Here is a 66,558-nt window from a genome sequence, read left to right as displayed (position 1 = left end):
AGATTTTTTCATCCACATCAATCGATGTGAATGAAGAAATCTGTGCCGTTCATTTTTTTCTTTCAGCCCAGAGGCTGAACGGAAAAAAAAAATATCATTACCTGTATGCTCAATATAAGGAGAATAGCAGAAACTCCTAATGCTGGCCATACATGTAATGATTGCGGAGACCCTCAAATGCCAGGGCAGTACAAACACCCCACAACTGACCCCATTTTGGAAAGAAGACACCCCAAGGTATTCGTTGAGGGGCATATTGAGTCCATGAAAGATTTAAATTTTTGTCCCCAGTTAGCGGAAAGTGAGACTTTGTGAGAAAAAAATAAAACTTATGCCCAAAAAAATAAATTTCTATGAACTCGCCAGGCCCCTCATTGAATACCTTGGGGTGTCTTCTTTCCAAAGTAGGGTCACATGTGGGGTATTTATACTGCCCTGGCTTTTTAGGGGCCCTAAAGCGTGAGAAGAAGTCTGGGATCCAAATGTCTAAAAATGCCCTCCTAAAAGGAATTTGGGCACCTTTGCGCATCTAGGCTGCAAAACAGTGTCACATGTGGTATCGCCGTACTCAGGAAAAGTTGGGGAATGTGTTTTGGTGTGTCATTTTACATATACCCACGCTGGGTGAGATAAATATATTGGTCAAATGCCAACTTTGTATAAAAAAAATGGGAAAAGTTGTCTTTTGCCGAGATATTTCTCTCACCCAGCATGGGTATATGTAAAAAGACACCCCAAAACACATTCCCCAACTTCTCCTAAGTACGGCGATACCACATGTGTGACATTTTTTTGCAGCCTAGGTGGGCAAATGGGCCCACATTCCAAAGAGCACCTTTCGGATTTCACAGGGCATTTTTTACAGATTTTGATTTCAAACTACTTCTCACGCATTTGGGCCCCTAAAATGCCAGGGCAGTATAACTACCCCACAAGTGACCCCATTTTGGAAAGAAGACACCCCAAGGTATTCCGTGAGGGGCATGGCGAGTTCCTAGAATTTTTTATTTTTTGTCACAAGTTAGCGGAAAATGTGGATTTTTTTTTTCTTACAAAGTCTCATATTCCACTAACTTGTGACAAAAAAAATAAAAACTTCCATGAACTCACTATGCCCATCACGAAATACCTTGGGGTGTCTTCTTTCCAAAATGGGGTCACTTGTGGGGTAGTTATACTGCCCTGGCATTTTAGGGGCCCAAATGCGTGCAAAGTAGTTTGAAATCAAAATCTGTAAAAAATGGCCGGTGAAATCCGAAAGGTGCTCCTTGGAATGTGGGCCCCTTTGCCCACCTAGGCTGCAAAAAAGTGTCACACATGTGATATCGCCGTACTCAGGAGAAGTTATGGAATATGTTTTGGGGTGTCATTTTACATATACCCATGCTGGGTGAGAGAAATATCTCGGCAAAAGACAACTTTTCCCATTTTTTTATACAAAGTTGGCATTTGACCAAGATATTTATCTCACCCAGCATGGGTATATGTAAAATGACACCCCAAAACACGTTCCCCAACTTCTCCTGAGTACGGCGATACCACATGTGTGACACTTTTTTGCAGCCTAGGTGGGCAAAGGGGCCCACATTCCAAAGAGCACCTTTCGAATTTCACAGGCCATTTTTTACACATTTTGATTTCAAAATTTACTTTGCACGCATTTGGGCCCCTAAATTGCCAGGGCAGTATAACTACCCCACAAGTGACCCCATTTTAGAAAGAAGACACCCCAAGGTATTTCATGATGGGCATAGTGAGTTCATGAAAGTTTTTATTTTTTGTCACAAGTGTGGGGATCCGCTCTGGTAGGCAGTGGTAGCGAGTGCAGTATAGAGGCAACACAGAATGGTCTTGGTGTAAAACACAATGCTTTGTTTATTCACACGGTGCATACAAGTGAAAGACGGTGCAGTTCATAGGGAGGGTGGCCACACACAACAGCAAAATAATAATTCAAACACAGCAAGTCCCTGCTGCCGGCTACTTGAGGCCTGTTTTAGTCACATAAAGCAAAGTCTATTTAAAGCCAGGAGTAATGTCACCTTTTTCTCCTTGGTGAAGTAAGTCCATGGGTCTTGCTTCTAGCCACAGGACACGGATCCCTCCTGGGTTCAGCTGCAGGATCCCGCACAGTCCTCCACAGGCCTCAGCACACAGCCCAGCTCACCTCCACTTCTCACTCTCACTCTCACAGCCAGAGAACACAGAAGCTTCACATTGCACACCACACCCTTGTTGCTGGTCAGGTTTTAACCCTTCCCTGCAAAACCTGGCCTGGACCGTGGGGAGACAGGCACCCGCCCGCATATCTGCCTGCTCCCAATAAGAGCCGGCCCGGATCCGCTGTGTTAACAGCATAACCGCTGCAATATGCACTTTTCTGGCTCTTACTCCACCGGTGCCAGGACCCCCGGTGGCACGTACCTGCCGTCTATTACCACCCCAGGTATTCTCCTACACAAGTTAGTGGAATATGAGACTTTGTAAGGAAAAAAAATAAAAAATTCATCATTTTCCGCTAACTTGTGACAAAAAATAAAAAGTTCTATGAACTCACTATGCCCATCAGCGAATACCTTAGGGTGTCTACTTTCCGAAATGGGGTTATTTGTGAGGTTTTTCTACTGTCTGGGCATTGTAGAACCTCAGGAAACATGACAGGTACTCAGAAAGTCAGAGCTGCTTCAAAAAGCGGAAATTCACATTTTTGTACCATAGTTTGTAAACGCTATAACTTTTACCCAAACCATTTTTTTTTATCAAAGACATGTAGAACAATAAATTTAGAGAAAAATTTATATATAGATGTTGTTTTTTTAGAAAAATTTTACAACTGAAAGTGAAAAATGTCTTTTTTTGCAAAAATTTTGTTAAATTTCGATTAATAACAAAAAAAGTAAAAATGTCAGCAGCAATGAAATACCACCAAATGAAAGCTCAATTAGTGAGAAGAAAAGGCGGTAAAATTCATTTGGGTGGTAAGTTGCATGACCGAGCAATAAACGGTGAAAGTAGTGTAGTGCAGAATTGCAAAAAGGGTGTTTAAGCTAGGGGGGGCTGAAGTGGTTAAAGAGGACCTTTCACTAGTTTTAAAAGTAAAAACTAACTATATCAGTGGGCAGAGCGGCGCCCAGGGGTCCCCCTGCACTTACTAGTATGTCTGGGCGCCGTATAGGCTCCGGTGTCTGCAGCTCCCTCTGTTGTACTGGGCGGAGTTTTTGTATTAGGGTTGTCCCTTGCTGCAGCGCTGGCCAATCGCAGCGCACAGCTCATAGCCTGGGAGTCCCTGGGAGAAAAAGGCAGGATTGAGCTGCTTGGAAAGTTGGAAACGCCCTGCTGAGACACTTTATGGTTCATTTATATATAGAATGAACTTAAATTTTCTTGTGATCTCAAATGCACAGAAGGATACTAAAGTTATGTTTTAAACCATAAGCAACAGCATCTTAGCATTATATAGTTGAAATATTGTTGACAAATTCCCTTTAATGACCTCTTGGGGGACATATTAAAATATATTAAACAAACATATAATAAACATAAAAGGTATAATTAAATACAAATAAATGAAAAACAAATTGCCCACACCAACTGCCATTATTGGGGCATTTTTTTTTTTCATTTATTTGTATTTAATTATATCTTTTATGTTTATTATATGTGTAATATATTTTAATTTAAATTGTAATTCACAAGGGCATTTGGAAAGTATGCAGTCAGACCCATTCACTTTTTTTTACATTTTGTTATGTTCTACCTTGTTCTGAAATAAAAAAAAATTACATTTTCCCCATCATTCTGCACTCAACACCCCACAATGAGAAAGTAAAAACAGAATATTAGAAATCTTTGCTAATTTATTGAAAAGGAAAAACTAAAAGCTACGTCATTTAATTTATTCATTGCACCATCGTGCTTCCTCCTCTCTTGGCCTACGGCGCCGCCCCCTCCCCATTACGTTATTTAATTTATTAATTGCATCGGCCCTCCCTTCCTCCTCTCTTGTCCTCCGAAATCCCGCGCAGGTGCAGTATCGGTGAGTGCCTGCGCCTGCACGATTCTCCTGTTCCAGAGGGCAACAGCCTCAATAGTGTCACTGGGCATGCACCAAGCCCAGTGACGTAATCGGAGGCTGTTGCCCTCTGGAACAGGAGAATCGTAGGTGCCTTCTGATGGTAGATGGTCACACTGGATTTTATTTAGGGGAATCAGTACAGGGGGCTGAATACAAATGCACGCCACATTTTTCAGATTTGTATTTATAAAAAAAATTGAAAACCATATATCATTTTCTTTTCACTTCACACATTGCTACTTTGTGTTGGTCTGTCACATAAAATCCCAATAAAATACATTTATGTTTGTGGGTATAATATGAAAAAATTGTAAAAGTTCAAGGGGTATGAATACTTTTTTTCAATGCACTGTATTTTGGTTTCAGTTTGCATATTTAAAGCATAAGTAGAGATATGCAAATGAACGTGTATCATCAAGCAGACCTGACAATGCATTTCACTGCAGCTTTGATCGCTGACAGCCGGGAAATGGGGGGCAGCAGGAAAATAAAAAGTAGTGATCTGGACTCCATATCTGCAGTACTACTCATGTGTTACTTGTCGGGTATATAAAGCAAATGCTTTATATAAATGTAAAAAAAAATATCGGGTCAAAAGAAAAATTTTGCAACTATATTGACCCGTGAGATGAACATAAACATCTCAAAGAGTTCAATCGAGAACCTGATTATTTTGCGCAATCAGTAAAACAGGGTACAAGCGTCTATGCAAAACTATAAATGGTTTATTATAAAATAGGTTAAAATACAATCAAAAATTAATCAACATAAATTTCAGTAATATACAATGATATGCAGTACCCAGAATTCACCACTATATGATATCAACAAAACACTACTCAACCAACACAAGAATAATATGCAATACAGCTTTAAATCTGTGAGAGATATACAATCAATGGATTATGCGGAAAACTCAATCAAGAAGATGACAGATACGAGCCCTTGCTCTGCCCAAAAATGATGACCAATCTTCAGGTAATGGTAGTATTGCAACAAAACTTATAAATTATTGGCTTGATATCAAACTAGGGAATACAAAGATTCCCAACAAAGAGTTTCTCCAATATTATCCCCTTTTTTCAGTTATATGCATTGTAACTGAAATCAGAGAAAATACTGATGTAGCTACTAACGTTACACGTCCGCAAATGAGCGAGTATCTGGCTATGTATCAAGCCAATTAATTTAGATCAATACTACATAAAACAAAAATATACATTACCCAAGGGTCAAGTGATGTGCAGTCTTGGGGCAGCCAGCTCTCAAGAGTTTTTCCCGATAATCCAAATGATTCTCCCGATATCTATAATCCAAATGTTTTTTTTATTTTTCCTCACTCTTTTTTTTTTTTCTGGTAACTGGTTTCTTAACTCAAAACTTATCAGATGAACACGCCCTCCGAGTTTGGAACTTTCCAATCATTGTTGGATGGGTGTGTGCATTGATAAGGAGCATGACGTCATAATACTACCCAGAATGCACTTTTGCTACTGATGTAGTATTAACTGCTTATATCTAGGTGGCACTGTTGTATAAGCAATAAGCATCATACTATTAAGGGTTAACTCATACATGCCTGATATTTTCAATTCTTCACACCTGACGTCTGACATCTGGAGGCCTTGTCTCAGGGCCGAGGGACAAACTTTGATACATGAATATATACTTTGAGAACATCTAGACAATTCTCACACTGTATAATTCATGTTCAGATAGGAAAAACAATGAAGCCTCAGAATCCGCAGATGCAGTGTATCTTCTAACTTTCTAAATGTATAATACAGGTCCTTCTAAAAAAATTAGCATATTGTGATAAAGTTCATTATTTTCTGTAATGTACTGATAAACATTAGACTTTCATATATTTTAGATTCATTACACACAACTGAAGTAGTTCAAGCCTTTTATTGTTTTAATATTGATGATTTTGGCATACAGCTCATGAAAACCCAAAATTCCTATCTAAAAAAATGTGCATATCATGAAAAGGTTCTCTAAACGAGCTATTAACCTAATCATCTGAATCAACTAATTAACTCTAAACACCTGCAAAAGATTCCTGAGGCTTTTAAAAACTCCCAGCCTGGTTCATTACTCAAAACCGCAATCATGGGTAAGACTGCCGACCTGACTGCTGTCCAGAAGGCCATCATTGACACCCTCAAGCAAGAGGGTAAGACACAGAAAGAAATTTCTGAATGAATAGGCTGTTCCCAGAGTGCTGTATCAAGGCACCTCAGTGGGAAGTCTGTGGGAAGGAAAAAGTGTGGCAGAAAACGCTGCACAACGAGAAGAGATGACCGGACCCTGAGGAAGATTGTGGAGAAGGACCGATTCCAGACCTTGGGGGACCTGCGGAAGCAGTGGACTGCGTGTGCAGGAAATGGGCTACAGGTGCCGCATTCCCCAGGTCAAGCCACTTTTGAACCAGAAACAGCGGCAGAAGCGCCTGACCTGGGCTACAGAGAAGCAGCACTGGACTGTTGCATGTCATTCGGAAATCAAGGTGCCAGAGTCTGGAGGAAGACTGGGGAGAGGGAAATGCCAAAATGCCTGAAGTCCAGTGTCAAGTACCCACAGTCAGTGATGGTCTGGGGTGCCATGTCAGCTGCTGGTGTTGGTCCACTGTGTTTTATCAAGGGCAGGGTCAATGCAGCTAGCTATCAGGAGATTTTGGAGCACTTCATGCTTCCATCTGCTGAAAAACTTTATGGAGATGAAGATTTCATTTTTCAGCACGACCTGGCACCTGCTCACAGTGCCAAAACCACTGGTAAATGGTTTACTGACCATGGTATTACTGTGCTTAATTGGCCTGCCAACTCTCCTGACCTGAACCCCATAGAGAATCTGTGGGATATTGGGAAGAGAAAGTTGAGAGACGCAAGACCCAACACTCTGGATGAGCTTAAGGCCGCTATCGAAGCATCCTGGGCCTCCATAACACCTCAGCAGTGCCACAGGCTGATTGCCTCCATGCCACGCCGCATTGAAGCAGTCATTTCTGCAAAAGGATTCCCAACCAAGGATTGAGTGCAGAACTGAACATAATTATTTGAAGGTTGACTTTTTTTGTATTAAAAACACTTTTCTTTTATTGGTCGGATGAAATATGCAATTTTTTTTTTGATTTCTTGGGTTTTCATGAGCTGTATGCCAAAATCATCAATATTAAAACAATAAAAGGCTTGAACTACTTCAGTTGTGTGTAATGAATCTAAAATATATGAAAGTCTAATGTTTATCAGTACATTACAGAAAATAATGAACTTTATCACAAAAAGCTAATTTTTTGAGAAGGACCTGTATATTGTTACAATAACACTATCTTTTGAACAGTACAGTAATCTTCTCATGGACTTACTTCGGCCTACATGAAAATCCATACAAAACAGTGAATATAAATCAACATTGCTCTTAAAGGCAATGAATACCCATTATAACTAAAATAAGTAGATATAACTGTTTAAACTTATGAAAAAGCACAACATACTGTAGAAAATGGTCCAAAATCAGGTGACAGATTCCATTTAGGGTCCATTCACACATCAGTATTTTTCTTTTCCAGATTTTCGTTCCTTTTTTGCAGATCCGGGTTTCCGCAAAAACCTACATTTTTTTACCAATTGTAATAAAATGCATCCATTCTATTTTTCTGCAAAAAAAAAAAAAAACGGCTACAATGGGACCACGGACTGCATTTTGTCGACAATAGTAGGACTTAGCTCTATTTTTTGCAGATCCACAGAACCGAACGGATGCGGACAGCACACTGAAGATATAAAAAAGCAGACAACCCATTTAAAGACAAGAGCACCAGCAAAAAAATGCGGCTTGGACACTGATTGCAAATACTGTGATGTGCATGAGGCCTTAATGGGGTTGTTCCAAGTATTCAAGTTATTCCCTATCCAATAATAGGGGATAACTGTGGGGGTCTGACCGTTGGGACCCCCCATCCCAAGAATGCTGTCCTGTTTCCCAAGTCTGATGAACTGGCGAGTCGAGCATACTTCCTGCCACACCATTTATTCTCTATGGGACTGATGGAGATATGAGCAAATACATACATAGGCTGCAGGAGAGGAGTCCGAAGGAAGTGGGGAGAGCAGGAGAGGCGCATTCTGGATGCAGTGCAGAGAGCAGGAGACGGGTAGTCTTGAGGCAGTGCGGAAAGCAGGGGAGGAGTGGTCTGGAGGCAGTGCAGAGAACAGGAGAGGAGTAGTCTGGAGGCAATGCGGAGGGCCGGAGAGGAGTGATCTAGAGGCAGTGCAGAGAGCAGGGGAGGAGTGGTCTGGAGGCAGTGCGGAGAGCAAGGGAGGAGTGGTCTGGAGGCAGTGCGGAGAACAGAAGAGGAGTGGTCTGGAGGCAATGCTGAGGGCAGGAGAGGAGTGGTCTGGAGGCACTGGGGAGGGCCGTAGAGGAGTGATCTGGAGGCAGTGCAGAGAGCAGGGGAGAAGTGGTCTGGAGGCAGTGCGGAGAGCAGGGGAGGAGTGGTCTGGAGGCAGTGCGGAAAGCAGGGGAGGAGTGGTCTGGAGGCAGTGCAGAGAACAGGAGAGGAGTGGTCTGGAGTCAATGCGGAGGGCCGGAGAGGAGTGGTCTGGAGGCAGTGCGGAGAGCAGGGGAGGAGTGGTCTGGAGGCAGTGCGGAGAACAGGAGAGGAGTGGTCTGAAGGCAATGCGGAGGAGAGGAGTGGTCTGGAGGCACTGGGGAGGGCCGGAGAGGAGTAATCTGGAGGCAGTGAGGAGAGCAGTGGTCTGGAGGCAGTGCGGAGAGCAGGGGAGGAGTGGTCTGTAGGCAGTGCGGAGAACAGGAGAGGAGTGGTCTGGAGGCAGTGCGGAGGGCAGGAGAGGAGTGGTTTGGTGGCAGTGCAGATGGCAGAAGAGGAGGAATCTGGAGGCAGTGTTGAGGGCAGGAGAGGAGTAGTCTGGAGGCAGTGTGGAGGGCAGGAGTGGTTTGGAGGCAGTGCTGAGGGCAGGAGAGGAGTGGTTTGGAGGCAGTGCTGAGGGCAGGAGAGGAGTGGTTTGGAGGCAGTGCTGAGGACAGGAGAGGAGTGGTTTGGAGGCAGTGCTGAGGACAGGAGAGGAGTGGTTTGGAGGCAGTGCTGAGGACAGGAGAGGAGCGGTTTGGAGGGCAGGAGTACGCCAGCTAATGGCATGCACAGGTCTTTTCTTTATGACCTCTGCATGCTTCCTCCTTTGAGCATGAGGCAGGACCATTGGGCAGCATCAGTCGGCACATATGTTGAGCCGGCTCCTTATTGGCTCAGTATGGCTGCAGACTTCTATTGCTGCTGCCCAGCGGTCCTCGGCCTGTGTGATCTGGCCAGATTGTCACTCTGGGCCTATTAATCAGGGAGAAATCTATGGTGACCATATTTTGGTTTTCAAAAAGGAGGACACTTGGGGCAGAATGGTGGCATAGAGCTGATGGACACATGCACTTGGTGGCACAACGTCAATGTGTATGGGGTAGGAAAGTAAGCAGTGAAGACCATGTTCATATCACACATTTTTTTTTAAATCAGATTCTTTATTTTGAGCATCCTTTGTGCTCATTTTGCATCCATTTGTGTAGGTTCCGTCAGATCTATTGTTTTTAATGGAAGTGAGGAGGATGGAACTGACACAAAATGATTTAAAATGAGCTTTTTTGTTTTGTTTTTCTGCATATCGCCATAGTGCACCCATTATTGGCCTCCAGTATTAATAGTGGCCCCTAATAAAATGAATGCCCCCATTAGTGCCTCCCTAGTATTATTTGTCCTCCATTAGTGGTCCCCAGTATTAATTATCCCCCAATTAGTGACCACCAGTTATATTAATGCCCCCCCCCCCCCAAGTATTACTCTGCCTCCATTAGTGGCCCCTAGTATTAATAATGTAAATATTAGTGGCCCCCAGTAAAATGAATGCCCCCATTAGCACCCCCTATTATTATTAATCCCCTATTATTGCCCCCCAGTATTAATAAAGCTCTCATTAGTGGTCTCCAGTAAAATCAATGTCCCCATTAGTGCCCCCCTAGTATTATTTGTCCTCCAATAGTGGTCCCCAGTGTTAATTATGCCCCAATTAGTGACCACCAGTTATATTAATGCCCCCATTAGTGCCTCCCCCAGTATTATTCTGCCAGTCTGGCCCCTAGTATTCATAATGTACCCATTAGTGGCCCCCAGTAAAACGAATGCCCCCATTAGCACCCCCTATTATTAATAATGCCCTATTAGTGGCCCCCAGTATTATTAATGCCCCATTAGTGGTCTTCAGTAAAATTAATGTCCCCACTAGTGCCCCCTAGCATTATTTGTCCTCCATTAGTGGACCCAGTGTTAATAATGCCCCCGATAGCGTCCCCAAGTATTAATAATGCCCCATTGGTGGCCCCAGTATTAATAATGCCCCATTGGTGGCCCCTTGTATTAATAAAGCTCCCATTAGTGGTCTCCAGTAAAATTAATGTCCCCATTAGTGCCCCCCTAGTATTTTTTGTTCTCCAATAGTGGCCCCGGATTAATAATGCCCCCCTCATCCATTTGATCGCGCCGCGGGGAAGACTCGTTCCTCAGTGGATGCATAGGACCTGCGCTCCAGTCAATGGGGACACTCACTCCTGGCGTTGCAGCAAGGACCCGAAATATCATCACGGTGGCGTGCAGGTCCTGCCCTGTGCATCCAGTGAGCAGCAAGTGCTCCTCGGTGCAATCAAATGGAGGACGTGAGTTTTTTTAATCTTTTTTAACACAAGCAGAAGGAGAGGGTGCAAAGGTTCCACAATGGAAGCGCTCATTAGTAATAGTGGAAACCTCAGAAAGTACCAGCAATTATTATTGCTGGTAAAAAGAAAATACCAGCCAGGTGGCAAACCTAGATAGAAGTGAGAACTACAAGTCCCAGCACGCCCTGGCTGGAGGTAGAAGAGGTGAGGACTAGGACTCCTAGTGATCCAGGTAGTTATTCTGTGATGTGACAGAACAGGTAGAAAGTAAGAGAGGAGAGAACTACAAGTCCCAGCATGTCCTGACTTATTATAGGACATAACATAGACTGGAGGTAGAAGAGGTGAGGACTAGGACTCCTAGTAATGCAGGTAGTTATTCTGTGATGTGACAGAACAGGTAGAAAGTAAGAGAGGAGAGAACTACAAGTCCCAGCATGTCCTGACTTATTATAGGACATAACATAGACTGGAGGTAGAAGAGGTCAGGACTAGGACTCCTAGTGATCCAGGTAGTTATTCTGTGAAATAACAGTACAGGGAGGAGGCAGGAGGAGAGAACTACAAGTCTCAGCATGTACAGGCTGTTCATATGGGATATGAGAAGAAATTGCAGGTCGGAAGGGATATAAAAAGAAGAACTCCCAGCAGGTCTCAGCACTCCAGCTCTCCCGCAATAGGCGACCACCTACAGAAGAAGAAACCACTGCATCAATCAGGTCTCCACATTCACCTCCTCACAAACTTTCCGCACTAGAGACCTTACATCCCAGCCTCTCACAGCTCACTAGCCCCGCCCCTTCCGGTGACATCACCACAGGTCCTCCACTCACACTTTAGTGTCCCCTCCACACTAAACCCCTCCCCTCTTGTAATTGATCACATGACTGTGACATCCTCGCAGGTCCTTCAGCAACTAGGATCGAGCAGCTATATATCAGGTTCTGGTCCGGTACGTATGTTCTCACTTTTGTAGGGCTGTCCGCCATCCCCCTGCAGCCTCGGAAGGGTGTTCTGCTGTTTTGCAGCAATTGGAACACAAAATTGCATAATACACACTGCTGCTGAACCTCTTTTTTTTAAAGGATGTGTAGCAGGAATAGTGTGGTACTGTATTAGCCAAAATATCCATGTGATGTTACGTGGTTTTGTGGAAAGGACAAAAGTATTATTATACAGTTTCCAGCTGCCATGCCTGCACCGCCAAGTTCTGCTGAACTGTATCCAACACTAGAGCAGACCTCGCAGAGTGGCCAACCCATGGGGATGACCCTACTCACTGGTCCCCACTGCTGGTTCAGTCTCCATTGCTCCATGGCTAGCTCTTCAGCTCCCTGCTGCACTGATATCAACATCCTGTTGACGGGGGACATGTGACTGCTGCAGTCAATGGGAAGGGGGGGGGGGGGCATATGACAGCTGCAGCCAACTATTGGCTGCAGCAATCAAATGTCCCCCTTTGTCAACAGGATGTTGATATCAGTGTAGCAGAGAGATGTGGAGCAATAGAGGCCGAACCCAGCGGTGAGAATCAGGTAAGTAGGATTGGCCACTCTGGGAGGTCTGCTGTAGTGTTGGATACCCCCTTTAAATGACTTGCTGTCCAGGCATTGTGGGTGTAACATGTTAGCTGAGATAGGGCCCTGTGAAACTGGGCTTAGAGTAAAAGAATAACAGTGTGACCTGGCCAATAGTGAGTCTCAACAGACTGCACTCGGACAGCACATGGACCCATTAAAGTTAGAGGGGTTTTCCAAGATTTTCTTATTGACACCTGGGACCCCCACTGACCAGCTGTTTGAGAAGGCATCGGCGCTGTGGCTCCTGTGAGCACTGCAGCCTTTTGTCAGCTCTTCCTAGTCCAGTGACGATTCATTAATCAATCATGTGGCCTAGGAGCAGCTCAGTCCTACTGAAGTGAATGGTACTGAGTGCAATACCAAGCACAGCCACTATAGAATGTACGGCGCTGTGCTTGGTAAGCCGTGAGAAGGCAGTGGTGCTCACAGGAGCGCTTCCTTCGCCAATCAGCTGGGGTCCCGGGTGTCGGACCCCCACCAATCGGTAAAGAAATCCTGGAAAACCCTTTTAATGAGGGTTTTTCTTTCCCCCTTACGCTGCCACAGGATGCGTCTAATTGAAGAGGCGCATCCTCCAGCAGTCCCTGGCTGGAGTAGTTTTTCGCCAACATTGATGCCTGTTTCCAGATGTAAATGTTAGCGAATTTGCCAGGGCTGTTGGCCCCAATTAGAGATGAACGAATTTCATGCTATGACATTTGTTCACGCTTCATTTGCTGGTAAAAGCAGAATTGCGTTATGGATTCCGTTACAACGGACCATAACACAATTCTATAACGGAATTCCTTTAGAGGCATTCCGTTATTCATTCCGTCATCATAGAAGTCTAAGGGCTGCAAAACGGATCAGTCCCGTTTCCCTTTATGCAGGGGAAGACCCAATGTTTCAATTCAGAAACTCACAGTATGCCTTATCCTTGTCAGGTTTCCATCAAGGCTCAATCATTCAAGTGTATTGCAGCAGGAAGAAAAAAAGTGGACTCTATATGAGCATTCACACGTTATGTTTCTTGAGGAACGTAAATCGCAACGGGCATTTGATTCAGGCCTTATAGTTATAGAGGGGTACTCCCAGAAAGAATAGGGATAATTATTTACTTTTCTTCCATTAGCGGCCCCAGTATTAATAATGCCCCCATTTGTGGTCCCAGTATTATTATTGCCCCCTTAACACTCTGCTTGTGCAAAAAAAAAAACGAAAAACTCGCCTAATCCATTTGATCACGCCGCGTCTCTATGGCAGCAAGCCTATTCAGTCCAGTGTCCTAAGAGTTCTGTCATCTGTGCCTGGTAATGGGATGGGAGAGATGGAATGGTACCTACGAAGGGCATGGAACCAATGGCTCCATGGTACTTGCCAAGAGGATGGTATTTGCCGCACTACTGGTTCCCCGAATGGAGTTGTGCTTTTAACAGGGTCCTGGTTGCCATGGTTACCGATCGGAGCCCCAGCGATTAAACTGAAACTCCGATCGGTACTCTCCGCTACCACCAATGATAGGGGGGGGGATTTTAATTAGGAGGGGGGAGGGCCCACTGGCCACCAACGAGTTAACTACAGGGGAGGGACGGGGGGGGCGGCCGCACTGGACAACAAAGAGTTAACTACAGGGGAGGGGGGGCGGCCGCACTGGCCACCAATGTGTTAACTACAGGGGGGGGGGGGGCAGGCAGCAGGGGGCAGTCATGTACACAGTTCTTTTAGTATATTCTAACTAGAAGCGTCCCCATCACTATGGGAACGCCTCTGTGTTAGAATATACTGTCGGATCTGAGTTTTCACGAAGTGAAAACTCGGCTCTGAAATAGCTTTTATGAAGACGGATCTTCGGATCCGTCTGTATGAAAGTAACCTACGGATCACGGACACGGATGACAATCTTGTGTGCATCCGTGTTCTTTCACGGACCCATTGACTTGAATCATATTTTTTTGACGGACAGGATACACGGATCACGGTCTCGGCTGCAAAACGGTGCATTTTACGATTTTTCCACTGACCCATTGAAAGTCAATGAGTCCGCGAAAAAAAAATGGAAAACGGCACAACGGCCACGGATGCACACAACGGTCGTGTGCATGAGGCCTAAAGCAGAGGTGATTGCTGCATATACAGGTGCATCTCAATAATTTTATTAATTTATTGCCTAAAGCTAATGAAACCTCAAAAGTCAGTATCTCAGAAAATTACGGTAGAACATTGTGAAAAAGTTCCATATTGTAGGCTCATGGTGTTGTACTCTAATCAGGTAATCAACACAAAACACCTGCAAAGGTTTCCTAAGGCTACGTTCACATATGAGCTGTGAACTCTGGCACTCTTTTTTTTTTTTTTTTTTTTTTTTTTTTTTTTTTTGTGGAGGAACAGACTGACAGATTTCACTGTATCTGGCATAGCCAGATACCAACGTGCTGTCACGGTAGGTAAGATAAGGGAAGGAAACAGAACACCGCAAAGCAAACAAAACTGACTAGGCCCCAAAAGCTAGGGAACAAAGGGTTCACCTCCTAGCAATCCCTAAGAGACTTTCCCTACGCTGCTATGTGCATATCCTGATAGTAGATATGCACATGCCCACGTACGTAAAGCTGTAACGCACTGGACCAAACCTTCAGCTGTAGGGAAAGAGGGAAAGAGACAACCAGCTCCTTTCACAACTGAAGGAGCTAGCATCACTCTAGGGGCCTAGTAAAAACAGACACAGAAGGAATAAGGACTTACCATATTTTTTGCCCCATAAGATGCACTTTTCCCCCCAAAAGTGGGGGGGGGAATGCCCCTGCGTCTTATGGGGCGAATGCTTCCATTTTACATCGCAGCCTGCGATGTATGAGCGGGGAGAGAGGAGGGACTGGAGTCCGGAACTTACACCAGACACCGCCGCTCACCGAAGTATTTCTAGACAGTAATCCTTAACCTGTTATAAAGTTTAACTAACTCTGTGCTCTCCCCTGTTCCCCTGTATCCGTATAGCACTTACTAACAAGCTTCCATAGCGGACGGCAGCAGTAACGTCACTCACTGATGTTGCGCGCCTGCTCCTCCCACTTTATGTCTAAAGCAGGCAGAGCAGGCGCTCAACGCCAGTGAGTGACGTAAAGCTACCAGCCGCTCTGCCTGCTTTGGAAGCTTGTTAGTAAGTGCTGTACTGATACAGGGAAACAGGGGAGAGAGCAGCTTTAGTTAAACTTATTAACAGGTTAAGGATTACGGTCTAGAAATACTTAGGTGAGCAGAGGGCCGGTGTATTGGGGGACACTGCTATGAGGGGGATCTGTGGATGACAGATATATCGTAGTGTCTTCCACAGATCCCCCCATAACAGTACCATCAACAAATCCCCCACCCCATAGCAGTGCCATCCACAGATGCCCCACCCCATAGCAGTGCCATCCACAGATGCCCCACCCCATAGCAGTGCCATCCACAGATGCCCCACCCCATAGCAGTGCCATCCACAGATGCCCCACCCCATAGCAGTGCCATCCACAGATGCCCCACCCCATAGCAGTGCCATCCACAGATTCCCCACCCCATAGCAGTGCCATCCACAGATTCCCCACCCCATAGCAGTGCCATCCACAGATGCCCCAGCCCCCTTAGCAGTGCCATCCACAGATGCCCCACCCCATACCAGTGCCATCCACAGAAGCCCCACCCCATAGCAGTGCCACCCACAGATCCCCCATAACAGTGCCATCCACAGATCCCCCATAACAGTGCCATCCACAGATCCCCAACATGACAGTGCGTCATCCACAGATCCCCCATAATAGTGTCATGCACAGACCAACATTAGTTAAAAACCCACCAAAAGCACACCTTTTGGTTAAAAATTATTTTTTCTTATTTTCCTCCTCAAAAACCTAGGTGCATCTTATAGGCCAGTGCGTCTTATAGGGCGAAAAATACGGTATCTATAGATGAGTTGGAGCAGACGATCCACCAAAACTTCCAGAGCTCAAACAAGGAAGAACCATAACCCGCAAAGACTATAGGGAGAGGGAGGAATAAATAGCCTCACCAATAGCCAAACGAACCACACCTGATGGGAAGTGGGATTCTGTTCAAACCTACAACAAAACAAACTGTCAGATCGAGTCACGTGCAGAAATTCTGACAGATCTCCTAAGAACACCCCCCTCTACGGGTGACCTCCGGACACCCAGGCCAAACTTTATTTGGGTGTGCCCTGTGAAAGGCATTTACAAGGCGGCTAGCGTTAACATCGGTAGCCGGAACCCACATTCTTTTCTCGGGACCTATACCCTCCAATGCACCAGGTACTGAAGGGAACCCCGAAGAACATGTGAGTTGAGAATTCTAGAGATCTGAAACTCCAGATTACCATCAACGAAAACAGGAGGAGGAGGCAAAGGAGATGGTTCCGCAGGTTCCAAATATTTCTTTAACAAGGACCTGGGAAACACATTATAGATTTTCCAGGCCTGCGGAAGTTCCAGACGAAACGCCACCAGATTGACAATGGCCGAGATTTTGTAAGGGCCAATAAATCTTGGACCCAATTTCCAAGAGGGTACCTTCAGCTTAATGTTTTTAGTGGACAACCACACCCAATCACCCACTCACGGGTCCGGACCAATCATACGTCTCTTGTCAGCCATCCGTTTATATCTTTCACCCATTTTTTTCAAATTAACTTGAAACTTCCGCCATATAGATGACAAAGAGGAAGAGACCCTCTCCTCTTCCGGTAACCCAGAAGATTCGGTCTCAGAAAAAGTACCAAACTGAGGGTGAAAACCATATGTGCCAAAAAATGGTGACTTATCAGTTGAGTCCTGCCTACTGTTGTTCAAGGCAAACTCAGCTAAAGACAAGAACGAGGACCACTCATCCTGATTCTCAGCGACAAAACACCTCAAATAGGTCTCCAGGTTTTGGTTAGTGCGCTCAGTTTGACCATTGGACTGAGGATGAAAAGCCGAAGAGAAAGACAACTGAATACCCAGACGAGAACAGAACGCCCTCCAAAACCTGGAAACAAATTGCGTCCCCCTATCAGACACCACATCAGAGGGAATGCCATGCCATTTCGCAATGTTGTCAATAAAAACCTGAGCGAGAGTTTTCGCATTGGGCAAACCTGATAATGGTACAAAGTGAGCCATCTTGCTGAAGCGGTCCACAACCACCAAAATCACAGTTTTCCCAGAGGAACTCTGCAAATCAGTAATGAAGTCCATGGACAAATGCATCCAAGGACGAGATGGGATGGACAAAGGAAGAAGAGATCCTGATGACCGAGTGTGAGCCACCTTCGCGCGTGCACAGGTCTCACAAGCTGCTACATAACTCTCAACACTTTTACGCAACCCTGGCCACCAGAATCTCCAGGAAATAAGATCTACAGTGGATCTAATTCCAGGATGTCCCGCAAGGACAGTATGATGATGTTCCTTGAACACCTTCGCAGTTCAGAAGGAACAAACAACTTGCCTGGAGGACAAGAATCAGGTGCCTCCTCTTGAGCCCCCAACACTTCCGTCTCCAGCACGGGGTAAAGAGCGAAAAACCACCACCCATGAGCCAAAATCGTAGCTGGATCCTCCGAATCCCCCCCCCCCCCCCACCCCCCGGAAAGCTACATGACAATGCATTCGCTTTGATGTTTTTAATCCCAGGGCAATAGGTGACCACAAAATTGAACCTGGTAAAAAGCAATGACCATCTAGCCTGCCTTGGATTTAAACGCTTTGCAGATTGCATGTAGGCCAGATTCTTATGGTCAGTAAATACCGTAATCGAATGTGTAGCCCCTTCTAGCCAATGGCGCCACTCTTCAAAAGCCAATTTGATGGCCAACAACTCTATTCCCAACGTCATAATTTCTCTCGGCGGCCGAGAGTTTCTTGGAGAAAAAAAGCAGACGGGCGCCATTATATAAAAATATATTTTAAAAAAATAAATAAATAGGTGCACAAGGAACAGGGATAACCACAGCCTTGAAAGTATTGTTAAGACAAGGCAATTTAAGAATTTGGGGGAGATTCAAAGTGGACTGTGGCTGGAGTCAGTGCTTTAAGATTCACCACACAGAGATGTCTCCGGGACATGGGCTACAACTGTCACATTCCTTGTGTCAAGCCACTCATGACCCAGAGACAACGTCAGAAGCATCTTATGTCGGCTGAGAAAAAGGACTAGACTGTTGCTGTGTGATCCAAAGTCCTGTTTTCAGATGAAAGTAAATTTTGCATTTCTTTTACTTGGAAATCAAGGTCCCAGAGTCTGGAGGAAGAGTGTAGAGGCACATAATCCAAGTTGCTTGAGGTCCAGTGAGAAGTTTCCATAGTCAGTGCTGGTTTGGGGAGCCAAGTCATCTGCTGTTGTTGGTCCACTGTGTTATATCAAGTCCAAAGTCAGCGAAGCCGTCTACCAGGAAATTTTAGAGCACTTCATGCTTCTCTCTGCTGACAAGGTTCATGAAGATGCTGATTGTCATGAGGAAGATGAGAAACACCAGACCCAACAATGCAGACGAGTTGAAGGTCGCTATCAAGGCAACCTGGGCTTCCATAACGCCTCAGCAGTGCCACAGGCTAATGGCCTCCACGTGATGCCGCATTGATGCAGTAATTCATGCAAAAGGAGCCCCGACCAAGTATTGAGGGAATATACTGTACATACTTTTCAGTAGGCCAACATTTCTGAATTAAAAATCATTTTTTTTTATTTATCTTATATAATAATTTAATTTCTGAGATACAGATTTTGGGGTTTTAATTAGCTGTAAGCCATAATCATCAACATGAAAAGAAATAAACTCTTGAAATAGACCACTCTGTATATAATGAATCTATTCACTTTTTGAATTGAATTACTGAAATAAATTAACCTTTTCATGATGCACCTGTAAATGATTGTTGGTCCATGTAAAAGGACCATTTTTCTCCAGAATGAAGTAAAGGATCACTAAGTGAAAGTTATTAATACATACAGCTGAGCTAGCCCTACAAGGCATTGAAGGCAAACCAGTGTAAAGGAAAACTTGCTTAGTTGCCCAAAGCAACCGATCAGATTACACTTTTAATTTTCCAGTGGAGCTCTGAAAAATTATCTTCCTGACGAAGGAAGGGTTTGAGCCTCCGAAACGCTTTGTTTTAAACATACAATAAAGGATAATACCGAATCCATTATCCTAACGGTCCCCTGTGTTCTGTGACAGTGCCGCTCCTTTAGAGTCTACTTTTTCTTCCAGTGCAAGTATCGTTATGGACACCTGGGAGGCCCGATCAACCTGAACCCAGGAAGGACTAAGGCAGCAGCACAGACAAGTGACCAGCACACGGAGGTCCAAGCTGTTGTGACTGTTTCAAAACTAAAGAAGGTAAGCGCTTTAGCCATCGTTTTCCTATAACCTAGAAACCTCTGCGGTATTAGGCCAGAGGCGCTGCTTTTATATTTTCTCTCTTCCTGAAAAAAAAAAAGGTGAAATCTGATTGGTTGCTTTGGGCAACTAAGCCGGTTTTCCTTTACACCAGTTTTGGTAAATCTCCCCCATTGTGTCTGGTTTACCAGTAAATTCCCTGGTGACCGACTCTCTTTAAGGTCCCAGGATATCTGATGGGATATATTAAGGAATATACTAATTTTTTTCAGGCTCTTTTTTTTTTTTTTTTTTTTTTTTTTCTATGCTTGTTGGATTTTCTTTGTAGTGCTCAGAGCTGTCTCTTTGGAGAGATAAGACTGAAGCTCTTTCCTCCATTAATAATCGATTGCACAACAGGTATGGTATTCATTTTTTACAGCTATCTGTCTATTGAATATAGTATGTCCCTCCCCAGAAGAATGTGCTCAGGCATGGGACTTAAAGGCACTGTCAAACCACAGGCTAGGGTCCAGAGACCCCCTTTAATCTCTAGAATGACCTTCCAGAGACCTCCTCCACCCCCTGACCCCGATCTCTTCAATGTATGTCCACAGTGAGGCAGAGTCTGAGCATGCGCCATGCTGCTCTGTTTAATGTCTGTGGGGCTCGCAGAAACAGCTGTGCGCTCTATAGTATGGATAGGTGGTTGATGTTTATTGTTTGACAACCCTTATATTTATGGTATTGCTGGAAGATAGTTAACCCTGCAACAGCGGGGATAGGTGCATGTATGATCCCAGTTGTTTAACCCCTTGTATGCCACAGGGTCCCTCCATTGCCTCTATCGAATATTGCTGCTTCTTTTCATTCTGCTTAATAAAAAGTGATCAAAACGTCATATATTAATACCAAAAAACTGTTGTGGGGGTTAGCTGACCACTGAAATGCATCCCCTTCCCCCCCATATGCCCAGGCCCCTCACACACAATGTACTTGCCTCGCTCCCGGGCACCCATGTTGCTTCTGAAACCCGAACGGCCACCACTGGATCTCCCTGTCGCGTGGATGAAAGCATCGGGGGAGGGGGGGTTAGCCAATAGCAGGCGGTGACAGGGATGAGGCTCCCTAGCATAGCGGGTGACACTAGGGAGGCTCACCCCCATCACGGCCTGCTATTCGCTAGCCCCCCCCCCCCCCCCCCCCCCCCGCCCAGGCGGGGGATGTTTTCATCCACGCGACAGGGAGATGCAGCGGTGGCATCAGAAGCGACGCGGGTGTCGGGGAGCAAGGTAAGTACATTAAGTGTGAGGGGCCCAGGCATTTGAAGGACATTTTAGAGGTTGGACAAACCCTTTAACAATTATTAGCACAGCACACAATCTACTACCAGATGTCTGAACTCCTGCCATCCAGAAAAACTCAGTTCAGTTTATATCTGTAGCTGTCCTGAAACTTTTACATTTGTATTATGTAGTAAAAGTGAAATATTTTTCTCCCCAATCCATAGCAATGCCTCAAACCTCTCAGTTATATATCCAACCTCTGTCTCTTCTCACTAGGTAGCGGTTAAACAAACACACTTTTAGCTGCTTTGGCAGGCTATGGGCGCCAACCAATGGTCAAATTGAGCTCTGGGAACTCTCTCTGTCCACCCGTAATACGCACCCAGCACTGAGAATAATCACTGCGTCCTTAAGAGGTTAAAGGGGTTGTAGCTGTAATATAAATGTATCCCACCCAATAGATATAGCTGTTATAGGGGCATGGTTAGTGTCACACGATCTACTGATGTCAGGACACATCTCGCTGCCATGAAGGGACAACAGGCACATGAAAAACCAGGAATTAGGATTTAAGCATGGGGGATAAGAGAAAACTGCAAATGAGATAATTTTTTTTAAAAAAAGGAGGAATGGGAGCTAGAGTAATTGATAAAAATACAAAAAGAAAAAAAAATAATATAATTTAAGTCTAATAAGAGTCCCTACACACATCAATTTGGCACCGATTTAATTAATTTTTTTATTCACTTGCATTTTTTGGGGCCATGGTTTTGCAGCATTTTTTGTGATGGTTTATCTGGTGTTTTTTGCAAACGATAGCCCAGTTTTACTAATCCTAAACATGGTGCACCAGATTTCCCCCAGTGGCTCAGGCTGGATGATAAATCTTGTGCAGGGATAGACACTTTTCTCTACCTCTATACCAACTATTGGTTGGCTTCTTTTGAGACCGAGTTTTATTCCAGAATTGTGTTGAAATTTGGGCGCAAAATGGTGAGTTAGGTCCTGCCCCTTTCCAATGATGCTTTGCCTACTTTCAGCTAAGCCCCGCCCCTTCTCGAGCAGGTTGAGAAAAACCAATAGAATCCCTAGATGTGCCAGATTTTTGGAGCAGATACTTTTGTAAATCTGGTCCAGTAGAGGTCGCAATAACTTCTGTGCAAACGTCTATGACGCTTGTTCAGGCCATTTTACTGCCTGGAAAAAGTCTAAGGCGTAACAATACGCATTAGACTTTTCCCTCCCATTCATCAGCGCAGTGAGTGCTGTGAATGGCACAGGCAGCACAGCGATGCTGCCTGTGCCTGAAATAACCAATGACAAAGCTCGCTACAGCAAGGAGCTTTGTTATTGGTTGGGTATTGGAGCGCCAGAGCGATACAGGTCGGGTCAGGAAAGGGAAGCTGGAAGGAGGAGGGGCCGGATCCCGGGGGTGGCTGTAGTAATCAGAGCAAGGCGCGCTGCCCAAGAACCCTGGCAAACATGACAGGGCCGCTGGAGAGCTAAGGAGCCGCGGACTCATGTGACTGGTCTCCGGTCTAAGAGAAGAGCTGTCACTGGGCCTGTGTCGCCCCCCATCCCCCGGGTGGAGCGGGGTGGGAGAGTTGAGGCACTGAAAAGCTCGGCCTTTCAGTCTTCAAGTGAGTGATTCCCCCCTCCCCCAATGATGGTTCCGTCCAGTCTCCCAGTTCTCTGCTCCCCCTCCTCCTGTTACCCCACTAGTAACCCTCCTCCCCCCACTAGTGACCCTGCTCCCCCCTCCTCCTGTCACCCCACTAGTAACTCTGCTCCTCCCTACTAGTGACCCTGCTCCCCCCTCCTCCTGTCACCCCGCTAGTGACCCTGTTTCCTCCCCTCTCCTGTCACCCCACTAGTAACCCTGCTCTCCCCAACTAGTGACCCTGCTCCCCCCTACTCCTGTCACCCCACTAGTGACCCTGTCCCCCCCACTAGTGACCCTTCTCCCCCCTTCTCCTGTCACCCCACCAGTGACCCTGTCCTCCCTCCTCCTATCACCCTACTAGTCATCCTGCTTCCCCCTCCTCCTGTCACCCCACTAGTAACCCTGCTCCCCCCCCACTAGTGACCCTGTCACCCCACTAGCATCAAACACAAATTGCAGAGCAGCACTCACGGACCTCACCGACCACACCAGAATGCATCAGCCAAACCGCGACCGCGGATTCTCAGCAGTCCTCGGATCAGCAATCAACAAGAGGCAACGGCAGCATCTCCAGTTCTTTCTTTATTAATCATACTTCAAAGAATGTGTACACAAAATGCCAGACAGCAACGTTTTGGCTACATGGTAGCTTTTATCAAGCTAAATAACAAGTGATATTCACAACTAAAATATTATATATATAGCCCCTCCATTTTAGATGGGGAGCCAATCAAACGGGTGTCACAACCCCCACTTTGTAAAAATCACCAATCCATAATTAACCATCATCAAGTACCATATCAATCACAGTTGTGTAGTTAAAACACATGTGTTTACCTTATCAGAGGCGGTAGCATTCAGTGGTGCTCATGTCCACACCCGCGTCTCTACATCTCAACTGCGCATGTCAGCAATCACATCACTCAGCGCCCAAGTCCCAGGCGGCGCGCAGTACCACGTCATCAAACTCCATCACACGACGATCATGTGATAATCACAAGATCGCTATTCCACTTCCGCCTATCCACGCTGATATAATCAGCTAAAGAGCGTCCTACTCACCATGGAGACGCATTCATATAAACAGAATGAATCATCTATGCCGTATGTAAAAACCCACATGATGTAAATCCATCCAATATGGGAATATTACACACACTCACAGGGGTGATGGGGATAAATTACTGCAGATGTACTTAAAAGTAGAATCAAGGTGTCTTGATTGGATAACTATGCTCTGCACATCACCTATAGAAAATTAACATAAAAATATGCCAAGTTAAAATCAATTATAAAATTAAAATGAAACAAACATAATACTGAATCGGACACATACAGTATATAAAAACATTAAAAAACAAATTCAACCATGGGTGTCCCTGCCAAGACAGTGAACACTAAAGTGTTGCGGCTACATATAGGGACTACTAAATATACATGTGACTTGGATGAGCTCACCAAATAAGAAGCATTCATCAGTTGCATTATATGATAATGGGTTTTAAAGGTGAGCCCACAAAAATAAATGACATGAAAAAAACAGCAAATGACAATACAGCCAGAGACTGCAAAAGTCCTCATGAAAGACACCCTATGGTGTAAAACACCTGGTGGCTAGAGTATATGCCATCCAAATCACAATAAAGCCTGGGGTCCTACAAACAGACTACTACTCTACACAGTACGTAAATGCAAGAGACTCACCTAAGGATAATAGAGTCTGAATGCCGGGATGGCGTTACCCCGATCCGCGTTTCGTTGGGGTAACGCCATCCCAGCATTCAGACCCTTTTATCCTTAGGTGAGTCTCTTGCATTTACGTACTGTGTAGAGTATTATTCTGCATGGATATTGAATCATGTACACAACTTATCTTGATCAACATGTATAGAAATCCTTAATGCTTTAAATCTTGCAACTATAGGGATGGACAAAGGTATCTTATATTTCCACAATTACAGCAACCCAAACAGGGAAAGTTGCCCATTTTTCTCGGTGCCAAATAAATCTGTCCATCCCTACGTGTACCCCCCATGTCAGTTTTGACTAATTTGTCGTGTAAATTAGTATTCCTCTTGTATGCCATAGGTGGTGGGTTATTAAATTCACGTACCGTTGGAAGGCCCCTATGTAAAATATGCCATTCCTTCCTCAATATGTGAGCTATATCACCACTATGGCTGCCAAACGTAGACACAAAGGGAATTCGATAATTCGCCTTATCAACCGGTAAGTTGTGCAGTGTGGTCTCCCTGTCAACCATCGAGATCCTTTCACAGGTATTTTGTAACAGTTTCCGTGTGTATCCTCTATCAGCAAACTTATGACACATCTCTTCCACTCTGTCATTGCAGACCGCAAAACTGGATCCGTTTTTCTGGAACACTTGGGGCCAGATATGGCATTAATGCATTTCAATGTGTTCTGGAATTTTGGATGGAGAAAATACCGCAGCATGCTGCTGTATTTTCTCCGTCAAAAAACCGTACAGTGACTGAACTGAAGACATCCTGATGCATACTAAACAGAGTACTCTCCATTTAGAATGCATTAGGATAAAACTGATCAGTTTTTTTCCGGTATTGGGCACCTAGTACGGAACTCAATACCAGAAAAGAATAACGCTAGTGTGAAAGTACCTTTATGTGTTTTAATTCCCACAACTTTCGTACTCCTCCTTAGGTAAAAATACTCCTCAAAATGGTCAGAGGAGCATTTTTACTCTTCTGGAAAAAACGTAGTGCGAAATCTGTGGCCCAGTGTGTCTTGCCGCTGGCATTTTCTTAATTGCATTTTTACGTGAAACATCTGAAAAAATCTTATTCATGTTCCTGTATAACAGGGCCCTCCCTGCTTAGCTCTTCTTCTTATGATGAATGTCCCCTCCCCAACAGACCCACCGAGGATGGACAAGGAGAAAATCAAGAAGACCAAGCGGATATTAAATCTTACACTGGAGATCATCTACCTGCTGACAGGAGAGGTGAGAAAATCTCTATAGGGCTGATGGAGTCTAGAAAATGTACTGTGGTTACCAACCCTTCTCTCCATACATAGGATTACACAGTAGTGAAGAAGACCTCTGGTGACTGTGTGACCCCTAGTAGCTCTCCCCAGTCAGTAGATTTGAACCTCATCACAGAGAGTCCACCTCACTCACAGATACCCCAGACGAACAATGAGCAGAAAATCCTAGAACTCACCAACAAGATCATTGAGCTACTGACTGAAGAGGTGAGCGCTGCTGGGTCAGGACTGTGTGATTGTTTGTTCTACAGTAGTTTATTACTACGTTCCCATATATATCACTTTTTTCTTCATTTTATGATTGTAGATTGTTTTATTCTACTTTTTATGCATGATTATAATGGCGGCTATCTTGAGCTGCTACTTTGTTCTGTTAACAGAAGTTTAAGAGGAATGCTTTACAAGTAGTCACACATACATAGGAATCAGAATTCTGGAGAAGATTTGTTGATTTCTTTGGGAAATTGTTGTGGGCATGCTCTGTGACATTTCAAGAGATCACTGTGCAGGAAGGTGGAGGGATTTAACTGCCCATCATCTGTTTTCCTAGTTTTTATTTATTTGTTTATATAATAGGAAATCATACAATTTTCTAATATGCATGAATTTAAAATTCTGCATACATAGTTACATAGTTAATTCGGTTAAAAAAAAGACATAAGTCCATCAAGTTTAACCAAGGGATAGGTGGGGACGTGAATCCCAGAAGGAATTGAAACTCAGATTTCTCTTCTCCATTCGGAGGCAGTGCCCTCTTGTCTTTTAAGGGCATTTTACATGTAACAGTTTTTAACAGTATTTTTTGTATGGCCCATTTATATATTAGTATAGGTTAATCATGTTCCCCCTTAGACGTCTTTTCTCAAGACTAAATAAATGTAATTATTTTAATCTTTCCTCATAACTAAGACCTTCCATGCCCCTTATCAGTTTAGTCGCTCTCCTTTGTAGTTTTCCAGCTACAAGGCACCCTTTCTATGGACTGTTGCCCAGAACTGAACTGCATATTCCAGGTGAGGCCGCACCAGCGCTTTGTAAAGTGGTAATATTACATCCCTGCCCTGCGACTCCATGCCTCGTTTAATGCATGACAATATCCTAGTGGCCTTAGAAGCAGCTGATTGACATTGTATGCTATTTATTCTATGATCTACAAGGACACCCAAATCCTTCTCTATAAGTGACTGTCCCAGTGTTACATCCCCTAGGACATATGAAGCACAGAGATTATTACTACCAGGATGCATAACTTTACATTTGTCCACATTGAACCTCATTTGCCAAGTTGATGCCCAATAACTGAGTGTTCAAGTCAGCTTGTATTTTATGGACATCTTCCATAGACTCTACAGTACTACATAGCTTAGTGTCATCGGCAAAAATAGAAATGGTGCTATTAATCCCATCCTCCATTTCATTAATAAATAATATAAATAATACTCAATATCATTAACAAATAAATTAAATAATAGAGGACCCAGCACTGAACCTTGGGGTACACCATTTATAACCCGGGACCATTCAGAATAGGAATCATTGACCACAACTCTCTGGACACGGTCCTTCAGCCAGTTTTCAATCCAATTACAAACTAAACTTTCCAAGCCTATAGACCTTACTTTACCTATTAAGCGTCTATAAGGGACAGTATCAAAAGCCTTTGCAAAATCCAGAAACATTACATCCACAGCTGCCCCTCTGTCCAGGCTTCTACTCACCTCCTCATAAAAACAAATCAGGTTAGTCAAACAACTTCTGTTGCTGGTTATCACATGATATTATTTGCAGTCACATAATCCTGTATATAGTCCCCGAAGAGTCCTTCAAACATATTTCCCACAGCAGAAGTTAAACTAACTGGTCTACAATCACCTGTGGAGGACCTAGATCCTTTTTTGAATATGAACACCACATTTGCCTTGCACCAGTCACTTGGTGCCGTACCAGTACATAACTTTATTAGATCAGATGGCTGACTACGATATGCAGTAGAATGGTATACTACTGTATATCAGTTACGTGTAATGTATCCATGGCCTAACTGAAACATGGCAGCAGTCAAGTGACATTCTTCACATCATATAATCTCTGACATTCACTAAGCAGCAGTGTTAAATGACATACATGTGCTGGGTCAACAAACAGGACACATTGATGTGATAATAAAATATGAATAGTGGTCATGATTTTATTGTGGTTTATACAGTACCTACGTTACTGTCTGTATTTACATGGCTGCCTGTCTGTAGGTGATGTAAAATGGCTGCCCGTCTCTAGGTGATGTCATGTTGTTTATAAAGCTTAGTGTGAAAATAAAAAAACACAACACAGGGCTACACAGACACTGACAGACATGATACTGCTACAGGTAGTAATATTGTATATACTGTACAAGTTCTGCTCCTCAGTACAAAACTATTCACCTGTTAGATACATGGGCAGTTAACCCCTTAAGGACACAGGGCGTACAGGTACGCCCTGTGCATTTTCAATCACCGCCGCGCGGCCGGCGGCGATCGGAACCCCGTGCCTGCTCAAATCATTGAGCAGGCACTTGGGGCAAATGCGTCGGGGGGTCCGGTGACCCCCCCATGTATGCGATCGCAGAAAACCGCAGGTCAATTCAGACCTGCGGTTTTCTGCGTTTCCGGGTTATTCGGGTCTCTGAAGACCCGATAACCCGGAACAGGATGGTGCTGGTGGTGTGATTTCACTCCACCAATCACCATCCAGCGATCCTGAGTGGTGATGGTGACATCACCACTCAGGATCGCTTTCTGATTGGTCAGGGGGCGGTCCGGCGGCAGATTCAAAAGAGGCAGGCGCCCCTCTCCTCCTCCTTTTGTGTTCCAGCGCCGGAGGAGAGAGGAGCTGCCTGCACGTGTCTGCCACCGCTGCCTGCACCCCGATCTGTGCCCCCCAGGACCCGATCTCTGCCCCCAGCACCCCATCAGGTACATAGGGACAGCTAGGGAAAGTTTGGGATAGGCAGGGAAAAAAAAGGGAAAGGTAGTTTTTTTGACTTTTTATTGCATCACCCCAGTTAGGGTGTCTGGGGTCCACAGCACAGCTGTGTGACCCTAGACCCCCCCGGGGTGCTGCCACTTGCCCCCCTCCCCCTGCCACTTGCCCCCCCCCCCCCCCCCCCCCCACCTTTTTTTTTTTTTTTTTTTTTTTTTTTTTGAGTTCGCTGACTGTGACCGGCACTTAGCGTCCGGCCACTGTTAGCGCATCGCACACCCCACCGCTGATCAACTTCGGACGGTTGATCAGCAGTTTTGAATTTTTTTTCCTCACTTTTTTGCCCTTTTTTTAGTTAGTTTTATTTATTTTTTTCTGTTAGTTTTAGGGTGAGTTCGTGAACACCCGTGCCCCCTCACACACGCACACCAAATAAAGAGTTACACACACGCACATATACACGCAGACACACACTCCCCTATGGCCCGCCGGACGTTCTCGGCCGAGGAGGCATACGCCCAGCTTGCCTCCGAGTCCGAGAGTCCCAGTGAGGATGAGGATGACCCCACATTCCTGTTGTCATCCGCATCCTCCTCATCATCTAGCGATGATGATGAGCCCCCAAGGCGGCGGAGACGCCGCCAGGCGGAGCAAGGGGACCGCCATGTTAGGGACCCTGTGGCCCACACTAGTACGAGCAGCTCTGGGGCTCGTACTGGTTTCCCGGCCCACCAGTTAAATCCACCGGAGCACCCTGCCGGTGAACTTGTCTGGTGTAGCCCAGAGCGATACGAGCCCGTGATTCCTGATTTCGTAGGCCAATCAGGAATCCAGATTTCCACAGTGGGCTACACTGAATATGACTTTTTTTGTCATTTTTTCAGTGACCCACTGGTAAATCTGATGGTGGAGCAGACGAATCTGTACGCCCAACAGTTCGTCGCTCAACACCCGGGCTCCTTTTTGGCCAGGCCCGGTGGCTGGACGCCGGTCAGTGCAGCCGAAATGAGGACATTTTGGGGCCTCGTGCTGCATATGGGCCTGGTCAAGAAACCCAGTGCCAGGCTGTACTGGAGTGGGGACGTCCTATATCAGACCCCACTTTACAGTACGGTTATGACACGCTCCCGGTTTGAGGCCATCAGGAAATGTCTGCATTATTCCGATAATGCAGCATGTCCACCCCGAGGTGATCCTGCCCATGACCGTCTGTACAAGATACGGCCGGTCATCGATCACTTTGGGGCCAAATTCATGGAGGCCTATGTACCTGGAAGGGAGGTCGTGGTTGATGAGTCTCTCATTGCGTTCAAGGGGAGACTCATTTTCCGCCAGTATGTGCCTTCCAAGCGGGCGAGGTATGGCGTGAAGCTATACAAAATTTGTGAGAGTACCTCAGGGTACACTTACAAATTTCGTGTATACGAGGGGCGAGATTCCCGGATTCAACCCCCAGAATGTCCCCCCACTCTGGGTGTTACCGGGAAACTTGTGTGGGACCTTATGCACCCACTGCTGGATAAGGGTTACCACTTGTACGTGGATAACTTTTATACCAGTATCCCCTTGTTCCAGTCCCTTGCCGCCAGATCCACGTCCGCTTGTGGGACCGTGCGGAAAAATCAACGCGGCCTCCCTGCCCACCCCCTCCAGGTACCTATCCCCAGGGGTGAGACCCGTGCCCTTACCACTGGAAACCTGTTGCTGGTCAGGTATAAGGACAAGAGGGATGTCCTTATGCTGTCCACAATTCATGGTAACGGCATCACCCCTGTCCCTGTGCGAGGTACCGCGGCAACGGTCCTCAAGCCCGATTGTATCGTCGCCTACAATCGGTATATGGGAGGAGTTGATCTCTCGGATCAAGTCCTCAAGCCATATAACGCCATGCGCAAAACCCGGGCATGGTACAAAAAAGTTGCGGTCTACTTGGTACAGGTTGCCATGTACAACTCTTTTGTACTATCCCGAAGCGCTGGCAGCACAGGGACATTCCTCCAGTTCTATGAGGCAGTCCTCAAGGCCCTGATCTTTTCGGACCGGGAAAGAGCAGGCCGGAGTACCTCGGGAACTGTAGGCGCCCGGATCGTCCCTGGCCAACACTTTCCAGGTGTGGTCCCCCATACTGGAAAGAAGGGACGAACCCAAAAAAAGTGCAGAGTGTGTCGCAGGAGGGGGATACGGAAGGACACGACTACTCAGTGCGACACTCTGCATTGACGGTTGCTTCAAGGAGTATCACACTTCCATGGAGTACTAAATTTATATCCCAATTTAGCACTGACATCGGATAAAAAAAAATGGTTCTCAGACTTGAGACACCCAAAAAAACTAAAATAATTTATTAAAAGTAGACATAGGTATTGCCGCGTCTGTAATAATCTCCTCTATAAAAATGCCCCAAGACCTAACCCCCCAGATTAACACGGTCCAGAAAAAAAAAAAAAGGTGCAAAAAAAGGTTTTTTTTGTCACCTTACATAATAAAAAGTTTAATAGCAAGCGATCAAAAAGTCATATAGCCCCCAAATTAGTGCCAATAAAACCGTCATCTCATCCCGCAAAAAATGAGCCCCCACATAAGATAATCAGATAAAAAAAAAAATAGAAAATGACTCTTAGACTTTAGAGATACAAAAAAATTTTTAGGGTATCAAAAAGGATAATATAGTCTAAAACCTAAATAATTGTAAAAAAAAAGTTGACTTATTAGGTATCGCCACGTCCGTAAGAATCTCCTCTATAAAAATACCCCATGACCCAACCCCCCAGATTAACACAGTAAAAAAAAAAAAAAAAATAGGTGCAAAAAATTTTTTTTTTTGTCACCTTACATAACAAAAAGTTTAATAGCAAGCGATCAAAAAGTCATATAGCCCCCAAAATAGTGCCAATAAAACCGTCCGCTCATCCCGCAAAAAATGAGCCCCCACATAAGATAATTGGCTAAAAGAAAATAAAAAAAATGACACTTAGACTTTAGAGATACCCAAAAAAAAAGTTGTATCAAAAAAGATAATATAGTCAAAAACCTAAATAATTGTAAAAAAAAGTAGACTTATTAGATATTGCCGCGTCCGTAAGAATCTCCTCTATAACAATATCCCATGACCTAACTACCCAGATTAACACGGTTAAAAAAAAAACGGTGCCAAAACCGCTATTTTTGGCACTTTTCCATTTCAGTCCGTTTTTTCCGGTAACAAAACAAGGGTTAACAACCAAACAAAAGTTAAAATTTATTACCCTGATACTGCAGTTTACAGAAACGCCACATTTGTGGTCGTAAACTGCTGTATCCGTAAAAGGGAGGCTGCAAAAGGAAAGGACCGACATGGTTTCTGGAAGGCCGATTTTGATGGCCTTTTTTATTGACACCATATCCCTTTTGAAGCCCCCCTGATGCCCCCCTAGAGTAAAAACTCCCTAAAATTGACCCCATCTAAGAAACTACACCCCTCAAGGTATTCAAAAATGATTATACAAACTTTATTAACCCTTTAGGTGTTCCTCAACAGTTAATGGCAAATGGAGATGAAATATCAGAATTTCAATTTTTGGTAACCTTACCTCACAAAAATGTAATATAGAGCAACCAAAAATTATATTTACCCTAAAAATACTCCCCCAAAAAATGCCACCTTATCCCGTAGTTTCCAAAATGGGGTCACTTTTAGGGAGTTTCGACTCCAGGGGTGCATCGGGGGGGTTGAAACAGGACACGGTGTAAATAAACCGGTCCATAAAAATCAGCCCTCCAAAAACCAAACGGCGCACCTTTCACTCTACGCCCCGCTGTGTGGCCGTACAGTAGTGTACGGCCACATATTGGGTGTTTCTGTAAACGGCAGAGTCAGGGTAATAAAGATACAGTCTTGTTTGGCTGTTAACCCTTGCTTTGTTAGTAGAAAACATGGGTTAAAATGGAAAATAAGGCAAAAAAATGAAATTTTCCAATTTCATCCCCATTTGCCAATAACTCTTGTGCAACACCTAAAGGGTTAACGACGTATGTAAAATCAGTTTTGAATACCTTGAGGGGTGTAGTTTCTTAGATGGGGTCACTTTTAGGGAGTTTCGACTCCAGGGGTGCATCAGGGGGGTTGAAACAGGACACGGTGTAAATAAACCGGTCCATAAAAATCAGCCCTCCAAAAACCAAACGGCGCACCTTTCAATCTACGCCCCGCTGTGTGGCCGTACAGTAGTGTACGGCCACATATTGGGTGTTTCTGTAAACGGCAGAGTCAGGGTAATAAAGATACAGTCTTGTTTGGCTGTTAACCCTTGCTTTGTTAGTAGAAAACATGGGTTAAAATGGAAAATAAGGCAAAAAAATGAAATTTTCCAATTTCATCCCCATTTGCCAATAACTCTTGTGCAACACCTAAAGGGTTAACGACGTATGTAAAATCAGTTTTGAATACCTTGAGGGGTGTAGTTTCTTAGATGGGGTCACTTTTAGGGAGTTTCGACTCCAGGGGTGCATCAGGGGGGTTGAAACAGGACACGGTGTAAATAAACCGGTCCATAAAAATCAGCCCTCCAAAAACCAAACGGCGCACCTTTCACTCTATGCCCCGCTGTGTGGCCGTACAGTAGTGTACGGCCACATATTGGGTATTTCTGTAAACGGCAGAGTCAGGGTAATAAAGATACAGTCTTGTTTGGCTGTTAACCCTTGCTTTGTTAGTGGAAAACATGGGTTAAAATGGAAAATAAGGCAAAAAAATGAAATGTTCAAATTTCATCCCTATTTGCCAATTACTCTTGTGCAACACCTAAAGGGTTAACGACGTATGTAAAACCAGTTTTGAATACCTTGAGGGGTGTAGTTTCTTAGATGGGGTCACTTTTAGGGAGTTTCTACTCCAGGGGTGCATCAGGGGGCTTCAAATGGGACATGGTGTAAATAAACCAGTCCATAAAAATCAGCCCTCCAAAAACTAAACGGCGCACCTTTCACTCTATGCCCCGCTGTGTGGCCGTACAGTAGTTTACGGCCACATATTGGGTGTTTCTGTAAATGGCAGAGTCAGGGTAATAAAGATACAGTCTTGTTTGGCTGTTAACCCTTGCTTTGTTAGTGGAAAAAATGGGTTAAAATAAAAAATTTGACAAAAAAAAGAAATTCTCAAATTTCATCCCCATTTGCCAATAACTCTTGTGCAACACCTAAAGGGTTAACAACGTATGTAAAATCAGTTTTGAATACCTTGAGGGGTGTAGTTTCTTAGATGGGGTCATTTTTGGGTGGTTTCTATTATGTAAGCCTCGCAAAGTGACTTCAGACCTGAACTGGTCCCTAAAAATGTCGTTTTTGTAAATTGCTGAAAAATTTCAAGATTTGCTTCTAAACTTCTAAGCCTTATAACATCCCCAAAAAATAAAATATCATTCCCAAAACAATTCAAACATAAAGTAGACATATGGGGAATGTAAAGTCATCACAATTTTTGGGGGTATTACTATGTATTACAGAAGTAGAGAAACTGAAACTTTGAAATTTGCTAATTTTTCAAAATATTTGTTAAATTAGGTATTTTTTGGTGCAAAAAAAAATATTTTTTTGACTTCATTTCACCAGTGTCATGAAGTACAATATGTGATGAAAAAACAATCTCAGAACGGCCTGGATAAGTCAAAGCGTTTTAAAGTTATGAGCACTTAAAGTGACACTGGTCAGATTTGCAAAAAATGGCCTGGTCCTAAGGTGTAAAAAGGCTGTGTCCCTAAGGGGTTAAACAGGTGTTCAGTTTTTAATGATTACATTTATTTATGTAGAGAATAGGATGTTGAATAATTTTCTAATATGCATCTATTTAAAATGTTGCTACAGACCTTTATGATATCTATACAGCAACCTCCCCCTAAAGCTAAAAATTTGTATGCCCCATTTTAGTCCTGTAAAATGCATCCATAGGAGAACTGGATAGGACTAAGCATGGCGTCAGTCATATGAGCCATCATGTGACCTGGCTTTCAGTGAACTGCCCAGGTATCTAACAGGTGAACAGTAGTGTATTATGGAGCAGAACATAGTATATGTAGCAGCACTTCATCATGTCTGTGTAGAAACAGATCTGTGTGTGTTGTGTTTGGTTTTTTTAACACTCAACTTTATTAACAACATGACAATATAACCTAGAGACAGGAAGCTATTTTACAACATCACCTAGAGACAGGCGGCCATGTAAATACACATAATAATATAGTTATTGTAATAACCACAATAAAATCGTTATTCCACATGAATGTGTGCTGACCCAGCACACGGATGTCATATAGCACTGCTGTTTACTGAATGTCAAGTATTCTATGATATGTAGGGTTTCATATAACTGATGCTATGTTTCAGTTAGGCCATTGATACATTACACAGGACTGATACATGGGCTGTACCATTCTACTGCATATGAGGGGTCATCTGTCTGATATAAGAAATATATGTATGCAGAATTTTAAATACATTAATATTCTAAAATCATATGATTTCATATTCTATAAACAAATAAATAAAAAATATAAAAACTGAAATACCTCTTTTAACTGAAAGCCAGGTCACATGATACTTGTGAAGGTCACATGACAGCTCTCATGACTACGCCAGCTCTCCTTTTACAGGACTAAAATGGGCCATACCATTTTTATTCCTTTGGAAGAGGCTACTGTATGCATACAATGAATGAAGAAAATTGCTCAACATGCTATTCTCTGAATAAATAAATGTAATCATTAACAGTTTTTAAAAGTTATTCCTTGAATTAAAAAGTAAAATGTATAATTGAATGCAGGAGCTGGACCACAATTTCGGTCCCAAGAGAAACAGCAAGGGGCGCTACCACAGATGAAAATGTAATGTACATAAAAAACTAACAATATTTTTATATTGTGAAGATAATGAGATGACAAACAAGTGTCTGCATATTATGATCCTCAAGTGACCAGGAACTGACAAGATTTCAGACTTATTTCTAACATAAGTAGTGAAATGGAAAATTAGTAAAACACCACCAAATATGTAGGACTAGTATGTTTAACATAAAAACTTAATTTAAACAATAGTCCATTTTCTGATCCCTTTAAGATGTCACTTTATATGCAGGAAAAGGATTGTTTAAGAGGACACAAAACGGTCACGAAAAAGACTATACACAAAGATGTCATGGAAAAGACTTGTCGGCCCCTCACATCACCAGGTAAGGGACTTTCATTGGCTGTAATGAGAGACCTAGATACACGCATCAGTCTTAACTTGTAATATGTATGCCCATTGCAGATAGGACTCCTAAAGGAGCTACACCAGAGAGCAGTCCCAGTCCTTGTTCTATTGAGGATTGTGAACAGATGAATAGCAGTGACCCACCGGACCATGAAGTTGGAGTCTCTACGAACATCAAAGTATATCTACACTTTTTGATTTGCAGATAGGCTGAATGGATCGTTTTTCTCTAATTACCCTTCATTAGATCAGACATTAATTAGTGGTTAATCTTGTGTTATCTCGTAGGATAATGACCTCTTCATTGTTAAAGTTGAAGCCACTGAGGAAGATGAGATGTATATGGACGGCGGAAAACGGTGCAAGGAGGAAAGCAATACTACGGATATCAGCATAGGTAGGAAAAGTGTCCATGCTGATGTAGAAACCCTATGCTGATGTAGAAACCTTCATTCTTGTAAGGCTAGGTTCACCTCTGCACCTCTGTTCATTCTGACAAACACAAATGCTACAGTATGCGGCGGTATTATGTCCATTTTTCTTTTGCCGGAATCTGTGACTGAGGCTCCTAATAGACCCTCCACCATATTTGTAAACCTAGCCTACATTTAGTGAATGCCCCCCCCCCCCCCCTTTCCTTGTCATGGTTGTCATGGTTACCGGTGTCGTAAATGGATCATTAGTCAGATCTCTGTCCTGTCCGCTGATAGACTTGTACATAGTAATTAGATCTCCCCTAAACAATCTTTTCTTTTCCAAACTGAACAACCCCAGTGTTAACAACCTTTATTGCCAAAACCCATTCCATTCTTGAACAACCCCTTTAAATGAATTGTACGCAATTTTCCATATGCGCCTCGGCTAGTGATTTGCATAGAGGTAAAACCATGTTCCTTTGATGCATTCTGTGGTTTTATTTGTCTTGGCAGCAGCTCCCTGGCATTTTTTGCTAAAGCTGAGCTTTCTGCTTTACCCATTGTTTTACTATTTAATATATAACTGCAAGATTTATATATTGCCGACGTTATGAAGAGGCCTGCGCAGGTCTTAATAAATGTGCCACAAAATCTTTTTGCATCGCCGCATCCCAAGACCCATAACTTTTCTATTTTTTGGAGTCGTATGAGGGCTTGATTTTTGCGGGATGACTTTCAGTAGTTTTAATTGGTATAATTTTGGGGTAAATAACACTTTTTTATCTCTTGTTATTAAGTTTTTTCGGTGATGACTAAGAATAAATTTTGTATTATTTTTTTTTACGGCGTTCACTGTAAGGGATAATTTATATGATATTTGTGTAGTGGGGGTCGTTACAGACGTGGTGATACTAAACATGGGGGAGATTTTATTTTTGCATTTTTTTCATTAAAAAGCATATTTTCAATGGCAAATTTTTTTTTTTTTTTAAAGGGGTTGTCCGGGTTCCGGACATATCCCCATTTTCATCCAGGCAGCTCCCCTGCCTTGAGCGTCTGAGCAGTTTATGCACCAATGCTGTCCTTTGCCCTGCATTAAAATCGTGCAGGGCAAAGGCATTTTCTGGAGTTCCAGTGACGAACCAGGCAGAGGCTTCCGCCCAGCAGTGAGCCCGGTGACGTCACCAGCACTGATGGGTGGGCTTTAGCGTTGCCCTAGTCTGTAAAACGGCTAGGTTAGCGCTAAAGACCGCCCATCAAAGCCAGTGACGTCACGAGCACCGAGTACCTAGGTGAAATTATTGGTATGTCGAAAACCCCTTCAATTCGATTTTTTTTTTAAATTTAATCAATGTTGTTGTTTTTATTGTTTGTTTTTTGTTTTATAACCACTTAATACTCCCACAAGGGGACTATAACAGGCAATCTTTTTATTGCTTCTAAAATACAATGTACTATCCCTGTAGTGCATTGCATTTTAATGTCAAAGATGCGCAGACTACTGAAGAACACTCAAGGTGGACTTGGGGCCTGTACCAGGTCTCACCCTTCCTGTACACACAACGGCACCCCGGGATCGTATTTGTGGGGCGCCTATGGGAAACAGAGGGAGTCCGCTCCCTCTGTCACTGCTTGCATGCAGTGGGCGCCATTGTCTGCGGCATGTAAGGGGTTAAACAGCCCGGATCGGCACTCCCGTGCTTAGATTGGACCATCATTAAAAGGGGCGGCCCAGCCTAGGGCCCCTCAGTGACCGCCGTAAAAAGGTGTATTAGTGGTCACTAAGGGGTTAAACCCTTCCAGTGAGTTAAGGGTCAGTGCCATAGTAGTACATCACAGTGATGGAACAGGCTCTGAAGTAGTACATCACTGTATTATATATATGACACCTTGATGTCTAACTCTGATCCTAGCAGTTTAACCCCTTAGATGCTGCTGTCAATAACTCTCACTCTGTTCTCCAGTCCACACCCCAAAAATGCAGTCGCAGGGTGCCAAGTAGTTTTCATTGCATCCAGGGACCTTCACCAAGGATTTAGAGGAGGAAAATAATAAGAAAAAATATTTTTCATCAGACATCAGATCAGACCCCAAATCTCAGACCCCTGTTCCTCATCAGACCTCAGATCGAACACCCAAATTAGATTCCCATTCATCATCAGACCTCATATAAGACCTCCGATCAGACCCCCAAATCAGATCCCCATTACTCATCAGATCAGGCCTAAAATAAGCTAAGAATTTTCTTATCCTGCTCCGAACAGCGCCGCCACTCATGAGATCCAGCACTCTCATCATAGTGCACTACGTTGTGACACTGTATGCAGTTAGAACATAGCATCGGGGGCTCCCAGCAGGAGCCCAGGGAGCTGTGAGTACAGCCAGCACTAGCAGCACTATATTCACTGCTCCCTGGTCCTACTGTACTAATGAGAGCTTCTGTAATGGAAGCGCTTATTTGTATTCGCTTCATAAGACGCACTGACAAGCGCTCATTAGTATTCGCTTCATAAGACACTTCATAAGAGGTGCTGAAATTTTTCCCCACTTTTAATAATATTTATTTATAAAGTGCCACCATATTCCGCAGCGGGTTCATGTACAAAACAAAAGATATCACAAATTAACTGGCTAATATACACTTTTGGGAGAAAAAGAGTGCGTCTTATGGAAGGAAAAATTTTGACAGAAAAATATAAATGTTATAGTTCTTGAAAGGGACCATGGAAAATCTAAAATAGTTGCTTTGTCTTAAAGGCCTCAAACACAGTATAGGCCACTCCTTTGAAGGTGGCGAAAGTAACTTCCACACCCGTATGATTTCCTTTTTCGTGTTAAAGATGATGATGAAAGAAGACTTTAGTAATCTTATAATATCTATAGATTTGTAGAAAATAAGCAGAAAATAATAAAAACCCTTCTTAATTTTCAGAAGAAGGATGCAGTGACAGCTCAGGTGGATATCTTGTAACTCCAGATTCAGAAGCAGAAGATGATATCAATCAGGATTCCGCAGGAAAGAAACTTTCCAACCCCAACATACATGCAGAACTTTCCAGTCAAAATATGTTTGATGATCCCTCTAATTATGAGGAACTTCCTGATAAACATGTTAAAAAAAGTAAAAGTCATAAAGGGGTTGAAATACTTCCATGTTGCCAGTGTGGGAGGTTCTCCTCATTTTCTTGTTCCAGTTGTGGTACAGAGGGAACGACTATTGTTACACATGAGGAAATTAAGAAAAAAAAGCGTTCATTTTCATGTAACGAATGCAGTAAAACTTATACTCATAAATCACATCTTGTACAGCATCAGAGAGTTCACACGGGTGAGAAGCCGTATTCATGTGAGGATTGCGATAAGTGTTTTTCAAGGAAATCGCATCTTGTTGAACATCAGAGAACTCACACGGGGAAGAAACCGTTTACATGTCCAGAATGTGGGAAATGTTTTAGCAAGAAATCAAATCTAATTCAGCACAAGAGAAGTCACACAGGGGAGAAGCCATTTTCATGTTCAGAATGTGGGAGGTGTTTCACAGTTAAAGGAAACCTCGAGAGACATCAGAGAACTCACAGAGATGAGAGATTATTTTCATGTTCGGAGTGTGGAAAGTTCTTTTCCCAGAAATCACATCTTCTTGAACATCAAAGAATTCACACAGGGGAGAAGCCATTTCAATGTCTGGATTGTGAGAAGTGTTTTAACGACAAGGCCGATCTTGTTAAACATCAGAGAGTTCACATGGAGGAGCAGGATTTCCAGCTTCCATCTGATGGGATCTGGTCCCATCATTTGCAATAAGTGTGTGATCCTCACACAGACTGTTAAAATAGATGTAGGACTACTGTTTAAAGGGGGTGTAAAAAAAAAATGAGCAAAGTGCAGGTAAGTTATAAATATTTTAAAAAAGGCCTATACTCACCTGTTCCATCACTTGCTCCTCCAGTGGTCACAACTGGTCTCTGTTTACATTCCTGCAGCGATGATGAGCCACACATGCATATGACCGCTGCAGCCATTCACTAGCATGTGACCACAGAGGCCAGTTATTAGCGGTCTGATGGATGTACATGATAACATCACTGCAGGAGAAATAGATAGGGATTAGTGGGGAACACCCAAGCGGCAGGCGATTGAACAGTAGATAATACGACAGCCCTATTCTTTGCCAAATTTTTTAAATCCTGAACAACCCCTTTAAAGGGCATCTGTCAGCAGTTTTGTACCTATGAGACTGGCTGACCGGTTGCATGTGCACTTGACAGCTCAAAGCATCTGTGTTGGTCCCATGTACATACGTGCATTGCTGAGAAAAAGAAAGCTTTGATACAGTATATGCAAATGAGCTTCTAGGAGCAATGGGGGCGTTGCCATTACTCCTAGAAGCTCTTCTCTCTCTACAACTGCCGCACCCTCTCCTTTTTGTTTAACAGGTCCAGGCAGTTTAAACATAATCACACCTGCCAATCAAAGTGGAGAGGGCACAGCTGTTGCAGAGAGAGCAGAGCCTCTAGGAGTAATGGCAACGCCCCCGTTGCATCTAGAAGTTAATTTGCATATATCAAAACGTCATTTTTCTCAGCAATTTGGGCATTATACGGGGCCAACACAGATGCCTTCAGCTGCCAAGCACACATGAGACAGGTCAGCCAGTTTCATAGGTACAAATCTGCTGACAGATGCCCTTTAATGGAATTTTTCTCATAATACAAGCTTGTTAATGTTCCAACCACAAAGTAAACCTTCTTCTTCTCTAACAGAAAGTATTCTTGCATCCATGCTATGAAATATGCAATTGTTGTCCATCACCCTTGTTTCTGAGGGCACCTTATATAAAACTGTATTGTGTTTTTCCCGTCAATCTCTTCCGATGCAGTATGTTTAGCATAGTGTATTGGAAAGGATCAGTAAATGTATATCTCATGTAATTTTTATACATATAATATATATTTAACTTGTATATTGAGGTTATGTTTTCCAGTTATTAAAGAAGAAATACCAAAAGATTTTACCCACCACCCCAAAAAAGTAATATGTATTTTACTGAGCTGGTCACTCTTAATACATAGCATTTATTGAAATCAATCGACTGGATGAAAGTAATCCTCCAGGGTGAGCATTTGCCCTAATAGGTTATGCAGAAATCACAAAAATGTCCCAATTGCACTTCCTAACCCTGTGGACTAGCTTCATATCAACACAATGACACTGTGTATGTTGTGCAATGTATTATGGTAATTTTACATGGTCTCTATAAGGGCTCATGCACGTGGCCATTGCCCGGCCGTTCCGTGCATTGGGGACCGTAATTTGCAGTCCCCAATGCACAGGCACCATGTGCGCGGCTGCCGCAGGCAATCCGTTCACACCACACAAAAAAAAAAATAGAACATTCTATTTTTTTGCAGTGTGGAGGCACGGAGAGAAACCCCATGGAAGCACTCCATGACGTGGTGCACAACCAGCCGGGGACCGTCTGTCTGCGGGCCGCAATACGGGTACGGCCGTCTGCATGAGCCCTAAGGCTCGTTACTCCTATGTTTTTTTCCTCCATATAACTTATAATGTCATCTAAGGAGATTAATAACATTTTAATGCACACTTAGGAAACTTTAAAGGGACATCTTTTTGGTAGCTCTCTTTTAACACTTCGCAGGAATGTTCTGGTAATACAGATGCTATGCAGGCTTTACAGAGTGTACAGTGTTAACTGCGAGAAGACGATAGGCTGCCTGTGGTCCCTTAGTGGACCCCATATTACAGGTAGCCATATTTATTGCTACCGTTTGCTACTAGGTTCATGTATTCTTTGATGAACACTAACACATAGATACTTTAGTCTTAGTTCTACATTCTAGGGGAAAAACTAAGTAGAAAACTGAATGTATATATGTTAATTTATTATCCTCCCAGTACATAAGTGTAGGGGTGGACAAGTTCCAGGATCACCAGGAAGTCATCTGCCGCTGGCACCTAACTTTTTGGACTACTTTCTAGTGATGTCTATGACCAGAAAGGTTTTGGATAGGCCTAACAAACTCTTCAATGTAAAATAATATGCAAGGAGAAAATTATAAAGCAGGACGAGCTGAGCAGATTGATATAGTGTTATGGTAAAAGATTCAATTAGGGTGGCTGCACACGGCGCAGATCAGAAAATCTGCACCAAACCCACATATAAATCCACCGTTTTGCGCGTTTTTTATGTGCATTTTCCGCAGATCTCACCCTTCCATTGAAAAGGGTAGAATCCGCACTAGAAAAACGCAATAACAGTCGACATGCTGCAGATTTCAAAATCTGCACAGCAATTTCTGCACCAAAAAGTGTAGATGAGATTTATCTAATCTCATACACTTTGCTGGTACTGTACTATGCTGCGTTTTTTCTGCATGAAGTCCACACAGAAAAAACGTGCGTAATCCACACCGTGTGCAGGCATCCTTAAACTTGTATATTATACATTTAAATTCCTGCCCATTTTGGGCTTTGATGTCAAGGAGGTGGTCCTATCAGTGACTGAGAGCCTTCTCTCTATGACTGTGTATACAGAGATAGCTGTCAATCATTGATAGGACCGCCTCCTGGACTTCAAAGCTCAGAATGAGCAGGAATTTAAAGGGGTACACTTTTTTTTTATATTGATGACCTTTCCTCAGGATCAATATCAGATCAGCTGTTAAGAGAAGAGAAATCATCGCTCTATTGTATTATTGTATACCTGCAACTGCAGCGGTGAGCTGGTGTAATTACAACTGCCCTGTCCCCATTCACTATAATGGGACGGCTCCTTCCTATTCAAGTAAATACCACAGAGCCGTCCCATTGAAGTGAATGGGATGGCTTAGTTGTAATTACACCTGCTCACCTCTGCGGTTGCGATGGCGAGCAGGTAAACAATTAATTGAAGGCTGCTTTCTCTTCAAACTGGTGATCAGCAGGGGTCCCCGTAGTCGTTCGTTAACCCCCCCCGACCTGATATTGATTACTTATCCTGAGGATAGATCATCAATATAAAAAAATGTGGACAACCCCTTTAAATGAATGAAATAAACGTTATACTGAATATTTTCCCATAAAACAATATATCTGTCTGCCCAGCTCCTCTATAACATGCTGCAGCTGAGACACTGTGGCAGGTGGCAGTTAAATACTCATTAAGGCTCCATTCACACATCCGCAAATGGGTCTGCATCCGTTTGGAACAGGTGCGGACCCGATCATTCTCTATGGGGACGGCATACATGCGGACAGCACACATTGTGCTGTCCGCATCCGCATTTCCAGAGCGTGCCACGGGTCTTCCGGTCCGTGGCTCTGTGAAAAAATAGAACATGTCCTATTCTTGTCCGCAATTGTGGACAAGAATAGGCATTTCTATGGGGGTGCTGGCCGGGTGTATTGCAGGTCCGCAATACACTACGGACGTGTGAATGGACCCTTAGATGAATAATTTCCTGTCCAAACGTAGAACGGACAGCACCTGTACTCAACACTGACCCATTTAAGTCAATGGGGTCATTTACATGTGCAATTAACCACATGGACCATCATGTACATGGCTGTGCTTGGTCCAGGAAACACAGCCCATGGGTTAACCGCATCTCCTGGACTAACGACGGATCTTCTGATCATAGTGGGTTACTATCTGATAGCAGGTCTGTTGTACAATGCTGACATTATCATGTGAGTACAGTACCATAGACCCACGATCAGATAGGAACTCACTGAGTCATAAATCACTGTGATGAAGTCAGTTTGCATCAGAAGAGCCGCCATTGGTTTTGGGAGATGTGACCGACACACGGGGTCCATCTTTCCTGGACCGAGCACAGCCGTGTGCATGAGCCCCAAGTCACAGCATGTATCTGATTTTTCCCACAAGACTCACTCGTTCAAATGAGTTGATCTGTGTTAAAACTGGACCGCACATGGACGCCGTCTGTGTGCAGTCCATTTAAAAACTGTGCCTGCTGTTTGGAAGAGACGAGTTTCGTATTGTTCTTCTGAATACGCCTGAAATAACCAGTAATTTGTCCATCCCTATAATAGGGTATTAAAGAGCAACCACTAGACTTGTGAAAACGAGCGTTGAAATGCGATATGTGAACCTAGCCTTAAAAGAAATGTATCTCTTCATTTTGTAAAATGATTGTTTACAGTGAAATATATTTTTTTAATAAATGTTAGTTTTTTTTGTACTGTATATTTCTTTAAAGAATCTGTTTATTAAAAAGGATTTGCAGGCCAAGTAATAAAAGTAGCAAAAAGCAACTAAGGCTACTTTCACACCAGTGTTTTTGCTGGATCCGTCAGGGATCAGCAAAAATGCATCCGTTATTAAGGGATCCGGTTGTATTATCTTTAAAATGGCCATGACGGATCCGTCATGAACACCATTGAAAGTCGAGAGAGGCCGGATCCATTTTCTATGGTGTCCGAGAAAACGGATCCGTCTCTGTTGACTCACATTTTGAGTCATGACTGATTGCGGACAGAAAAACACTGCTTGCAGCAACCAAATGGGACATTTCGTTCAGTTCAGTTTTGTCCAAATTGACAATGAATGGGGACAAAACAGAAGCGTTTTCACTGCTATTCAGATCCTATGACGGATCTCAATACTGGAAAGGGAAAGCACAGGTGAGAACGTAGCCTAAAGGGGCATAAAACTCCACTAGTGACCAAGCCTTTTACTATAAGGCTAAACTTTATGAATATATATTAAATGTTTCAGTTGGGAGGTTTATGAGAAGTGAAGTAAAATGAAAGATTTGTGTTACAAATGTATTAATATCACATTAGTCTACATTCTAGTCAGCAAGGACAGCTCTGGCAGGTCCGTCTGCAGGACCGGCCTTAGCTTGTATGGCGTCCTGAGTGGGAAGTCATTTTGCCCTCCCCTTCCTTTCTCACACACACACACCACTCAGCAACCATTATTGGGTATTAAATACAATAAATTAGTAGCATCAAATTTAAAATTAGTCCACAGGAAGGCCCCTGGTGGTTTGTTCACACGGCAGAAAATACATGTCAGAAAACTCTGCCCCTCAGATTTCTGCCCCGGGCTTGTAGTTTGAATGTCTCAGATCCAATTGGATTCGCCTATTTTAATTGATCTGAAATACAAACCCCAAAATGGTATCAATAAAAAGTACAGATCGTCCTGCAAAAAATGAGCCCTCACACACTCCATAGACATAACTACAGTATAATAAAGTTATGGGGGTCAGAATATGGCAGTAAAAAACAAACAAACTTTTCCCCCCTCGCCTATGACAGCACCCATGGATAGCATCCGCCCCTTTCCTCAGGACAGGAAACAGGAAGCACAGCCTCTTTAAAAGGGAAGTACAACCCCCATCATGCCAGTTCTGTTTCCTGTCCTAAGGGACAGGGTGGAATGCACAGCATGAAGAGACAGAGCTGCGGGAGCCCCTTGGTTTTTTACCCGTGGGAGGAGGGCCTACCCGAGCGGCGTAAGCCTTCCTTGGAAGCCGCTGCTGAAGCCTGGTTCCCTGGACTCCCCCTCGTTCCGGTCACTCCTCCGTCGGGCCGCCTTGGTGTCCCTGCGCGGCGAACCTCTGCGGCCGTGCCGTACGTTCGGCTGCTGTTTGGCGTTCGCGCGACGCCGTCACTTCCGGGTAGTCAGGCCGGCGCTGACGTCATTAGTCGGCGCCGGATCCTGGCCTCCGGATTCAGCAGTGGGAGGGGGCGTGGCCTTGGGCCGGAAGGGGAGGGGCCGGTACGCGCCCGGCAAGTTCAAATCCAGCTAGCTCTCACTGCAGGCTGATGTTTTGGCCTGCAGTGACCTCCATAGATGAAAGCCTGTGGCAGAGAATGGAGCCCACACAGTGCGCAGAACCCACTGAAACCACCAACGAATCCTTAGTACTGGTGGGGGTAAGAGGGGTGAATGCCCTGCCTTTTTCATTTATCACATCATCCTGATTGGAGTCTTTTTTTCATTCTGTGTGTCTAGACTTCCAAAGAGAGAAGGGTGTCAAGGTCCAAGGAGCGGGGCTGCGCTATTTGCAAAAAAAAGCTACCGTCCGGTTGGGGTAAACCTGCCTGCCAGACCTGCGTGGGCAAATTATTGGAGGATGAGGCCCCTTCTCTCTTATCAAGCCTAAAACAGATTATCAAGGATGAGGTCAAAGAATCAGTGAAGGAGTCCTTGAGTAATCTGCTTGAAGATCGCCCTAGCACTTCTGCTGCTATCTCTATTCCTGCTTCAAGTGATAAGGAGTTGTTATCGGGATTAGAGGAGGAGGGAGAACTACCGTCCTAGGATCACTCCCAGGATGAGCAATTGGCAGGGAGACCTTTGTTCCTTCTAGAGAACATTAATTCCCTAGTCGGGATCGTCAGGGCAACTATGGGACTTGATGATCAGTCAGAACCCCAGTCTATGAGGGATTCTATGTTTGAGGGCCTTAGATCCTAGGAGGCTGAAGTGTTTTGACGTGCATGAGAACATAACTTCTGTGATTAAGAATTAATGGAGTAGGCCGGATAGAAAGTTTTTCGTGCCTTCTGCCCTAAAGCGGAAGTATGCCTTCAAAGATAAGGCCTCAGCTGATTGGGATAGAGCCCCGAAACTAGATGCTCCGGTAGCGAAGATCTCTAAAAAAGCAGCCCTCCCGTTTGAGGACTCGGAAACTCTTAAAGATCCAATGGACAGAAGAGCCAAGGTCTATTTAAAGAAGAACTGGGAAGCGACGGCTGGCTCGTTCAGGCCCGCTATTGCTGCCACTTCTGTGGCCAGATCTTTAAAGGTCTGGATGAAGGAAATGGAAGAGCAAATAAAGAAGGGTGCACCTGTAGAACAGTTGCTGGCCTCATTTCCAACTCTTTATAGTGCCATTGATTTTTTAGCAGATGCCTCAGTAGATTCCCTGAAGCTGTCAGCAAGAGCCGCCACTCTTTCAAATTCCGCCCGGAGAGCCATTTGGCTTAAGGATTGGAAAGGAGATGCAGGTTCAAAGGTGAAATTGTGTGCTATTCCCTGTCAGGGGGAATTCCTCTTTGGGCCTACGTTAGACGATTTGCTGGAAAAAGCTTCTGACAGAAAAAAGGGGTTCCCCTCTATACAACAGCAACCTCCCAAGAAACCTTTTCGCTCTCAGACATTCAGATTCAACTTCAAGAGAAGAGAAACTCCCAGACAGTCCAGTAATGCGGCCAGAAGAAATAAAGGTTTTCTTTTTTCAGGTGGAGAGGCCTCTAAAAAGCCTCAGCAAAGACGCCAGATCCCCGGTGGGAGGTCGTCTCTCTCTCTTCACAGAGCAATGGCGGAAAATCTCGAACAGCCCCTGGATTCTTTCAATCATTTCAGAGGGCTATTGCCTGAACTTCCTAAAAACTCCTCCAGAAAGGTTCGTTTTGACGGACTATCGCTCCAGGCATACTTCCGCTTTAGGGCAGAAGGCACGAAAAACTTTCTATCCGGCCTACTCCATTAATTCTTAATCACAGAAGTAATGTTCTCATGCACGTCAAAACACTTCAGCCTCCTAGGACCTAGGCCCTCAAACATAGAATCCCTCATAGACTGGGGTTCTGACTGATCATCAAGTCCCATAGTTGCCCTGACGATCCCGACTAGGGAATTAATGTTCTCTAGAAGGAACAAAGGTCTCCCTGCCAATTGCTCATCCTGGGAGTGATCCTAGGACGGTAGTTCTCCCTCCTCCTCCTGGAATATTGTATTTTTCTTCTGACAGAAAAAAGGGGTTCCCCTCTATACAACAGCAACCTCCCAAGAAACCTTTTCGCTCTCAGACATCCAGATTCAACTTCAAGAGAAGAGAAACTCCCAGACAGTCCGGTAATGCGGCCAGAAGAAATAAAGGTTTTCTTTTTTCAGGTGGAGAGGCCTCTAAAAAGCCTCAGCAATGACGCCAGATCCCCGGTGGGAGGTCGTCTCTCTCTATTCACAGAGCAATGGCGTAAAATTTCGAACAGCCCCTGGATTCTTTCAATCATTTCAGAGGGCTATTGCCTGAACTTCCTAAAAACTCCTCCAGAAAGGTTCGTTTCGACGGACTATCGCTCCAGCCCAGAGAAGCTAGAGGCATTACGTCTGGAGATTTCGGATTTGCTGAAGAAAAAGGTCCTGCAGGAGGTTCCAGCTCAAGAGAGGGAGACGGGCTGATATTCATACTCAGTATTACAATTTATATATTGTTTTATTGTATGGCTTCTGCCATTAGCTGTTGAAGTCACTGTTTGGCAAATAGACATATGTTCACAACACATACACCTGTTGTGCCCGCACCTATAGCTCCCCTTATAGGACATCCAAGTAGGTTTAGTCACTGGCCGGTCCTAAAATAGACTCGGGCTGATTTTTTGTCCCTAAAGTCGGAGCACTGCCTGCAGCACATCTCACTCCTGCTGTGACCACCTCACTCCACTCCTTGTCAGAATTCAATACTGGTAGGTGTTGTCTTATACAAATATCCCCATACTCCTCACTATATCTAGTGGTAAATGTAACCGGTTTTTCTTTGTCTCGATACTTACCTCCAGTATTGAATTTTGCCTTATCAGGAAACACTAGTCTATCTCTGTCCAGTGATAGTGCCCATTGTTTTGCATTCTCTATAGATTGAGCTGTATATAATCTTGAATCTAATCTAACACCTATTTTATCGGCTTCCTGTAAGAATATAATATTATTTGAACAATTACATCTTGCTCTCACCATTTCCCCTCTGGGGATATTCTTAGTGACATGAGTCGGATGGCATGATGTAGCCAATAGCGTGGTGTTACCTGCGGTTTCTTTTCTATGTGTTGATGTAAATACTGTTGCATTGGCACTATCTCCATATAGACATAAATCCAAAAACACAATAGATTGTGAATCTTGGTGTAAACTTAACCTTAGTGTATCAATGTTGTGGTTCAAAAACTCTCCAAATAATGGTATGGCCACCACATCATCCGACCACACAAATAACTGGTCGTCGATGTAGCGACCATACCACTTAATATTCCAAAAAATGGGGTTGGTATTAACAAAAACTTTTTCTCCCAACAGGCCATGAATATGTTAACTATAGAAGGCGAGAATTTCGCTCCCATGGATTTGATGATAAAAACTCCCATCAAACATAAAGAAATTATGTTTTAATAAAAAGTCTACTGCTATACAAATAAAGTCCTGTAGTTCCAAGGTGTAATTGCTGTAAGATGTCAAAAAACATTGTAAAGCTTGAATTGCCAAATAATGAGGGATGTTGGTGTATAAGGACACAACATCTGCAGTGATCCAGGTATATTAATCACACCACAGAAAATTGGCAAACTATTGAAATACCGACCGGGTATCTTTCAGATAACCTGGAATCTTTGGAACCAACGGTTGAAGGAGAGAATCCACCCACTTCGAGAAATTCTCGGAATATGATCCCATACCTGCCACTATCGGCCTCATCGAGGGTGGAAACTCCCCCTTATGAACCTTTGGTAAAGCATCAAATATGGATATAATTGGATGTTCTACATGCAGTGAGGAGCAGAAGTATTTGAACACCCTGCGATTTTGCAAGTTCTCCCACTTAGAAATCATGGAGGGGCCTGAAATTTACATTGTAGGTGCATTCCCACTCTGAGAGACAGAATGTAAATAAAAAAAATCAGGAAATCACATTGTATGATTTTTGAAGAATGTATTTGTCTTGCACTGCTGAACATAAGTATTTAAACACCTGAGAAACAGCAGGAATTCTGGCTCTCAAGGACCTGTTACTGTGTCTTTAATTCATTAATCTAACTTAGTAGCACCTGTCTGAGCTCTTTAAAGACACCTGTCCACCCCACAGTCAGTCAGACGCCAACTACTACCATGGGCAAGACCAAAGAGCTGTCAAAAGACACCAGAGACAAAATTGTGGACCTCCACAAGGCTGGAAAGGGCTTTGTGGCAATTGCCAAGCAGTGTGGTAAAAATAGATCAACTGTTGGAGCAATTGTTAGAAAATGGAAGAGGCTAAAGACAACTGTCAGTCTCCCTCGGACTGGGGCTCCATGCAAGATCTGACCTCATGGGGTATCACTGATCATAAGACAGCACACTGCTAGTCAATTGCACAAAGATATAAGCAAATGCTGAATGAAAAATAAACTGCTTGAAGGCCATACTTACTGCAAGGGCAGTTAGAAGCTCTTTGCGCATATAATTGATCAAAAATATGTCGGGCCCATCTATCAAACGACAAGGTGGCTTCTCATCAGATGGGGCCTACTCTAACATGCCTCTCCTGGGCTTACAGCCTACAATCTGGGCGAAGTAGCACCCAGCTATATCCTACACATGCCTCTCCCAGGCTGTCAGCCTGCTGTATGGGCAAAGTAGAATACAGCTATCCAATCTTTCTAATTAAAAGCACATGGTAAATGGGCGGTGGTGCACGGTTCAGACTCACCAGCTGGGGGCAACACCCCCCCAGTGGCAGTGACAATAGGAAAGAAAAACAAACGAACCAGCACCTCCATAATAAGTAAATTTTAGAGCGCAGGTGCACGCTACCTTGGCTGAAACACAATGTGATTAATAGAACTAACTGCCCTTGCAGTAAGTATGGCCACCAAGCAGTTTATTTTTCATTCAGCATTTGCTTATATCTTTGTGCAATTGACTAGCAGTGTGCTGTTACCTGTAGTTCTACTAATCACATTGTGTTTCAGCCAAGGTAGTGTGCACCTGCGCTCTCAAATTCACCTATTATGGAGGTGCTGGTTCATTTGTTTTTCTTTCCTGATGATAAGAAATGTGAGGAATCAGCCCAGAACTACAAGGGTGGAGCTGGTCAATGACATGAAGAGAGCCGGGACCACAGTTTTATAGGTCACTGTCGGTAGAACACTACGCTGTAATGGTTTCAAATCATGCATTGCACGGAAGGTTCCCCTCCCCAAGTCATCACATGTCCAGGTCCGTCTGAAGTTTGCCAATGACCATCTGGATGATCCAGATGAGACCAAAGTAGAACTTTTTGGTCTAAATTTCACTTGTCATGTTTGGAGGAAAAAGAAGGATGAGTTGCATCCTAAGAACACCATCCCTACTGTGAAGCATGGGGGTGGTAATATAATGCTTTGGGAGGGGGGGGGGGGGCTTTTCTGTGAAGTGGACAGGACGACTGCACTGTATTAAGGAAAGGATGAATGGGGCCATTTATTGTGAGATGTTGAGCAACAACCTCCTTCCCTCAGTCAGAGCATTGAAGATGGGTCGTGGCTGGGTCTTCTAACATGACAACGACTCAAAGCACACAGCCAGGATAACCAAGGAGTGGGTCTGTAAGAAGCATATCAAGGTTCTGGAGTGGCCTAGCCAGTCTCCAGACCTAAATCCAATAGAACATCTTTGGAGGAGCTGAAACTCCGTGTTGCTCAGCGACAGCCCCGAAACCTGACAGATCTGGAGGAGTGGGCCAAAATCCCTGTTGCAGTGTGTGCAAACCTGGTCAAGAACTACAGGAAACATTTGACCTCTGTAATTGCTAAGAAAGGCTTCTGTACCAAATATTAACACTGATTTCCTCAGGTGTTCAAATACTTATGTTCAGCAGTGCAAGACAAATACATTCTTTAACAATCATACAATGTGATTTCCTGAATTTTTTTATTTTTTATTCTGTCTCTGAGTGGGAATGCACCTACAATGTGAATTTCAGACCCCTCCATGATTTCTAAGTGGGAGAACTTGCAAAATCGCAGGGTGTTCAAATACTTCTGTTCCTCACTGTATATATACTGTATATTCCATTTCCCTTTGATTCAGAATACCCACAGAGAAACCTTTTTGTAGAATCCCTTGCAATTTTTACTGAAAAAGGAGATGGCTGCTTTTCAATCGAGTATACACAGTTGTATCTCCTAACATTTTTAAGATCTGCAATTTATATATATAACTATCCATTATTACAACTGCTCCCCTTTGTCAGCTTCCTTGATTACTATATCGGATCTGCTGCGCAGCCTAGTATCAGTTAGAGAACATGACACGTGCCGCTCTCAGCGCGCACCATGTTCTCTCTTTACTAGCACAGTGGAGAAGGAGGGAGTCCCTCCCCACTGTGACAAGGGTGCCACTGCCACCAATGGGGAGATAGCAGGGAGGAGGAGGGGAGGAACTGTGGCCACTGCGCCACCAATGAATATAAAACACATTAATCCAAGTATAGAGATGTGCGTCCCGGCAGCGGTATCACAGACCCGGCCTCAATAACAGGGAATGCGATCCGCCAAACCGTGGCAATTAATCCCTCAGGTGCCACACCTGAAGGGTTAATTGTACGGTTTGGCAGATCGCATGCCCTGTTATTGAGGCGGGTCTGTGATACCGCAGACTGCACCCACTGCCTCCTATACTTGAATTAATGTGTTAATTACATTCATTGGTGGCGCAGTACACTCCCCCAGTATTATAAATTATAACCATTGGTGCCGCAGTGCGCCCTACCCCCCCCCCCCCCCGGTATCATTGGTGGCGCAGTGTGCCCCCCCCCCCCAGTATTAGTATCATTGGTGGTGCAGTGGCCACAGGCGCACCCCTCCCAAATTGTTTGAATCATTAGTGGCAGTGGCCACAGGGTCCCCTCCCCTCCATTGGTAGTGTATTGTGAATGAACAAATGGCACCATTGTGAATAACAGTCGTGGAAACCGTGGAGCACCACGGGCCACTGATATGACAGGGTGAAAGTAAGTTACAAAGGTGCATGAAGGCAGACCTACATGCTGCAGTGGAGCAGCTCACCACCAAAATGAACCAGGGGGCTACTAGACATGTGTCCAAAACAACAGCTCAGCAAACCCTACTGTGTATGGGGCTCTAAAGCAGACGCATGGCCACTGCTCCTCTACTAATGAAGTTGCATCTTCAGAAAAGGCTTCAATTTTGGAATATCTTAATTGGACCTCAGTAGATTTGCAAAGGGTTGCCTTCTCCGATGTTTTCGGATCCATGGAGTTGATGGATGTTGACATGCCAGACAAGAATTATCAGAGAACAAACACCATGCAACCATTGCTGGAAGAATGCAAGCTGGTGCTGGCAGCATTATGGTCTGGGGAATGTGAACCCACTCACAACAGATTTGGGTAGGAATCCATCCATGCCGATCACGTACACCGATTCAAGCTGATTGTCCTCCCTGGGGTGGATAGGATCTTCCAGGAGGATAATGTGACATGTCACACAGCTAGAAATGTCTGACACTGGTTGGAAAAGGATGACCATTGACCAACACTTCTAAGTACTGTCATTGCCCCCTAATTACCCAGACTTGAACCCAATTCAACATCTGTGGGACCACACTGATCGTCGTGTTCGCTCTATGGATCCTCCCCACGTACCCTCGAGCAGCTGTGGGGTGCACTGCAGTCAGCATGGCTCCAGATACCTGTGAGAACCTACCAGGACCTCACTGAGTCACTCATAGCCTGTCTAGCTGTTGTCCGTGCTACACCCGGCAGTTACTCTGGATATTAGCTGGTGGTCAGAATAATGTGACTCGACTGTGTACTATCTCAGACCAAACCTTTAAATTTGTTAGTCAAATAGAGCGTCAGGCTCTGAGTTTGTCCTGCATAATTACATACTCCATGACACAACTGAACCCATTATAAGTGAATGTTGGGAGTCATTGTTTTCCATCAGGTGACAGATCTGCCTCAGTTCTGAATTCTCTAATGACAGAAGAAAAAAATGGAATTCTTAGGGCAGATGTGAACCTAGTTTTACTACAAAAGAGAAATTAAATATGATGCATTTTAAGTAGAGTAGAGACAAAGTATACAGCCTCATACAGTATCCTAATAAACAGGGCGGAGGGGGTTAAACTGAGACATTTTTTATCCCCTCCACTGTCTGTCAGAATCTGCCTGTTTTATGAGTCCACTCTTCATACCTACAACACAAGCCACCATTGGGACAGTCCTGTGTGATCAGGTCCCATGTCTGAGTGCTCCAGACCATGCAGGCAGCGTGCACACTGCCCCCTTCTGTTCTTCTCACCACATACAGCTGTGCCACACACCGTCCAGACCTCCTGGTCTACTAGTCCAAATGCATGTGAACAATTACTCAGCTTCAAGCTGCCATGTCTCTGTCAGCCCACTGAGGCTGAGCTGTTGGTACAAGTGATTTAAGGCCTCTGCAGTCAGCCTGCCATTGTGACGAAGTGGCCTTTAAAGGGGTATTCCCATCACATACAATGGGGGCATATCACTAGGATATGCCCCCATTGTCTGATAGGTCCGGGTCCCACCTCTGGGACCCGCACCTACATGGAGAACAGAGCGGGGAGAGCTGTGGCTGTAGGACCCCGGGTTTCCCAGGGTCCGTCCACAACCAAGCCCCTGATCCTATTCATTTCTATGGGGCAGCGCTCACCTATTTTCGGCGGCCCCATTGAAATGAATGGAGGGCGGCTGCGCATGAGCAGTGCACCCTCCATTCATTTCCCCGCTCCGTTCTCGTTGTAGGTGCAGGTCCCAAAGGTGGGACCCGCACCTATCTTACAATGGGGGCATATCCTAGTGATATGCCCCCATTGCATGTGATGGCAAAACCCCTTTAATTCTTCCTCTGTGACTTTGTTTTTTGTGGAGACCTCTACCTCCTTTTTGACTGGTTGAGGCCCCTGGGGCACGTGCCCAGGGTGTCTTCCCTAAAATTCGGTCTTGACACCTATCACCTACTTGACAATATATTTGTGGTGTGCCAAATTGTTTGCCATGGCTTTCAGCAAGGGCAGATTGGCCATAGACCCTACAGGGAATTCTCCCGGTGGGCTGATGCCCACAGGGCCGCCCAAACCCCCTCACTGACGCTGACTGGGTATGTACTACTGGAGAAACTGTAGGGGTCATTACTAGGGGAACTCCAAGCAGCATGCTGAAGGTAGGGCTGGCTTGGTGTTCCCACATCTCACCTCCTAAACTCCCTGCCCCATATCCCTATTAGAGACAATTGGAGGAGGACAGAACGTGGCAGCTATTGATAGGCACCACAGAAGGACAGCTTCTGGTCAGGTATTGTGTTCTGCATGGTGGTATTTGGTCTTGTGGGATGGTATTCTGTGCTGCAGTATGGTATTACTGACCCTGACAACCTATATTGGCCCCATCTACATATGTTGACCTACCTTTTGTCAATTTAAACCCACCAACATCAGGGCCAATTTTAGTTTTTTCCAGGGCTACTTTAAGTTCCTAATCCGCCCTTGGCTGTTATGGGTATTTTTGTTAGGCCCCTGTCTGCCATGTGTACTTATCCATTAGGAACCGCCTATCAGTAAGTTTGGTATATTATGGAAGGGATCACAGGATCACACAGTCAAGTCTCATAGTTGGACCAAAATATAGGTTTAAAGTTAAAAAAAAAAAAATATATATATATATATATATTTATAATAAAATCTTTTATTTATTTAAAATCCCTATATAGTTTAAATTAAGAAATACAAATATACATATTATATGAATGTACCACATGGTAAGCAGCATAAAGAAAATCCCAAAAAATTATAGTGGAATTACATAACAAATGAATAAATAATAAAAAATAATATAACGTGTCCTGAAAAAAAAAACCCTCATGAAGTGAAATACAGAAAAATAAAAGAGTTGCAAAATAGTTTTGTTTTATAGTAAAATACTTTTATTATACAAAGTGTAGTAGAAGAAGTAAACATTTTCTACTGCTATAAACCTACAATTAATGGCATAAAAACTTCAATGACCCTATGGGGTGTAATTTTTTATTAAATGGAAATTAAAAAAAATCCCTGTTTTTGGCTGAATCTGCCCTGAAAGGAGCCTCCAACACAGATGAGAACATAAGAATGCACAGACCTTTAAAAAGGTCACCTACTTGTAGTCGCCACTAGGGGGCGATCTATAAAAGCTAATAGGAAGGCTGTAGGTGGACGCCAATGATGTCTTTTCACGTGACCTCTAATGACTTGTTGTGTGGGGGTTTTCTTGTGTCCTGCTTTAATATGTGCAGCCTACCACACTCCAATGTATTGCCTATTGTGCCCCGGGCTTTGGCATAAGTAATTACTTCCTGTAGGAACACACCCTGCTCTACAGCCAATGCCAAGGAAAAACAGAGTGAAACCTACCCCGCTAACAAAGTGGATGCAAGGGTGCTGCCTAGTGTCATCTGCTTGTCACGTGCTAATCCTCTCAGAATTTCATGGAGAAACGACCAAAACAAAGTGCCTTCGTCGGTTATCAACGCTACAAGAAAATGGCAGCTAGGTTACAGCGGCTTTGTATTGTTAGCAAACGCTTGCGTGTTTTACATTCACTGGCGCCGTGGCCATTTTGGATTCTGGCACTGCCCGCACTCCATGTATAGCGCTAAGCTAATGAAACCAATCACGCGCGACTAGAAAGTCACGTGTACTCTACGAGGCCGAAGCCCCGGAAGTAATAGGGTAGGATTACTTCTGGGACAGAGTACAGTCGGGTGTTAAGTGAAGAGAGAGGGGTCTGTTTGGCGTATGTATTGGCTTATGTGCCTATGGCTATAGGGTTTTATGTATTAGATATGGCGGATAGGTTATAGGGTGGTGTCTTCCAGGGTTCTCCTGGGGACGGGGCTTATTGCCTTGGTTTAAGATGGGATGTGCAAGAAACCATGGGCAGAAGTGGTGTGTTTTTTTTTGTGTTTTTTTTTTTTTTGTGTGTGTGTAAGAAAGTGCCATTGTTTTTCTAATCCTGGACAATCCCTTTAAGACCTTTAGGTGATAAAGCAAATTCATAGTGATCTCTAAGATGTTTCTTTAGTTGTGTCTGGAGGCAGCCATTGGAAGTCTGCACTGTGTTATGTATGGGTATCTTCTAGTACTATCCTTGAAATTAAAGGGGGTTCCGGGATTTTAATACTTAGTGAAGTCTCGCGACACTTTGCGTAATATCTTCATAAATTGAAAAAACAACAACTCTGGTTCTGTTCGGGAAATGTTTTTTTTAAAAATTTTTGACGTTATTACGCAAAGTCTTGCGAGACTTTGCGAAGTAAAAGCTTCGGCTCATCGGAGCCAATACATTCTAATACTGTACGAAGCGCTCGCTCCGTACAGTATTGAAACAGAGTTTTATGCGAAATAACTTTGGATGTTTCATCTGAAGTCGAGTCGCTCATCCCTACTGATGAACTATCCTCAGGACAGGTCATCGGTATCTAATCTGTGGGAGTCCGACACCCGGGACCCCCGCTGAGCTGCTGTGAGTGCCACAGCCTTCTCCATGCTTTCCAAGCACAGTGCCATACATTGTATAGTAGCTGTGCTTGGTCTCACACTCAGCCGCATTGAAGTGAATGGGACCGAGCGTGATACCAAGCACAGCCACTATACAATGTGTGACGATGCTCATAGGAATGCCTTCTCAAACAGCTGATCAGTGGAGGTCCCGGTTGTCGGACCCCCAACCATCAAATACTGATGGCCTATCCTGAGAATGTCATTATTATCGAAATAGTGGTTTCCAGAATTTTCCATAATTGGTGCAAGGGCAGCAAACACTGTAAACATATAATTACCATTACTTATGCATTCATCCCACTGTTGAAGCCACACTTATCCTGCCATGATGATGCCATGTGCATCACTGATATGTCTGCTGCGACAAATTTCTGTCCTGAACGGTCCCGCTGGCTTGTTTGGCATGAGGCTAGTGATCGGCTGCAGCATTTATGTAAATTGTACGTAACATCATTGCTGCAGGTTACCGCAATGCCCACCGGCCCCATTGACTGTAATGGGATCCAGCTGATATCTGGCTGCTACCCGACAAATATGCCAGGATTCGGCCAGGTCTCCGCCGGACCAGATTATAGTCAATAGGGTTGACAGGCATTGCCGTAATATCCAGCAACTATACTGCACGTGTGAAACCAGCCTAAGTAATGGTTACTTTTCCTTTTTCTATACAATTTCCTACCGCAGCGTGACAGTCTATGGCAGTGATGTCGAACCTTTTAGAGGCCCGAGTGCCCAAACTGCAACCCAAAACCCACTTATTTATCGTAAAGTGCCAATATGGCAATTTAACCTGAATACTATAGTTCAATATAGTATATATTCCATGTACTTTATCATTTAGCTATTAAAGCCTGCCTACATTCAGTGCTCTGCGCTGATGAATGGCAGGAAAAGTCTAAGGCATATTGGTACACAATAGACTTTTATCACAGTGTGGGTGCCCACAGAGAGGACTCTGAGTGCCGCCTCTAGCACCCGTGCCATAGGTTCGCCATCACTGGTCTATGGTGTCGCACTGCGACACGACAGTTGCAAAAAATCCAACCAAGTTGGATTTTTTTTTGCAACTGTCACATTGCAGCATGTCGCAATGTAGTTGTACCCTTTTTGTCATCCGACTCATGTCACTGTGTAGCTGTAACTTGTTCATCAGATGGTGCCCACCGAACATAGAGAATCTTGTGCTGGTGTATTTTATCATGTATTACGTGTTTATTGATTTTTGTCTCCAATGTCGGACAACTTTTAAGGGGTTGTCCGGGTTCAGAGCTGAACCCGGACATACCCACAATTTCACCCAGACATTTCATGCTCCGATGCTCTCCTTTGCCCTGCACTGGATCGCACAGGGCAAAGGCATTTTATGGAGTTCCGGTGACGTACCGGGCTCTCCATAAGGACTGCTAGGCGGAGGCTTCTGCCCAGCAGTGAGCCCGGTGATGTCACCAGCCCTAATAGGCAGGCTTTAGCGTTGCCCTAGCCTGTAAAACAGCTTGGGTAGCGCTAAATCCCGTCCATCAGCACGTCTCATGGAGAAAAAATTGTTTTTCATTTCACTGCATTTCCAGAGTTAGAACTATTTATTTTTACCTATGTAGCTGTATGTAGGCTTATTGTTCATGGGATCAGACATGCCTTTAGAGCAGGGGTGCACAACGTTTTCCTGGTTGGGAGCCACATTGCCAGACTGAACCAATGACGAGGGCCGAAATTAAAATTTAAAGGTGTATTAACAACTGAAATGTTGTACTTATGGCATATTGAACACACATTATATAACATTAATGTCTAGTTACACTTCCAGGACTCCCATCTAATGGGAGAAATACATGAAAAATGCATGTGAGCAGCCACAAGACATAGGCATACATGTCTGTTACCAGATGGTTGGGGGCCGCACAGAATGGTATCAAGGGCCGCAGGTTGTGCACCCCTGCTTTAGAGTCATGCATTCTGTTATGCATTCCATCATAATAGAAGTCTATGGCTAGCATAACGCATCCGTCCAATTTCCGTTATGCAGGAGAGGATTATGAAATAAAATAAGATTGTTCACAAGATGATTGTTTGTTCAACTGATGTTCAGCCATCAACCAACTTCTAAAATGTATGGCACTCAAGACTGCTAGGCTGTCTGTAAGGTGTGTGTGTGGCACCGCATAATTAGTTATGCAGTAATGAAGGACCTGGGGGTGTTTATTAGCTACCCTGCGATTATATTCACAGGGGGCTGATGGGTTCTGAGGAAACCCCCTCCACTGTCTAACTGCCTAGATGCCACGTTTGCTATTGGCAGCAGCATCTACAGGGTTAAAGAGTGGGGATTGTATCCAGGCCATTATAACAGGAATCCGAATGCTTGTAACAAAATATAGAATGTGATCCAGTAAAGAAAGAAATGGTAACTCAGATGATATACACTACTCACAAAAAGTTAGTGATATTTGGCTTGTGGGTGAAATTTCAGGAGGAACCTAAAATGCGCTCTAACCTTTACAGGCGAACTTAATGTGACCTTCTCTAAAAATTTGAATGCACATGTCCAACTGTTCAATGTTTCAGTACTTTTTGCACAACTTGCTGTTCTCTAAGGGTACTTTCACACTTGCGGCAGAGAGATCCGGCAAGCCGTTCCGTCGCCGGAGCTGCCTGCCGGATCAGGCAAAACGTATGCCAACTGATGGCATTAGTAAGACTGATCAGGATCCTTATCAGTATTAAAAATGCCTGATCAGTCGAAAAAATGCAAAACGGATTCGGCATTTATTTTTTTCACCTTTTTTTTCAGTCTGCGCATGTGCAGACAGGAAGGACGGATCCGGCATTCCGGTATTCTGAATGCCGGATTGGGTACTGATACATTCCTATGGGAAAAAATGCCGGATCCGGCATTTAGGCATGTCTTCAGTTTTTTTCGCCGGAGTTAAAACCGTAGCATGCTACGGTTTTCTCTTTTGCATGATCAGTCAAAAAGACTGAACTGAAGACATCCTGATGCATCCTGAACGGATTGCTCTCCATTCAGAATGCATGGGGATAAAACTGATCAGTTCTTTTCCGGTATAGAGCCCCTGTGACGGAACTCTATGCCGGAAAAGAAAATACGCAAGTGTGAAAGTACCCTTACAAGGAGCTTAACAGCAAAATTCACAACAGGTAAATGATCCATGAATTGCTCAATAAATTTCCTGGTTCAATTAGAATTGGTATTTAACCACTTCAGCCCCGCTAGGTGAAACCCCCTTCATGACCAGAGCACTTTTTACACTTCGGCACTACACTACTTTCACCGTTTATCGCTCGGTCATGCAACTCACCACCCAAATGAATTTTACCTCCTTTTCTTCTCACTAATAGAGCTTTCATTTGGTGGTATTTCATTGCTGCTGGCATTTTTACTTTTTTTGTTATTAATCAAAATGTAACGATTTTTTTGCAAAAAAATGACATTTTTCACTTTCAGCTGTAAAATTTTGCAAAAAAAACGACATCCATATATAAATTTTTCGCCAAATTTATTGTTCTACATGTCTTTGATAAAAAAAAAATGTTTGGGCAAAAAAAAAAAATGGTTTGGGTAAAAGTTATAGCATTTACAAACTATGGTACAAAAATGTGAATTTCCGCTTTTTGAAACAGCTCTGACTTTCTGAGCACCTGTCATGATTCCTGAGGTTCTACAATGCCCAAACAGTAGAAAACCCCCACAAATGACCCCATTTCGGAAAGTAGACACCCTAAGGTATTTGCTGATGGGCATAGTGAGTTCATAGAACTTTTTATTTTTTGTCACAAGTTAGCGGAAAATGATGATGATTTTATTTTTTATTTTTTTTCTTACAAAGTCTCATATTCCACTAACTTGCGACAAAAAATAAAAAATTCTAGGAACTCACCATGCCCCTCACAGAATACCTTGGGGTGTCTTCTTTCCAAAATGGGGTCACTTGTGGGGTAGTTATACTGCCCTGGCAATTTAGGGGCCCAAATGTGTGAGAAGAACTTTGCAATCAAAATGTGTAAAAAATGACCGGTGAAATCCAAAAGGTGCACTTTGGAATATGTGCCCCTTTGCCCACCTTGGCAGCAAAAAAGTGTGACACATCTGGTATCGCCGTACTCAGGAGAAGTTGGGGAATGTGTTTTGGGGTGTCATTTTACATATACCCATGCTGGGTGAGAAAAATATCTTGGTCAAATGCCAACTTTGTATAAAAAAAATGGGAAAAGTTGTCTTTTGCCAAGATATTTCTCTCATCCAGCATGGGTATATGTAAAATGACACCCCAAAACACATTCCCCAACTTCTCCTGAGTACGGCGATACCAGATGTGTCACACTTTTTTGCTGCCAAGGTGGGCAAAGGGGCACATTTTCCAAAGTGCACCTTTCAGATTTTGCAGGCCATTTTTTACACATTTTGATTGCAAGGTACTTCTCACACATTTGGGCCCCTAAATTGCCAGGGCAGTATAACTACGCCACAAGTGACCCCATTTTGGAAAGAAGACACCCCAAGGTATTCCGTGAGGGGCATGGCGAGTTGCTAGAATTTTTTATTTTTTGTCGCAAGTTAGTGGAATATGAGACTTTGTAAGGAAAAAAGAAAAGAAAAGAAAAATCATCATTTTCCGCTAACTTGTGACAAAAAAAAAAATATTCTAGGAACTCGCCGTGCCCCTCACGGAATACCTTGGGGTGTCTTCTTTCCAAAATGGGGTCACTTGTGGCGTAGTTATACTGCCCTGGCAATTTAGGGGCCCAAATGTGTGAGAAGTACCTTGCAATCAAAATGTGTAAAAAATGGCCTGCGAAATCCGAAAGGTGCACTTTGGAATATGTGCCCCTTTGCCCACCTTGGCTGCAAAAAAGTGTCACACATCTGGTATCGCCGTACTCAGGAGAGGTTGGGCAATGTGTTTTGGGGTGTCATTTTACATATACCCATGCTGGGTGAGAGAAATATCTTGGCAAAAGACAACTTTTCCCATTTTTTTATACAAAGTTGGCATTTGACCAAGATATTTTTCTCACCCAGCATGGGTATATGTAAAATGACACCCCAAAACACATTCCCCAACTTCTCCTGAGTACGGCGATACCACATGTGTGACACTTTTTTGCAGCCTAGATGCGCAAAGGGGCCCAAATTCCTTTTAGGAGGGCATTTTTAGACATTTGGATCACAGACTTCTTCTCACACTTTCGGGCCCCTAAAAAGCCAGGGCAGTATAAATACCCCACATGTGACCCCACTTTGGAAAGAAGACACCCCAAGGTATTCAATGAGGGGCATGGCGAGTTCCTAGAATTTTTATTTTTTTTGCATAAGTTAGCGGATATTGATTTTTTTTTTTTTGTTTTTTTCTCACAAAGTCTCACTTTCCGCTAACTTAGGACAAAAATGTCAATCTTTCATGGACTCAATATGCCCCTCACGGAATACCTTGGGGTGTCTTCTTTCCGAAATGGGGTCACATGTGGGGTATTTATACTGCCCTGGCTTTTTAGGGGCCCTAAAGCGTGAGAAGAAGTCTGGAATATAAATGTCTAAAAATGTTCACGTATTTGGATTCCGTGAGGGGTATGGTGCGTCCATGTGAGATTTTATTTTTTGACACAAGTTAGTGGAATATGAGACTTAGTAAGAAAAAACAAAAACAAACTAAAAATTTCCGCTAACTTGTGCCAAAAAAAATGTCTGAATGGAGCCTTACCAGGGGGGGGGGGGGGGGTGATCAATGACAGGGGGGTGATCACCCATATAGACTCCCTGATCACCCCCCTGTCATTGATCACCCCCCCTGTAAGGCTCCATTCAGACATCCGCATGATTTTTTACGGATCCATGGATACATGTATCGGATCCACAGAACGCATGCGGACGTCTGAATGGAGCCTTACAGGGGGGTTATCAATGACAGGGGGTGATCAGGGTAATCAGGGTGATCACCCCCCTGTCACTGATCACCCCCCCTGTAAGGCTCCATTCAGACATCCGCATGATTTTTTACGGATCCATGGATACATGTATCGGATCCACAAAACGCATGCGGACGTCTGAATGGAGCCTTACAGGGGGTGATCAATGACAGGCGGGTGATCACCCATATACACTCCCTGAGCACCCCCCTGTAAGGCTCCATTCAGACGTCCGCATGCGTTCTGTGGATCCGATACATGTATCCATGGATCCGTAAAAAATCATGCGGATGTCTGAATGGAGCCTTACAGGGGGGGTGATCAGTGACAGGGGGGTGATTACCCTGATCACCCCCTGTCATTGATAACCCCCCTGTAAGGCTCCATTCAGACGTCCGCATGCGTTTTGTGGATCCGATCCATGTATCCATGGATCCGTAAAAAATCATGCGGATGTCTGAATGGAGCCTTACAGGGGGGGTGATCAGTGACAGGGGGGTGATCACCCTGATTACCCCTGTCATTGATAACCCCCCTGTAAGGCTCCATTCAGACGTCCGCATGCGTTTTGTGGATCCGATCCATGTATCCATGGATCCGTAAAAAATCATGCGGATGTCTGAATGGAGCCTTACAGGGGGGGGGGTGATCAGTGACAGGGGGGTGATCAGGGAGTTTATATGGGGTGATCATGGGTTTATAAGGGGTTAATAAGTGACGTGTGGTGGTGTGGTGTTTCTGTACTGACCTACTTGAGTCCTCTGGTGGTCGATCCTAACAAAAGGGACCACCAGAGGACCAGGTAGGAGGTATATTAGACGCTGTTATGAAAACAGCGTCTAATATACCTGTTAGGGGTTAAAAAATTCGGATCTCCAGCCTGCCAGCGAACGATCGCCGCTGGCATGCTGGAGATCCACTCGCTTACCTTCCGTTCCTGTGAGCGTGCGTTCACAGGAAGTCTCGCGAGAGGACGCGTATATGCGTCCAGGAGGAATGAATCAACCACCTCCCGGACGCATATGTGCGTACAGCGGTCGGGAGGTGGTTAAAGAGTCCTCCTCATCATGCTCTTCACATTTTGACATCATAAGATCAAGGTGACACCTAACAATTGATCAACAGCACCTTGATATTTTGAGGCTTCAAGCAGGATGTTCTCATATGCAAGTGGCCACAGAGTGTCATCAGCAGGTTGCAACGGGGATACAGAGAGACTGGAAGAGTCACAGAAAGGCATAGAAGTGGATGTCCTTTGTCCACATCTCCCACTGATGAACGCTTGTAAACAATGCCCTGCAGAACCAGATAATGAATGCCACACAACTCCACGCACATTTAAGGGAGGTGAGAGGCACCTAAGTTTCTCATCAGACCATTCAAAACTGTTTACATCATAATGGTCTGCATGGTAGCCGACCTGCAAGGATACCTGATCAAAGGCATCATCGCCTTGCATGGGCCAGGGAGCATCTACGCTGGACAAGGGACCAGTGGGCCTCAGTGCTGTTCACTGATGAAAGTTGATTCACGCTGAGCAGAAATGATGGCCATCAATGATGTTGGAGACGTCAAGGAGAGCCACTGTTTGCCTTTGGTGGTGGTGGGCAGGTGTGTCTAGTCAATACAGAACTGCCCTACACTATGTGAATGGTACAGTGACAAGCCCATACTGCTTGAATAACATCATTAATCCAGTCATTGTGCCTCTGCATGCACAACACAGGCCTAATTTAATCTTCATGGATGACACTGTGCCAGCTCATCGAGGTCGCATCATTAGGGAACGGCTGCTGGAGACTGGAGTACCTCAAATGGAGTGGCCTACACTTTCTCCAGACCTGAATCTCATTAAAAACCTATGGGGTCAGCTCTAAAGGCTCGTAACTTCAAGAAGAGTGGGATGCCATGCCTCAGCAGACAATAAGTCAACTTGTGAACAGCAGCAGAAGTCGTTGTCAAGCTGTAATTAATGCTCAAGGCCACATAACAAGTTATTGAGACATTGACATTTTTTGTGGGGCTGTTGTCGGCTTTTGTCTCAATAAATTTTTGCGATGAGGAAATCACCATTGCATGATTCTACTTAAATGCCCTACTTTAATGCTATAAAATCACTGTAGCCACTGTAGCGTGAACGTTTTACATAAATTTCACCCGAAAGCCGAATAACCCAAAATTTTTGTGAGTAGTGTATATGCATACACGCCCCCTGAGAAAGCGGAGGAGCGAGACGTGCGTCGGGGTGCGCTCTCTGCCAGACCTGGGTTTGTTCTATCTGTGCCTCCTATCAACTCTAGGTAATATGTTATAGTACAGGGTGGGCCATTTATATGGATACACCTTAATAAAATGGGAATGGTTGGTGATATTAACTTCCTGTTTGTGGCACATTAGTATATGTGAGGGGTGAAACTTTTCAAGATGGGTGGTGACCATGGTGGCCATTTTGAAGTCGGCCATTCTTTGTTTTTTCAATAGGAAGAGGGTCATGTGACACATCAAACTTATTGGGAATTTCACAAGAAAAACAACCCTTTTTCAGGTGCTGCACATCTCGTATCTTCACAGCATATGCTGTGAAGATACGAGATGTGCAGCACCTGAAACTACAGATACTGGAAGACTGTGCTAGCATTTCTCCTGCGGTTTTGCTATCAGTGTGTGAAGAGTGGAAGAAGAGGGTTGCATTGACAATCCAACACAATGGGCAGCACATTGAACACATTTTATAAGTGGTCAGAAATTTGTAAATAACTCATGAAAGAATAAAGTTACGTTAAAACCAAGCACACTATTGTTTTTCTTGTGAAATTCCCAATAAGTTTGAAGTGTCACATGACCCTCTTCCTATTGAAAAAACAAAAGTTGGATTCAAAATGGCCAACTTCAAAATGGCCGCCATGGTCACCACCCATCTTGAAAAGTTTACCCCCCTCACATATACTAATGTGCCACAAACAGGAAGTTAATATCACCAACCATTCCCATTTTATTAAGGTGTATCCATATAAATGGCCCACCCTGTATAGTTTTTTTAATTATTCAACATTTAT

General features: G+C 44.1%; 2 protein-coding genes across 4 annotated transcripts in view; both read left to right on the top strand.

The window, feature by feature from the left end:
• Positions 1-11,692: 11,692 nt before the first annotated feature.
• Positions 11,693-40,514, top strand: LOC122940071 (oocyte zinc finger protein XlCOF7.1-like). Its single transcript, XM_044296412.1, has 8 exons — positions 11,693-11,747; positions 19,598-19,726; positions 25,549-25,637; positions 25,712-25,888; positions 35,747-35,840; positions 35,921-36,042; positions 36,152-36,260; positions 39,212-40,514. The coding sequence occupies exons 3-8, from the start codon at positions 25,560-25,562 to the stop codon at positions 40,081-40,083; spliced, it is 1,452 nt and encodes a 483-aa protein (XP_044152347.1). The 5' UTR covers positions 11,693-11,747; positions 19,598-19,726; positions 25,549-25,559; the 3' UTR covers positions 40,084-40,514.
• Positions 40,515-56,761: 16,247 nt separating this feature from the next.
• LOC122940069 (zinc finger protein OZF-like) overlaps positions 56,762-66,558 on the top strand; it is a 15,740-nt gene continuing 5,943 nt past the window's right edge. Inside the window, exon 1 of one of the 3 annotated variants that reach the window (XM_044296407.1) lies at positions 56,762-56,813. The gene's annotated coding sequence lies outside the window, so the exon portion shown is untranslated. Of the gene's footprint in view, positions 56,814-57,020; positions 57,059-66,558 lie in introns of those variants that run through there. The other 2 variants (XM_044296408.1, XM_044296409.1) reach the window with 2 other exon arrangements.

This window comes from Bufo gargarizans, chromosome 6 (genome assembly GCF_014858855.1).
Source record: "Bufo gargarizans isolate SCDJY-AF-19 chromosome 6, ASM1485885v1, whole genome shotgun sequence".
In the NCBI taxonomy this organism is placed as follows: domain Eukaryota; kingdom Metazoa; phylum Chordata; class Amphibia; order Anura; family Bufonidae; genus Bufo; species Bufo gargarizans.
The sequence above is the reverse complement of the archived record's forward strand: the minus strand, read 5'-3'. Positions and strand labels throughout refer to the sequence as shown.

Coding starts and splice junctions, on each gene's coding strand:
- LOC122940071 (XM_044296412.1), top strand. CDS start 25,560: ATGGACAAGGAGAAAATCAAGAAGACCAAGCGGATATTAAATCTTACA. Junction 25,638..25,711: donor TCTACCTGCTGACAGGAGAG/GTGAGAAAATCT, acceptor CTCCATACATAG/GATTACACAGTAGTGAAGAA. Junction 25,889..35,746: donor TTGAGCTACTGACTGAAGAG/GTGAGCGCTGCT, acceptor CTTTATATGCAG/GAAAAGGATTGTTTAAGAGG.